The 72,089-nt window shown below is 36.8% G+C and overlaps 1 pseudogene across 1 annotated transcript; it reads right to left on the reverse strand.

The window, feature by feature from the left end:
- Positions 1-18,716: 18,716 nt before the first annotated feature.
- LOC309830515 (heterogeneous nuclear ribonucleoprotein A1-like) lies at positions 18,717-19,455 on the reverse strand (annotated as a pseudogene). The gene has a single exon. The product of its transcript is annotated as a heterogeneous nuclear ribonucleoprotein A1-like (transcript).
- Positions 19,456-72,089: the final 52,634 nt, after the last annotated feature.

The raw sequence follows: 72,089 nt of genomic DNA on the forward strand, positions 1-72,089 counted from the left end.
CCTCAACAAAAGAATGAGGCCCTGTGCTCAGATCTGTCTAGTTGGCAACAAATAGAAAGGTCATTTCCAAGATGCTTGCTTAGAAATTCTAATCTTCAATTTAAGAAAGTAATTCATTCATGGTAAATCTTCACAAGAAGAAAGAAAATATAAAATAATTAACATAAAATATGAGGGAAATATTCCTGAGGAAACTACCTTTCAAAGTAGCACCCTTAGAAGATAAATAGTCTGGAGCAATACATGAGAAGTGAATCAGATTTCACTCTTAGGTATTGTGATGTTTTATCTTGTTCACGTTTCCCAAAGATGCCACCTAACAAGCAAATTAAGATTATCCTAAATGCCAGAGGGTAACTTAGTCACATGTGGTGCTTATTGCTCCTGAGGACATGTTATTCATACAACTAATACAAATAAACAATGAGGATATGGCTAGTCATCAGAATTTCTATCTGCTTTTCCTAAATCTTTCATCACTTTTTTTACCTTGGACAAGCCTGTTTACTTGTTTACCTTTACAAGCCTGTTTTATTACCTTGGACAAGCCTATTTACTTCTGTAGGGTCTCAGGGTCCACATTTGTTAAATAAAGTGGCAGAAATATATAAACTCTAAGGTTTCTTCTAATTATAAAATTCTGAGGCTATGACTCTTGCTATGGTCCACACAAATCATAAACCAAATAAACATCAACCTTTTTAAAAATCTCATTAACCCATTATCCACAAGGAGAGAGAACAAATCTGTTTTATTTACCATTGTATCCTTTGTACCAAGACCCACGCTTGATTTGTGGTAGGTACTTATTAAATATTTGTTGAATCAATTAATAAAATAACATGGTAATTATCATCCTCAATTGATTAAACAACTTGGGAGTAGAACTACATTCTTCTGACTGTATCCTGCATTACTTCATTTTACAGCTTCATGGACTAGAATTGAGCAATTATGATGGACTTGTACTTAACCAAGATTTAACAAACATTAATATTGTCAGAACATAAACCAATGCTGGTAATACATGTATCCCAGAGTGTTGAGATTTTTAATTAATCTGAATGACATGTACTTGCAAGGATCTGTATGCTGTGACAATGTCTAGGGCACTTTTTTTTATATTAAAAGAACCTCAGAGCTATAGGATGTCTTATTTGACCAGAGAGCACATTGAAGCACTAAGAGTTTTTTAGATGCACAAGTCCTTTAATGACAAGTTTGTTTCTCACATGGTAAATTTCCATGATGCTAAATTCGCTGACAGAGGATCACACTTGTATCCAATCAGAATTAATGGGATCAGATTATTACAGACATGACCTTACGGCCCATAAAGATTTTTTTCAACCTCTGTAAATTTAGGGCACTCCATAGACCACCTACCCACTCTCAAATTCTCTCAAATGCTTGGATGTGATCTCCATTTCAATAATAGTAAATTCTGATAATATCATTTATGTATAATAGACAACACAGTGTGTAACATAACACTGGATATATGATAAAATCACCCCAATGACCATTTGAGACATCAGCAGTAATTCATGTTCCAATCCACAACTACCAACAAGTAAGGAAGAAACATGATGCATGTTGAGTTTATAAAGAATGCTTATACATCCCAGATGGAGGCATGGAGGCTGGAGTTAGTTCTTGCTCCCTGCTTAATAGTCTGCTTATTATTTTAAATAATTTCATTTTCAATTTTAACATGGACTGATAATTAGAAAGGCAGATATAGAATGCCACAAGGTAGCTGTCTGACCTGCATAGTACTTATAAAGAACTCTAAGACTGTTTGAATGGAGTTTAGAATGTTTAGTCCTAGGCTAGTCAATAGATATGAGAGATATCAATTAAAGGATATCCTTGCTGTAGATATGTAAACATTTTAATGTAATAGGTCTCAGGTCAGCTAAAAGCAATATACTGAGTGCCTATAAGCAGAGTGAACTAAGCAGTAAGGTAATAGTTATTATTTCTTTTGAGGAAAATCACCATTGAATAACAGCTCATTTTTTGCAAGACAATAGTGAAGATTCTGAGTTGTCTCTTTTCTCAAAGTGAAATTCATAGTGTGGAACAATTTCATCTGATGTATCTAAAAACTAACTTGTCTTTTTAAAGTATAATGTTATTTAACATCTTTACTGAGATATCATTCATGTACCATAAAATTTAGCAATTTAAAGTATATAATTCAAATGCTTCTAGTATATTCACAGAATTGTGTAACATTATCACAGACTAATTAGCAGTCACCCCCATTCTCCCACCCCCAAGCCCTTGGCAACCACTAATCTACTTTCTTCTCTATAGATTTGCCTATTCTGAACATCTCATAAATGTAATCATGTAACATGTGGTCTCTTGTAGCTGACTTCTTTTACTGAGCATAATCTTTTCAATGTCCACCCGTTTTTATTGTTGAGTAGTATTCTGTTGTATGGATGTACCAGTTTTATTTATCCATTCATCTATTGGTGGACATTTAGGTTGTTTCCACCTTTTGGTTATTATGAGATAATGCTGTTATGAACATTAAGGTGCAAGTTTTGTGTAGACATGTCTTTTCATTTGTCTTAGGAATGGGATATCAAAGAGTGTAATGCTGGGTCATAGGTTTAACATGTTGAAGGACTGCCAAACTGCTTTCCAGAATGGCTGCACCAATTTACATTCTCACCAGCAAAGTATGAAGATTCCAAGTTCTCCACATCCATAACAGTTATAACAACTCAACAGTTGTTATTGTCTGTCCTTTTTTATTATAATCATCCTAATGGTGTGAAGTGGTATCTCATTGTGGTTTTAATTTGCATAACTTTAGTGCTTTTTTGCATTTCAAATTCCCTGAATATGATTCTGTCTAAACACAGTGATATGAATAAATTGAATTACAGCTTCCAACTCAGGCAAATCAGTGTTGAACTTTAAACAGAATAAGAATGCTGAAAACTTAGATATAAACAGATATTTATCTTGCTGCAAATAAAATTATTGCATGTAAGCTACTAAAAAAGACTTCCCCATAGCAAATGGTTTGATTTTAACACTAGGCCATGCTTAGAAGATAATAATAGTTCTTTTCTTTAGCCATTCTCTTCATTTTTGCAAATTTCAAATTACTTCATTACGTAGAGATATTAATGTATCACTTATAAAACTGTGGACTCATGTTCTCTTCTGGATCACCTTGTGCTGCTCGTTTCATAGGAAATAACTTCTCAGTGGTATTTTCATCAGAGCATTGCTTCAGATGGCTTTACAGTTTTCAAAAATCATGAACGTTCCAAAGCAGCTTAACTTTGGAGCCTGCTGAATGTGTTTACTGCCCTATAGCCTAAGCACCTGTACCTTGAATGGAGCTGCTGTGCAAGGCACAACCTACTGAGTCATTTCAAAATACAGAGTACAGGGAGCAGGCATTCAGTTGTCAGCAACAGAAAACAACGGTTATGAACTGGGTTAGTTAGCAATGCAGGGTGTATAAACCATATTTCCAGACTTGTGGTTCAATTTGTTTCTCTACCAGAAATCTGTTAATCTTTACCAGAGTGCTGCATCCCTTAGAGATGAACTGCATCTACATAATAGACCTCTCACTCCGTATCTGTTCATATCGACCCAGTTTTGATGCATAAAAGCCATGGCAGACGACTCATTATGTCTTTCTCTTTAAGATAACTAACAGCCCATAAATATTCACTCATAAGAAGATACAATGTACTCACTTCATAAATCATGACCTTTGAATACTGAAACAGCTGGCCAAAGGGATTCGTGGAGGTGATATGTTTGGTACCCTCTTAAGTACTAAAAAAGAAAAGAAAAGACATAATAAGAAAAAACCAAAAAATATTATTACATACTATGGTGTATTATTTTAGCATCATATTTGGCACTCTTCTTAAGGAGGTATAAAATTCACAGAATGTAGGCAAGCTCGTGTAACATGAATGTCTTCATAATAAAATTTATTGATAATTTTTGTACAATAAGCATTTTGTAAATATGTAACATGTATACATTAAAAAAACAACCCTATGAGATAAGTACTATCAAGTACTATTAGGGCCTGTACATTTTACAGACAAAGATATTTAATTAAGGAATTAAGTGATTTGCACAATGTCAAACACCAAAGGGGTAGAGTCAGGATTCAAACCCAGGCAATCAGGTTCTAGAGTCTATTCTCTTAAATACCACGGAATAGTGCCTCTACATAAAACTAAAATATTGATTTTGCATTTCCCATTCAAAAGGAGTGACTGAACATCAACACTTACCCCCTCTCCCTTATAAAATCCCAATGAAAATACAGTGAAAATGAATGAGAAGAAAAAAAACTGTAACAACATTGGGAAAAAAAGGTCTAGAAGAGCAGAGATAATTTTATGAATTTCTGGAAAAGCAAAACAGATGGAAGTATAGAGACAGTCTGTAAAGGAGAGACCACTGTCCAGGAAACACTGCGGAGAAATCCAAAGTAAAGGTGGGAATTATATCTCTCGGGCACCAAGCTCAGTTTGGAGATTCACAGAACAAGCGCAGGGAGGATGCATTCAGACCAATGATTGAAAGGCACTCTGCAAAAGACCTCTCATGCCGACTAGCCTCCTGGCCGCCACACTTACAGAGTGACTGAAGGATAAGGGGTTCCAAAGGTAAATCTGGAATGATACTGACAAAAATAACATGGGATAATCTGCCTGGGGAAAGCTAGGCTTCTAGGTTGGGAACCAAGACTCTAGGATAAAAACATCTTAATTCCGGCACTGAAAGCGGAGTGCAGTGTGTCTAAGATCCAAGTCTGTTCTCCCTAAAGCAAAGGCAGCAAGTAGATGCTTTCATTCCTTGTACACATTGCTGACAGTCAGTGTGCAAGCCAGGAGGAAATAGGTCTAAAAGTGTCCTGAGGAAATCCAAAACAGCTCCTATGATTTTCAGCATAATTCTTCATCCTTAAATATGGTTGGATGAACAGGATTACCAGACAGTTGAGAAAGATAGCACAAAAGAGAAGGACCAACATAAATAAATTAAAGAACTGAATCTGGAAGGAAAGAGATTATATACAGGACACAGAAAAGGACTCTAGGATATAGAATCAAACAAAGAGATGGAGAATATTAAAGATGAGTAAAGACATGGAAGATCAATCTAGGAAATTCAGTATTTATCTAGAAACTGGACCACTACACAAAGAATTCTCAGAAAGTGGAGAGAGGCAATAATGAAAGAAACAGCAGTTTACATTTTCCCAGGGATGAAAAAGATAAGTCTTCGTTATCTGGAGGAATGACAAAAGACACACAATGCAATATCTCCTGGTGAAATGTCAGGGCCTCAAAGATCAAAAGACTATCCAAAAATTTCCCAAGAGGTAACGCAAAACACAACAGATTGCCTATAAAGGAATGAAGGTCAGATGGGTGTCCGACACCTTGTTAGTAATCCTGGAGACTATAAGAAAATGGAATAGTCAAAAAAAAAAAAAAAGAAAATGGAATAGTCTTCAACATTTTGAAAGAAAATGACTGAATCTGAAATACATATCCAGATATATAACCTTGAGCATCTCCTGTCTCCTTCACTTTGCCTCCTCATCAATTTAATGTGGAGCCATCTAATTTCATCAAGTACTACTTCTGTCCAAGTGGACTTCAGTGATGCTCTTAGCAAAACATCATGAAGTGAGGGAAATGGAGAATATTAGAAAACTTAATCATTGCCAAGAAAAATAAAATTTGGAAGAATGAATCTGAGTATCCTGTTACACCGTCTTTTAAAGAAATCGAGATTCACATCTGTTTTCTAATTCATTGAAGGAAATTAGAGCAATCACTGAGAGCCCAGTGTGTGTTTAAAAATATGCTCCGTGGCAATTTCTTTGTTGTATGAATAATATTGAAAGAGATAGTATAGAAAATGTGTCTTACACGAATTACTGAGAAAATTATGCTTTCTTTTCTTATGCTTTTCTTTTCTTTCAAAGACTGGATAGTAAATAATTTTCTTTAATTAAATCCATAAAGTCAAACCATGCATATAGTAAAGCATAAGGATTCAGATTCTCACAAATTTATGAAGCAAATTGTAGAGAATTAATGAGCAGACTTTGAATATTAACCACAATTGTAAGGGTCTTATTTTGTAAGTCTTCAGAGTTATTTTGCTTATCCCACAAGGAATTTGAAGCAGCTTATAACACTTGATATGAGAGTTAGTAACACCTAATTTACCCAGACATTTCTTAACCTAGACAATTACACTTTTTCAGGACAAAGCTGAGAACTTGAAAATCAGCAAAAGTGTCCAGAAATAGCCATAATATACATCTCAAATTTATTAATTTGCTGATGGAATGATCATTCAGGACATATTAAAGGCAGTGTATTATTATATTTTATACACAGATTTCACAGCCTTGCCCCTGATGGAAGCAAACTGGTGGCTTGAAGAAGTATCAACTGAAACCTGAAATAAAAAGAAAACTAAATAATATGAAAGCCAATAACTCAGAATATAAAATGGAGAATACGTAGTAGTCTGGAAAGATAACATAAAGGCAAATAAGCTGATATATATATATATATATATATATATACACACACACACATATATATGCATACCTCAGAGGTAGTGCAGGTTTGGTACAAGTCCACTACAATAAAGTGCATATCACAGTAAAGTGAGTCACACAAATGTTTTTGGTTTTCCTGTCCATATAAAAGGATATAATGCACAGCACTGGGAATATAGCCAATATTTTATAATAACTTTATATGGAGTATAATCTATATAGAGATATTGAATCACTATGTTGTATACCTGAAACTAACATAATGTTGTAAGTCAACTATACTTCAATTTTAAATAAATAAATAAATAAGATTCCAATGTATGAAGATTATATCTCAATAAGCCTTACTTTAAAAAATAATGTTAGCCAATAAAAAATGTTTTTTAAATGTTTTAAAAAATGTTTTTGTAAACGGCAATCAATCCTCTCAAACCCCACCACTAAATTTATGTAGTATTCTAAGTCTTTTGTTGTCATTTCAACAATCTTTACAGCATCTTCACCAGGAGTAGTTTCCATCTCTAGAAACCACTTTCTTTGCTCATCCATAAGAAACAATTCTTCATCCGTTGAAGTTTATTATGAGATTGCAAAAATTCAATCACATCTTTAGGCTACACTTCTAATTCTAGTTCTCTTGCTATTTTGACCAAATCTGCAGTTACTTCCTCTACTGAAGTCTTGAACCCCTCAATGTCACTCATGAGGGTTGGAATCAACTTCTTCTAAACTACTGTTAAAGTTGATTCTTTGACCTTTTCCCGTGAATCACAAATGTTCTTAATGACATCTAGAATGGTAAATACTTTTCAGAAAGTTTTTATTTACTTTGCCCAGATCCATCAGAGGAATTATCAATGCTATCTATGGCAGCTATAGCCTTATGAAATGTATTTCTCAAATAGTAAGACTTGAAAGTTGAAATGACTCCTTGATTCATGGGCTGCAGAATGGATGTTGTGTCATTAGCAGGCATGAAAACAACATTAATCTCATGTGCATCTCCATCAGAGCTCCTGGGTGACGAGGTGCATTGTCAATGAACAGTAATATTTTGAAAGGAATATTTTTTTATGAGCAGTGGGTGTCAACAGTGGGCTTAAAATATGTAGTAATCCATGTTGTAAACAGATGTGCTGTTATCCAGGCTTTGTGGCTCCATTTATAAAGCACAGAGTAGATTTAACATAATTCTTAAGGGTCCTAGGATTTTCAGAATGGTAAATGAGCATTGACTTCAACTTAAAGTCACCAGATGCATTAGTCCCTAACAAAAGTCATCCTGTCCTTTGAGGCTTTGAAGCCAGACATTGACTTCTCTGTAGTTATGAAAATCCTGTATGTATGTATCATCTTTCTATGTAAATTGTTAGTTCTTAAAATAAATGAATATAATTTCTGCTTATTTTGATTTTTTTAAGAATCTAAAATGGAAATTGAGAGAAGAAAAGACATGTTTAAAAGGATTTTTGGTGACTTCTAGATTTAGAATCAATATGTAGAGAGTTTGGAAGTCATCACTCCTGTCTTTGCAAGAGAAAAAGCTGGAGAAGCTGCAAATCAGTGACTTTTCTTGAAGCCAGCAGATTACTGAAGTTGCAAGGCCAACTGCCATCTGGAAATCTGGAGAGATAGGTAAATCCAGAGACAAATCTGAGATTCGCTTACTTGATGCAGAAGTTGCTAGCATCATAAACTGGTAAGAACAATTAAATGGTAATTTTTACAAACTGTTGCAAGTTGAGTGTGGATGAACATGAGAGTAGGAAACTTCTGGAGGATGGCTGCATTATTCGGGGGGATCCCACAATTCATCAGTTTTACCTCCAGAAAGCCCATCATGTTCTCATGGTAAAGTCCAATGAAACCACGAAAATGATAAATAAGCATATGAAAAGATACTCAACATCATTTGTGATTAAAGAATTACACATTAAAACAAGTTTTAAAAAATGAACCCTAGTAAATGCAGTAAGACAATAAAAGAAAATAAAATGTAGGGGAAAAAAGAAGATCAGCAAGGAAGAAATAAACTGCCTTTGTTCACAGATGACATAACTGCTTATGTAGAAAATCTGAAAGAATTAGCAAAAAAAAAGCAAAACTCCTGGAACTAATAGGCAATTATAGCAGGGTTGCAGGATTCAAGGTTAATAGACAGAAGTCAATTGCTTTCCTATATACCAGTGTTGACTAAGTGGAATCTGAAATCTAAAATACAGTACTATTTACTAGCACCCATAAAAATGAAAGATGTAGGCATAAATCTAACAAAATATGTACAGATCTGTATGAAGAAAACTAAAAACCTAATGAATAAAATCAAGTGAAAGCTAAATAGATAGAGATATATTCCATGTTCAAGAATAGAAAGACTCAATTTTATCAAGATGTCAGTTCTTCCCAATCAAAATGCCAGCAAGTTATTTTGGGGATATCAACAAACTGATTCTAAAGTTTATATAGAGAAGTAAAAGACCCAGAATAACCAACACAATATTGAAGGAAAAGAATAAAGTTTTAGAACTGACACCACTCAACTTCAAGACTTACTATAAAGATATAGTAATCAAGTTTGGTGTTGGTGAAAGAATAGGTCATTAGAACTGAATAAAAAGTCCAGAAAGAGGGGCTTCCCTGGTGGCGCAGTGGTTGAGAGCCCGCCTGCCGATGCAGGGAACACGAGTTCGTGCCCCGGTCCGGGAAGATCCCACATGCTGCGGAGCGGCTGGGCCCGTGAGCCATGGCCGCTGAGCCTGCGCGTCCGGAGCCTGTCCTCAGCAACGGGAGAGGCCACAAGAGTGAGAGGCCCGCATACCGCAAAAAAAAAAAAAAAGTCCAGAAAGAGACCTACATAAATATAGTCAACTGATCTTTGACAAAGGAACAAGTATAATACAATGGAGAAAAGATGGTCTTTTCAACAAATAATGCTGGAACTACTGGATATCCACATGCAAAAAATAATAACAATCTAGACAAGACCTTACACCCTTTACAAAAAGTTAACTCAAACTGGATCACAGACCTAAATGTGAAACACAAAACTATAAAACTCCTAGAAGAATCTGGGAGAAAATTGAGATGACCTTGGGTTTGGTGATGACTTTTTAGATACAACACCAAAGGCATGATACATGAAAGAAAAAATTGATTACCTAGATTTCATTAGAATTAAAATTTGCTACTCTGTGAAAGCCATGTCAAGAGAATAAAAAGACAAGCTACAGACTGGGAGAAAATATTTGCCAAAGACATATCTTATGAAGGAGTGTTATCTAAAATATACAAAGAACTCTCAAAACTCAGCAATAAAAAAAAAAAAAAACACACGTTTTTTAAAAGTCCTGAACTGACCTCACCAAAGGAGATATACCGATGGTAAATAAGCATATGAAAAGATGGTCTAAATCATATGTTGTCAGGAAAATGCAAATTAAAACAACAATGAATGAGAAACCACTACACAATAATTAGAACGGCAAAAATCCATAACACTGACAACACCAAATGCTGGTGAAAACGTGAAACAACAGGAACTCTCATTCATTGCTGGTGGGAATGCTAAATGGTACAACCACTTTGGAAGACAGTTCGGCAGTTTTTGCTTTTGTTTTTTTACAGTACTAAACGTACTCTTACCATACAATCTAATAATCATGCTCCTATTATGCCCACATAAAAACCTGCACAACTAAGATGTTCTCTAATAGGTGAACAGATAAATAAACTGTGGTACACCAAGACAATGGAATATTGTTCAGCACTAAAAATAAATGAGCTCTCAAGCCATGAAAAGACATGGAGGACCTGTAAACGCTTATTAGTAAGTGAAAGAAGCCACCCTGAAAAAGCTACATAGTATATGATTCCAACTGTAGACATTCTGGAAAAGGCAAAACTAAGGAGACAATAAAAAGATCAGTTGTTATCAGGGGTTCATTGAGTGGAGACTGAGTACACGAAGCACAAGCGTTTTTTAGGATGGTGAAACTATTCTGTAAAATATCATGGATGATAATGGCACTATGCTTTGGTCAGAACTTTACAGGATGAAGAGAGCTATAACTTTAATGCATACAAATTTAAAAATATCATTTAGCAGGTCTGAGGATTCCAGGAAAGAAAACATAATGTGACAAAAGAATCTAACTGTATTATTCATGTACGAAACAACTTTGCTGAAGATGGTGGGAGAAAAAGGTGCTGACTAAGTATCTTTGGAAATGAACAAAGTCTAAAAAATTAAAGGGAAAAGGAATTGTAGATAAGCACTGTATTCTAGATAATAAAGTTGTTTCCCATGGGTGTTGAGTTAGCAATGTAGAAATCACTGTCATGTATGTTAGAACTGAACAATTTAGTGAATGGATTACGAATGGTGGGAGCTTCATTTCTCAGAGGAGGGGGGCGGGGTTCCAGAAAAGCAAGGAAAGGGGGCTAGAGGGATCCATGTGGTAATGGATTAGAGTTGGAGAATCAGTGTGAAGTCATGTTTAGCTTAATACTGAAACAGATGTCTAAATATAGAAACATTTATAGATAAATGTATGTACATGAGTTAGAATACATAGTCATGTAGTTGCTTCTCTGTCAGCTGACAGGTCCTAGTAGAAATGACACTCTAGTAGTAATGAAAGGAATAAGGGCTCCTTGGAGAAATAGTTGAATCTAGGACTAGGGAAGAGAATATATAAGATGAGCCTAAACCATTTTGTGGTGTTAGAAAGTAATGAATTACTAAAAAATAAACAAAAACAAAATGAAACAAAAAACCAAAACAAAACCCCCCCACAATGATAGGGTATGTCAAAGGGACACAGGTGCCAACTAAAAGAGCTCCCAAGGCCAAATTTTGGTATAATTTGAGTAACATAATAAATAAAGAGGGCTTCCCTGGTGGCGCAGTGGTTAAGAATTCGCCTGCCAATGCAGGCGACACAGGTTCGAGCCCTGGTCTGGGAAGATCCCACATGCCGCGGAGCAACTAAGCCCGTGCGTCACAACTACTGAGGCTGCGCTCTAGAGCCCACATGCCAAAATTACTGAAGCCCGTGCGCCTAGAGCCCGTGCTCCACAACAAGAGAAGTCACTGCAATGAGAAGCCCGTGCACCGCAACGAAGAGTAGCCCCCGCTAGCTGCGACTAGAGAAAAGCCCGCATGCAGCAACAAAGACCCAACACAGCCAAAAATAAATTAAAAATAAATAAATAAATAAATATATTATAATCCAAAGTGTAAAATAAGCATCCACAAGGCCAGACTGTATAAACAAATTATTGAACAAATAAATAACTGGGGAGAAGAAACAAATATCCCAAATAGAAGAATTCTAATTTGTGTAGATAGTTCACCTTCAAGGAGGTAGAGTATAATTTCTCACTTCTTAAGTGTGAGACTTAAGAAAGGGTAAGTGGACTCTGCTCAGTGTTTCAAATTTCTGGACAGTGGCCTCCAGCCTGATAATCTCATTTTAATTCCTCCCAGTACCTTCCCAAAGGTGAAAGAAGGTAGCAGGAGATAAAGCTCTGATACCAGCTTGCCATGTGCCCTTGACAATATCCTCAGACTCCTTAAGTTTCACCTTTCCTACGTGTAAGTAAGGATAATACAGGTGCATATACCACAGGCTCAAGATGAGGATTATGGACTCAATTCCACCTGGAATATATTACATTTGTAATAAACTTTAGTTATCGTTATTAGTAATGTTGTCACTTAAAAACCTAACCTGGTCTTGTTTTTCAGATTTGCCAGACAACACAGGCTCGTGACACCAGCTCCAGGTATGAAGATGCCCCATTCCAGAGCTTCTCTAGTCTTTTGCTTTCTCAACCTCAGTTCTGACCATGAGCTTCACACCACCCCATTTCTCTCTTTCAACTTTGCAGTAGATACTGGTTTGTACTTAAAACCTATTTATTTGTTAGAAAAGTGTCTTAATCCTAATAAAGTAGGCCTTCACATGTATACTCTTATTCATATAGGAAATGACTCAGAAATAGGGTCAAAGTGGGAGTGAGTTAAGAATCTCTTTGAATTTAACATTTCAATATTTGCTTCTTATCCATGATTAAATGTACACTTTTTTATGGTGCCTGGATATGTTGAGGCAATTTCCTTTATCTATATACACACATACGGCATAGCTGGTTTGACAGGGTTCTGTGATTATGGGGTTACTGTCCATGAGGAAGTCTACATATGTTTCACACTGAGTAGCATAAAAGGTGGGCTTGTTTTCAATCTGCATTTTTGTTTTGTTCTTGACATTACACAATTATGTTACAGGCTGAACTACTCTTCTACTCTTGGTAAACACTTAAACATAAAATGTAATTAAATTACACAACTTTGAAATCTAAGGATTTTTTTTCCCCTCCTGATTGTAAACTCTGAGGTTCTGAATTTCCAGCTTAACAATTTATAGACCCTCTCTTGTAACACACTTTAATGAGTACCCTTTCTTTAATCACAATTTTTTTCCCTATCAATGCAAGCTCATTCTCCTTCCCAACAAATAAATGGGCAATAAAGCAATCACAACAAACCCAGAAAGAATTTGAGGTCATACCACTCAACATTTTAACTGTAAAATTATAATTCTTGGGTTTTTCCAAATGTTTATGATGTTTTGAGCTCATTCAGTAAGAGGAAATATATCTATCTCTGTCAACATATTTTAGTGATTTCATCTCCTTTCATAAGACTCTCTAAGGGTTTCCTAATTAAAGGAATTTACAGGAAATGTCAAACAGTCTAAATAACTGATGTGTTGTAATTAAAGTCTTAGCAATTGAGCAAATTAACCTTTATTTTTTAATGACATCAAATTACATGGCAGTTTCCAGAAAGTTTCTAGAGCAAGTAATTGAGGGAATTATCAAAATCTGGGAAAAAGAGGGGGAAAAAATCATTTCTGGGTTGTTACTATAGTATTTTAAGTGTGGAATTAAATTGATAGCAGTGATCTTTCTCTAACATTACAAATAATGAAAGTGCTCCATTGTTAAAATATGACACTAATATATTTCAAATAATGTACAATAAGGTGAAGAAAATATCTATAATTTTAATTGTTAAGGCTTTAGTAACTTTTTTTAAAATAAGGTTTCTTTTTTTTAATAAATTTATTTTATTTACTTATTTATTTTTGGCTGCGCTGGGTCTTCATTGCTGTGTGGGCTTTCTCCAGTTGCAGTAAGCAGGGGCTACTGTGGCCCACGGGCTTCTCATTGTGGTGGCTTCTCCTGTTGTGTAGCACGGGCTCTAGGTGTGTGGGCTTCAGTAGTTGTGGCTTGCGGGCTCTAGAGCACAAGCTCAGTAGCTGTGGTGCATGGGCTTAGTTGCTCCGCGGCATGTTGGATCTTCCCAGACCAGGGCTCACACCCACGTCCCCTGTATTGGCAGGTGGATTCTTAACCACTGCACCACCAGGGAAGCCCTTTAGTAACATTTTAAAATTTCAATTTATGCGATGGTATATTAATAAGACATGTAAATAAAATTATTTTAAATGATAGTAAAGTCAGATAGAGGTTGCAAAGCTGAACAGAGTTGTTAAATTATTGTTAAATTAATTTGTATATTTATATGCTCAGACCACTCCAGAATTGAATATAAAAAGAATATATCATTTTGTTTCAGTTTATTTCATTTGAATCATTTAAAAGTCATAATAACTGAAAATCATGCTCAGTTATAAACTGAAAATATCAGTAGTATAAGTAGCTAAATTCAGCAACTGAAGAAAACATCTAGAAGACAATATTGCATGTATAATGCAATGTATAATAATGCATGTATAAATAGCCAACAAAGAACTTGCTTATTTACATCTGAATTTTCCTGGTTATGTGTCTACTATAACAAGATGACATTAATTTTGTATATTTAGGATAAGTTTAAGAATTTACAGTTGATTTATTGGAAGTAACTCTTAAAATAATTCACTAAGCTCTACCTAGTTCTCAAATTATTCTATTATGCTATCTCTGCTCTCAATAATTTTGCATTTATATGTAAGGCAGGAAAAATTAAGATGAATGTTATACATGCTTTTCCCTTGTATATACGTCTGAGCAGAAATTCAAAGTCCATACTGCTAGTGTGGATTTAAAACAAGACATTGACTAGGTAAAAAAGCTCTCTCAGGTAGTCTCTGTGAAGCTACAGGTATGACACATGAGTATCTTAGTCTAAGAATCAGGTTGAAAAACATTTCCCTCTTATCATTTTTATATAAGACTCTATATAATTTTATGTAAATCCAGACAACTCTACAACCTTTTTTAAAGCTAACTTTGATATTTTTCAAAATATCAAACTCTAAAATTTCAAATATATTAATCCTAGATGGGTAATATTTTCATGTTCAAAAGTTCTGTGTAATGGTAAACTGTAAAAATGAAAGCTATGAGCTTCTTTCAGCAAAATATAATATTATGATAAATCCAATTTGCTTTTATAAAACAATTCCTTGGGAAATGGTCAACTTTTTGTTAGTATTTGGGGAGTTGGGATAAAATGAGAAGATTTCAGAACAGAGCACATATCAATGGATTGTCTTGAGTTTTCTTGAAAGAGAATCATACATTTTGCAACTAGAAATAATTTTACCTCTTCTTTTCCAATGTTTATGCCCGTTTGCTTTCTTTTAGTTGCATTGCCTAATTCTTCCAATATCATGTTTAATATTAGTGGCCATATGGGGTATTTTTAGCTTGTTTCTTATTTTACCGACAACCAAAATTAGTGATTTGTAATTCATTATACTCTGTGTTGTGATTTTTGTGTTCGTGGCACTTGTTTCTGTGTCCTAAATTACTTAGTCATCCCCACCACAGTGTTGAAGGTAGAGAATCAAAGTGTTAGGAAGGTTGAATAGATCCCCCAGAATCATTGAAAATCAATAGGATACCTGCCATAGAATTACTTATTTTTTCTGCCGTGATTTTTTGTTTCTTTATCCTACCTTGGGTTCCTTCTATGACCTCAAAGCTTTCTTGCAATTGCCAAATATAAATTCAGACACTTCAAATAATAATTTCTGCTAAAATTTGAATTGGTTTTAAACTGACATCAATGAGACTTACATATCCTTATGGCATTCATATGCTTTTCTCTCCTATGCCAACTTGTCACTATTTCTCAGGTGATTTGAGTGCAAATCAATGACACCTTTTTATTGGCATCTTCTTTGACACTTATGTCGACAATTTAGACTTCAAGTGACAGCATTAATACTGACGGCAGCAACATAAAGTCAACGGATGTCTTTGCAATAAAATGTGGATTTCAAATTTATTTTAAATAAAGGTGGTAAGAGAATTTTTGATTTGGGTTCCTCAAGAGATTAAAATAGACAGTGGATAAATAATAACACAAATCCCAAAATGAAATTTTAAAAAATGGATAAGAGAATTTAAAAGAAACATTGTACAGGGTTATTCTAAATCAAACATGACCCAATAGGAAATAAAGAATAATAAAAGGAAGACAAAGTAGATGAGAGGAAAAAAGATTTAAAAAGAGTCAGAATAAAGGTAAACCAGTTTGGAAACTATACTGTTATCTTTCCTTTTTCATTTGTTAATTTTAAGATCTAAAGGCAAATCTCAGTCTATTTCATGTGACAATAATGGCATATTTTGTCTTTCTCACCAAACATTAACTGTACCTCTTCACTCTCCCTCTTCCTAAGTCAAAGTATTTCTACGTTGTACTACAGGAGAGGGGCTGTGTAAAAAATGGGATTTGAGAAAGCCTAATAGTTTTATAAAAAACTAAAAATCTAAACTTTACAATATTTTTATTCCTTAGGTGAGTCAAATGGCACTGTTTCTATCGGAAGCATAATTGAAATCATCACCTATAGGAATGTATCTAAAAAAACACAGAGCATACACACACAGAAAAATACAAAGGTCTGTACTCCATGCCACAAGATTGTACAGAGCTGAAAGAGGTCCAGGGAGTGCAAAGAAATCATTATTCAGGGAATGGATGGGGCTCAGATATGTGGATGCCTCGTTAATTGAGCAGATGTTGTTTGGACACTGTGGTAAGCAGCACAAGGTACCCCCTCAACAACCAAAGATGTCTACATCCTAATCCTCAGAACCTGTGAACATGGCAAAGAGACCTGGCAGATAGGATTAAGTTAAGGATTTTGATTTGGGAGATCATCCTGGATTAATGTAACCACCAGGATCCTTGTAAGAGGTAGAGGGAGATTGAAGAGCTACTCTGGTTTTGAAGATGGAGAAACAGCCAGGACTGCAGGAATGGACACAGCCTGTGGAAGCTGGAAAAGGCAAGAAAACAGATTCTCCCCTGGAGGCTTTAGAAGGAACACAGCACTGCTCATTTTTAGCCTAGTCAGACCCATTTCAAACTTCTGACTTCCAGAACTATAAAATAATAAGCCTGTGGGTTTTTGGGGTTTTTTTTTTGCGGTACGTGGGCCTCTCACTGTTGTGGCCTTTCCGCTTGCGCAGCACAGGCTCTGGACGCGCAGGCTCAGTGGCCATGGCTCACGGACCCAGCCGCTCTGCAGCATGTGGGATCTTCCCGGACCGGGGCACGAGCCCGTGTCCCCTGCATCGGCAGGCGGACTCTCAACCACTGCGCCACCCGGGAAGCCCAGTCTGTGTTGTTTTAAGCCATTAAACTTGAGGTAATTTTCTTCTATAGCAACAGGAAACTAATACAGGGACTATAATGAAATAAGCACGGAGGACACAAAGATGAATCAGACCCCATCCATAGATTAAGGAGATCAGTGTGCAGTGGTGGTGATGTGGATTAAACAGTGACAACACACTGTTTGAAAAGCAAGCACAACTGTAACAGTGTGATAGAAATAGACTCTGACCCAGTAAAGGAAGCATCTAATTCTAGCTGGGAGAGATGAAGTGGGTTTCCTTACAAAAGACAATGCTCAAGATAAGTCTCAAAAGATGGGTAGGGTCCTGCCTGGCAGACAAAAGAGGGAAATTCATTCCAGGCTGAGAGACCAAATGCCTGCAAAAATCAAAGCACTCAGACTGGAAAATCCATATTCGAGTGAATAAGAATTTGTTTAGCAAGTCTCAATATTCTAGAAATAAAGGAGCCAAAAGTTTTTATAACTGTTAGAGGTAGTTTAGGGAGAAAATGTTATCTTTATTTAAATAGAAGTTTTATGGAACATTCAAGTTCTCATCACGATATGGCAGGAATGCTAACTTCACATATGTGAATTCATCTAAGCATGTTTGGCATTTTATACCCTGACTATAAGATCTCCAAACTAAAAATACAGATAAATTAAGAGGAGTCAAGAGGAAAATGAGAATAAACAGATTGATACTGGAATGCCAACAGAAATTAGCAATTGAATTTGTCCTTATCATTTAGCCATTTGCTCTCTGTTAAGTCTGCAAGTTTCTTGACGGCAAGCACTGTGGTTTTTTTTTTTAAGAGGGTATTAAATTGTTTATTTATTACACATGATAATTGATGATACACAAGCTTCATTCCCATCTATATCTGGTACCATAATCCAATTTAGATATATTGCATAGGATGTGCCGACAATCATATATTAATAATCAAAAAACTCCATGACTTGGCTTGGGTGACCCTTTTCACGGTGAACTCCAGGTCACAATGCAGTAACTGTCAGTTCAACTACACCAAGGTTTCAGAAGACAGTAGCTTCTCCACCAAAGCAGGCTGTAAATAAATTTTGAATGGAACCTGGCATCACCCTGAAGGAATACTAACTTCACACTGTTGGGGTAGTTTACCAAAATGGCTTCAGAGTAGACTAACTTTACACAGCACATTTTAAAAAAAGACACATTTATTCAGCGTCATGATCAGACTATTACATTTAGCAATCAACAGCATGGGTGCAAAAAAAAAAAAATCTACATTAAAACCCTTTGTTGGAATGCTTTATACTTTCCACAGAAAAGAAACTAAAATAACCTGTTATACAATTAGTCACAAATAGTCCTCGAGTCTTTCTGCCCATACACGTGAGTATTGTCTAAATCATGTCTTCTTTGTAGCAGCCAGGCCCTGCCACCACTGTGCTCGGCTGAGCTCACAAATCTGTTGTAACCTGTAGCTTCCCTGTCACTTCTCTGGCTCTCCTCTCCTGCTAAGCTTTGTTTCCTGGCAGTAATCAAAACCTTCTGCCACTGCCACAGCTACTGCTGCTGCTGGAACCACCACAGCCACCTCGGTTTCGGGGTTTGGCAAAGTATTGGCCTCCACCACCACAGGGGCCAGAACTTCTGCCTCCAAAGTTTCCTCCTTTCATGGGTCCAAAATTTGAAGATTGATTGTTGTAATTGCCAGAATCATTGTAGCTTCCACCACCTCCAAAACTGCTTCTGTCATTACCAAATCCATTATAGCCATCCCCACTGCCACCATATCCACCACCACCGCGGCTGCCACCAAAGCCACCTCGACCACTAAACTTTCCTCCATGACCAAAGCTGCCATTCCCACCAAAACCACCCCCACGACCACCACCAAAGTTTCCAGAACCACTTTGACCTCTTTGGCTGGATGAGGCACTAGCCATCTCTTGCTTAGATAGGGCTTTCCTTACTTCACAGTTGTGGCTATTCACAGTGTGGTATTTCTGAATGACAATCTTGTCTACAGAGTCATGGTCATCAAAGGTTACAAAAGCAAAGCCTCTCTTTTTGCCACTGCCTCGATCAGTCATGATTTCAATCACTTCAATTTTCCCCCCACACTGTTCAAAATAATCTCTTAGATGATGTTCTTCAGTGTCTTCTTTAACCGTAGGTTCACCACCACACAATCTGCCGGTAATTCCAGCTTTTTTAGGTGATTTCATCATTTGAAAGGACTGTGTTTTACATTTATCTCAGTATTCCTCCAGTCATATAATGCAATGCTTATACACTGGATGCACAGTAAACACTTTAAGAATCAAACCTTTAATGTGTGCAGTAGACCGTCATATAGTAATCATGATCAGAGGTGATTTTCTCTGGCACATAAAAACAGGCTAATGGTCTGAATGGAATCTCTCAAACTCTTAAACTTGACACGACTATATATTACAATCCTTTTTCTTAATTTCACTAATTGAAATTGAGTGTACAATGAAGTTGTGAAACACACAAAACATGGGAATTATATAAGGGAGATACTATATATTCAGCAATTTATTTTATATCCAGTTTCTTTGTAAATTTTTCTTTTATAATTTACCATGTTAAGTAAGCACTGGGCTAACACCACCACCACCTCTTCTAAGACTGTGAATTATGTTTCCCAGAATCTCCTTCCCTGCAGTGTTTTGGCTTAGAGTTTATCAATGAGAGGAACTCCCAGGAGATTTGCAAAGTGAAAATAAAGAAGGACAGGAAATCCATAGTAGATTTTCCCACCCACTTTGCCACAGAAGACTGAAACAATTGGTAACATCATATCAGAGAATCTCAAGAATTACAGCAGCTTCCTGGTGAGATGGAGAGAAACATCTAGTTTGGCATTTACAGCTGAGATCTTTGGTATCAACTTTACTAATTTCAGGAGCAGCTTCTCTGACCACTACTTCCCCAGCATTTCCACAAGTCATTAACCCCCATTATATATGTTAAACTCCTACATACATAGTACATACATAGTATGGCTTCTGTTTCCTGATTGAACATTGTCTATTAGAGTATTTATGTATACTTTATCTAATATTTCCAGCAGCCCTATAGGGTAGGTGCTTTTTAAATGAACTAAGTGAAGTTACTGGACTCCTCCACTATTCCAAAGATTTTTTTCTCAACCAGCGAGTTGCAAACTGTCCAATTCAAATAAGTCTGACTTCACTCTTTGCCCTTAACCCCTGTACCATGTAGTCACATGTGGTACTGAGCTTTAAAAAGGTGTGAAACTTTCTCTGTGAGAAAGATTCCAAAGAGCACTTAGAAGCAAGCCTAACTACCCAAATAAAAGTATTTTATATTCAAGAATCAACCTTTTTTGAGGATAGTCTTCTCTAATACTCACTCGTATCCAGACTGTCTGAGAATGGTCTTGTTTTACCAACATATGGCTTAAATATCCTTAGCTTCCTAATAAAAACAGCACACACAGAGACACAGACACACATGCTCACACACATGCTTCCTTGTAAAGAAAAATGAAGCAATCAAAAAAGAAATACACACTCCCACCTCCACATCTGTATCCATATCCTCTTTCTGCACTTTAGTAGGGACATCTATCCAAAGCCAAGTCTTCCACTTGTCCATTAGTGCTCATCCTGTCTCACTTACTTAAGATAATTTGCAAGTATTTTTTCCAATTCTGTGGGTTCTCATTTTACTTTCTTGATAGAATGCTTTGAAGCATAAAAACTTTAAATTTTGATTGACTCCAACTTGTTTTTTCTTCTGTCATTCATGCTTTTTGGTATCACTTGTATGAATCTTTTGCCAAATTCAGATCATGAATATTTACTCCTATGCTTTCTTCCAAGAGGTTTATAGTTTTTGCTCTTACGTTTAGGTCTTTGATCCCTTCTTATTTAATTTTGTTTGTAGTGTTAGATAAGGGTTCATTCTTTTGCCTGTGGCTGTCCAATTGTCCTAGCAAAATTTGAGATTTTGTTATATGTGTACTAATTTGGAATTTTTATATCTTCCTATTGAACTAAAGTACTATTTGTATACAGTTTCCCTCTCTATCCTTAATGATGCTTTTTGTTATCACAGACTATATGGTTTGATGCAAATGGTGACTCACACTTTATTAAAGATTTTATATTTATCTGGCAAATCTTTTTTCATCCTTTTAATTTCAACCTTTCTGTATCCTTATATTTTAGTCATGTCCTTTTTTTTTTTTTTGCGGTACGCGGGCCTCTCACTGTTGTGGCCTCTCCCGTTGTGGAGCACAGGCTCTGGACGCGCAGACTCAGCGGCCATGGCTCACGGGCCCAGCCGCTCCGCGGCATGTGGGATTTTGCCGGACCAGGGCACGAACCTGTGTCCCCTGCATCGGCAGGCGGACTCTCAACCACTGCGCCACCAGTCATGTCCTTTTTAAATGTTATATTGCTGGATTTTCTTTTTATCCAATCTGAAAATCTTTCAACTAGCCAATTTAGTCCATTTACATTTATTGTGATTATTAGTATATTTGGACTCGATTATATAGCCTTCCTTGCTATTTTCTATATGTTCTATTTTTTTCCATTATTCTCATTTCTTTTTCCTTCCCTTTTCAAGAATCAATTCATGTTTTTGTTTGTTTTGTTTTGTTTTCCCACTGGCTTCTCATATAATGGAGATAGAATCAGTGTGTCTCATTTAGTGAAATATCTGCAGAACCTGGAAAAGTGCCTGCCACTTGTTAGTTTCAAATAAATAGTTATTGACAGTTTGATGCCTAGAAAGCACTTTGGTTCCATTTCTATTTAATGAGGAAAGAGGTTGATGCTCTGTTTAGTGGAAGTTTTCAAGGATTGATGTGCAAGACCTCACACTAAAAAAAGGAAAGAAAGAGTAATAAACATGCATTCCCTTAGGTTTAATGAATCAGTTTATCTGTATTTTATAGCAGCCTTTAAAAATACAGCACTATAAAAGAATCATATATTTTAATCCTTCATCCAGCCCTTTTTACATGTGAGGAAACTGAAAAAAAGCAAGGTTATGCATGCCCCTTAAAAGCAAATGCTGGGATTGCTCCTAATTCATGCCTGGGAAATTTAAGTATTACCTTTTCTTTTGGTTAACTAAGTTGTTCCTTTTTTATTTAAAAATAAAATTAAAATAAGCCAGGGGTGCTGATCTGTGACAACTGTAGGTGATCTGTCCTGTGGGATCACTGGCAAATATCACCTTCCAAAAATTCTAGTGCTAATGATTTCTGTGACTTGACTCCAAACACTCACTGTGGTAAAGGGTTTAGTGTTTGTAAAAAAGAAGGGCAAAAAGGAAATAAAACACCGTCCATGTAATTTTCCATTTGTGTACTCTTGACTTCATTAAAATTGCATACTGATCCAATCCCTTGGTTTTGCTAATAGCTCCACAGAGGAATAGTCATTACTAGAGCATGAACACCACAATCCATTTTCTCTGATTATTGTTTTGTGATATTGCTAATTTGACAGCTCCTGCTGAACATGGGCTCATTATTTTGTGTCATTGTTTTGGGAAAAGGAATATCAAATGAGCATCAAAGTAACTTACAAAGAGGCATGCAGCTGATGATAGACTAGCAGAAGGAGTAGTTTTTCTCCAGGAGTGGTAGAGAATAGCCAAATTAAAATGGTAAGGAATGAACTGCTTGACTCCTAGAAGATACCTTCTCTTTCAAGACTCAAATCCTTAGCAACTTTTTTATGTGAATCCATAATGACATAACCCCCATCCCAAAAAAGGTGGACATGCCCACTTTCTTTTCTATGCTCTAGGGTCTGTCTTTATCTATCTATCTAGGTGTCTATCTATCTATCTAGGTGCCTATGTAAGTGTCATCTATCTGTCATCTACCTATCTATCTTCTATCTACCTATATTTAACTATCTACCTAGATATATTTCTAGAATCTCATATATAACACTTATTTTATATACAGGTACATCTATTCTAGACTCTGTTTTTGTCATCTAATTGTTTTTAGGGAAAAACAAACAAACAAAAAGCCTTGCAAAATCAGGCCCCTGCCTGCCTCTCTAACCTTAATTTGCTGCTTTACCCTTTGCACTCTACTCTGAAGCCATACTTTACTTATTTAGCCTTCTCAAAGGTACCATATTCTGTACTGCACCAGAGTTGTACAGTTCTCCCCACTCTTCATGGGAGCTATTCTAGTCAAACAGCTATTTTTGACTTCCCTCCATTTTCTTCTCCTTACTCCCTATCTCACCCCTCATGAATTCCTATTTATCATAGAAATCTGCTTAAGAAAATTTAACAAAAAAGCTTTTGTCATATCTCACCCCCATTTACACAAGATTAAGTCTCCTACAGTATTCTCCTTTATGTCATTTATCACATTGTAATTCCATACTCAATGTCTGGTACCCATGGATTTGGATTTTAGGGGGATATGTTTGTTTCCTTCAGCCCTATCTCCCCAGTAACTCTTTAGCGCCTGACACATAGTGGTTCCCATTAAATATCTGTTGAATCAGTGAATAACTATGGCATGTTTTTTCTCAGCTGGGTACCTCTATTTTGTTTGGTTCCTCTGCTTTGAATGACCTTCTCCGACATTTTGTTTACTTGTTCTTTATGATCCAGCTTTGGCTTCTATAAGACTTCTATAAGGATCTATAAGACCCTTTAGCATATGAAGGGCTCCTAGAAGCGTTAATAGTTTTGAAGCCCAGTGTTTACCAAACTTATTTGAACACCACATTTTTGGTAACTATTTAGTGACATTTGGGGACTCAAGAGCCTAGACAGTGAATTAACCAGAGAATGCCTAGCCTGATGGTTTCAGGAATTTTAAATGGTTGGAATATAAAGTTTTGTCCTTGAATTACCTTGTACTATCTCATCTGTGCTGTGCATGAGCCTGTCTTACTGTTCATGGCAACTCCATAGAATTCTACAGTTAGCAACTGACTTCATGCTAGCCTTGCTTCTTCTGAATTTCACTTTCTTGTCTTCCCTGCTAGAATCTGGTGACTGCTGGAGAGCTGGCCACTGCTACATTCTGATTGAACAAGGATGGTGGGCAGATCTCCCTCTCTGCTCGAGGCCACCCTTGTGCCATTAAAGAGGGGGGCTTTGCTCTGTCTGCAAGCAGTCCCAGGAGCTGGCTTAGCTGCGTGGGAACCAGCCAGTCTTCCTTCTCTCTTCTAGGAGAACAGCTGCAGGTGCCCAAGCACTGGGCTGCTGACAGGCACATTACCATTTCTATTAGGAAAACATTTGTCCCTTGCTTGTTACATAAACAAATTAAAACCTAAAGATCCCCATAGGGGATCCATGGTGAAAACCATGTTTATTCACCCATCCATGGTGAAAACCATGTTTATAACTTATTGTCTTTATCTGTCTCCTACTGAGTTAATACTTCTTACTGTATGGCTCTAATTTTTTTTTTAAATCGTTTACAGTGCTTTATAAAATACAGAAATTAAATCAACCATCATTCCAACACCTAGTGACAATTACTACTAACAAATTTAGTGCCATTCCTTACTAAAATGCTTGTGTTTTTAAACATTTGCCTCACTGTATAATTTCACATTTTGCAAATTTCATTTAATCTCATTAGTACGTTCCCAATCATTCAGTAGTTTTTGAAATTGTTGATTTTAACAGCTACATAATATTCTACCCTAACATAATTTCTTTAATTTTTCCCCTGTTGTTAGTCATTTAAGTGATTTTTATATTTTGATTATTATTAAAAACCTGAAGTGAACACACTTATAGATAAATGTTTGATGATATTGTTGGGATAGATTCAAACAAGAAAAAATTGTTGTGTCAAAGGTTATGAATGGTTTTCGATATATAGACTTACAGATTTCCAAAATGTTTTAAAGACCAAACACAAACAATACTGTATGACTGCTCTGTGCCCTACAATTGCATTTCCTCACCAAATACTTACTAAGCACCTAATGTACATCTATGTGCTGGGCTGTGTTAACCCCCTGGGGTGGTCTGTGTTCCCCAAATAGCCTTCTACCTGCTGAGAAGCATCTGCATGGTAGCCACACCTCCCTGCCCCTGGCACTAGGGGTCAACTCACTGCAGCCTCTCACTCAGCCACCATCACTCCTGTTGCCTGGAACCTCTGCCCTTCACTGGACCCCTCACTACCCTGCTTGCTACCTAGCCTTTCTTGGGCAGGGCTGCAAATCAGTCCTCAGGCTGAACTCCCATTCATGTCACAGGACTGAGGGAACTGAGTCTGGGGCAGGCAGTTTGACTCCAGATTCCACTACACTGAGAAAGATGCATTGAACAAAACAATCAAGGTCTCTGTTCTAACAACGCCTAGAGCCTAATTGGGAAGGTATGTATAAAACAAAGGGACATATGAAGCAAATAATAAAGTATAATGAAGATATAATTAGGAAATTAATAAGTTGCTGATGTTGTTTTTGCCAAATTCCTAGACCAAAAATATCAGCTCATTATTATTTTTTTTAACAACTCCATTGGAGTATAACTGCTTTACAATGGTGTGTCACTTTCTGCTTCATAACAAAGTAAATCAGCTATACATGTACATATATCCCCATATCTCCTCCCTCTTGCGTCTCCCTCTCACCCTCCCTATCCCACCCCTCTACGTGGTCACAAAGCACCGAACTGATCTCCTTGTGCTATGCAGCTGCTTCCCGCTAGCTATCTATTTTACATTTGTTAATATATATAAGTCCATGCCACTCTCTTACTTCATCCCAGCTTACCCTGCCCCCTCCCTGTGTCCTCAAGTCAATTCTCTACATCTGCGTCTTTATTCCTGTCCTGCCCCTAGGTTCTTTAGACCTTTTTGTTTTTTGGTTTTTTTTAGATTACATATATATGTGTTAGCATATGGTATTTGTTTTTCTCTTTCTGACTTACTTCACTCTGTATGACAGTCTCTAGGTCCATCCACCTCAATGCAAATAACTCAATTTCGTTTCTTTGTATGGCTGAGTAATATTCCATTGTATATATGTGCCACATCTTCTTTATCCATTCATCTGTCGATGGACACTTAGGTTGCTTCCATGTCCTGGCTATTGTAAATAGAGCTGCAATGAACATTGTGGTACATGAGTCTTCTTGAATTATGGTTTTCTCAGGGTATATGCCCAGTAGTGGAATTGCTGGGTCGTATGTAGTTCTATTTTTAGTTTTTTAAGGAATCTCCATACTGTTCTCCATACTGTCAGCTCATTATTTTTTTAATTGGATTATTTTTATAGCTAATAATTGGTTTCACATATTTTTTAAATCTCCCCTATAATTTGTTCAGATCCTTTATAGATAGAATCCTATATATAGAATATATAGATTTTTGATTGACTAAATTTGTTCCTTATAAATTAATGACATTACCCTTTGTCACATGATTGCAGCAATTATATTTTAGTTTGCCAATTTATCTTTTGAGGATAATATTTGCAATTATTATGTGTGGCTTTGATTTTTATACATTCAAATATCTAAATTAAACATTTCAATCTTTCCTCCATTATTATCCCATGCTTAGAACATCCTTATTCATTTCATAATAACTTAAAAGATGATGTTCTGCACCTACAGTTTCCCAGACATTTCTTCCTAGTCAGAAGAGCTTGCTGTAAAGTATGGTAGTCATATTATCAGTATAGAAACAGCTAGTATTGAGAACTCACTCTGTGCTTTATCTCATTTAATTCTCTCAACAACCTCATGAAGGGAGTATTATTATCTGCAGGTTACAGGTAATAAAAATGAACACAGAGAGATTAAGAATTTGGCTCAGGGCCAGACACTGAGGCTGGTTTGAAAGCTTGCATTTTCTTTTTTTCAGGTTTACATACAGTATGTTGCTATTGGTCATTCTTACTCCCATTTGTTTAACTGTGTACCATCTTTTCTTTCTGGGAGATTTTTTCTAATCTTTTTTTCTTTATTGTAAAATCTCAAGATGATGTGGCTTGATGGATGTCTTTCATACTGATCTGGGCAAACAAAATTTAAATTTGAAAACTTCCCTCCTTCAATTATGGAACCTCTTGATTACATCATTTAAAATAGCATTATCTCCATTTCTTCCTGTTAACTTAGGCTTTGACCTTGATTTTGGAGGTTTTTTGAAATATCCTGAGACCCCAGCCTTTAAATTCCCATTTGAGTGAGGCACTAACAGTCACGCAGGAGATTCAGGTGCCTGACATGACTTTTTAGCAAGTGGAGAGACAGCATTGCAACGTGATCTAGCAGAGGTACCTCTTTCCTGAGGTGACCCCAAATGTCAGCCATCTCAAAAGTGAGAAACGTCTTTTTCTAGAGCAGTCACTCCAGAAAAATAATACTTCATTATCTTGCTTTGGTGACTGGAAGGGCACATATTTGATGGCCTCTGTTCTTGGAGCAGGGATGACGAGTGAGCCCAACAGTCTCATGATTCTTGTGCACATTTTCACTTACTCCCTGCATCTTCAATAAGCCTCACCACCACATTCCAAGCCTTGAGCTTAATTTCTTCAGAGAACAGACATCTTCTACCTGCTAGGGTTGGGGAAAGGAGAGTCACTTGGTGCTTTGCTTGATGAGGAAGAGATCCAAGGTTTCACCTTCACTGTAGACAATCAATCCCCACTTGGGTCTTAGATCCAAGACTCAGCCCACCTCACACACCTCTGATGCGTCCAAATTTCAAGCTGTTCTGGGACCCTCTGGAGTAAATCATGGCTTTATCTTTATTCCTCCCTCCAGGCACTTAGGTTTTAGCTTTATCTGTTCTACTAGTTGGGGAATAAAAAGTTATTAAAATAAGAACTACTATATAAATTATTTCTTTTTTTCAAATAGTTGGAGAAAGAGGTCACAGGTGTGTTTTTAAAAATAATTTATATTCTGAACCATAGAAAACCTTTGCCCCCAAAATGCATAGAGATTTCTACTTATTGTTGTATGTGGTAGTTGCTAAGGGAACCCTACCCACTCTATCACCATCCTTTGACCAGATAACATTTTTTAAAAGGAAAATTTTTATTTTATGTTATGGTAAAAATTAACATTTAAATACTTGGATGGTTGAATAAGAAGAGCAAAACTGAAAAATGAAAATTGATACAGGAAAGACATAAATGATAGGAAGCTCTATTTTTCATGGCTCTGCAGAGCATCTTTTCAGAGCTGGGTGCATAGTTGGCCCTTAATCACACTGTGAATTGGCCAAACATTACTCAACAACCAAATTCATTTTTTCTTGCTGTTTTCCAAGTCTGTTCTAAAGCAGGCATTAGAGGCTATCAAGTCCAGAGCTCACCCTGACCAGCACTTGAACAAACTTCTTAGAGGTGATCAACATATCTTTCAGAACACTGAGACCTCTCATAAGTGGGGTAGAGAATTTATCTATTACCATCGAAAGCATTGTTACGTGTCTGTGTTGCAATGCTTTGCTGGCTAAAACATGGTAAATAATAACATTTCTCTGACAGTATATTGAATTAGCTTCATATACTCTATAAAGAACATAGGTTTTGGAGTCATAAAATTGTATAAGGAGCCAAATTCCACTGCCACTTAGAAGCCCTGTGACTGGATAAATGAGCCTTTCTGAGTTTCAGTTTAGCTGAACACTGTAGATAGGGGTAATAACAATTTGCACTGTGTCCTCTGAATTCCTACTGCATGACCAGCACACTCCCCTATATTCTCAGTATTTTTTCTGAAAGGTCCCTCCACCTCCTTGCTCTAACTGAATACTGGCCATCTCCCAGGAATACTTGTTATCAGGTACGGGTATCTATTTTCACATATTCTTTAAGCTCACACCCGGATAGTGGGTGATCAGCTTCCTCCTGTCCAGACACTACCATACCATTGCCTCCTCCCCTTGCTCTTCTAAGAGCCCTTCTTACTAGGAGGTCTATCCATGCCATTAGCATTTAGCACTTTGCTCTCAACATCACTGGCTTCTACTGACCTCCTTGTCAATTCCCTTCCTTTATTGATTCTTCAAGACCTGGGTCACAATCTCCTCATACCTTTCCTGACAGTATTTTAAGTAACTTTAATATTTATAAGAACAGCTCTAATACCCTGACTTCTCAGCTCCTTGAGCCCTTGATCTTCTTCCAACACCATTTTGATTAATCTCTCAGGATGCTTTTAATTGCTCCTGTGGCTCAGCCAGAAGAGAGGCTAGTGCCTGGGGAAACAGGGATGAGAGCCAATGATAGTGACTGCTTTGTGCCAAAATTGCATGTGTTAAATGCAGAAGAATATTTCAAAAGTAAAAGTAATTTCAAAACAAGACTACTTGGCTCAACTACAACTATTCTATTTTTGACAGGTCTTACAATCTGGGTACAAGATCAAGAACTGGGGACACAGGAAAACACTGACCTGTGGAACAAAAGTGGAGCCTTTCCATGGGTAGAAAACATTTTGTGAGGTTTTAAATAAGTCATATTTATCTCTTGAATTTCTCATGGAACAAAACTACAGACTGTTATGAATTTTAACCAAAAACGTGTATTCTCTTTTGTGAATTTCTCAAAACAGAATTCAACTCTGGGCTGCTAATAAATCAAAGAGAGATAAGTAATAGAAAATAAATACAGTACTCTCTTGGTATCTATAAATTGAATACCTCCTATAGAATCTACAAGATCCACGAGGTACAGTAATTTGCAAGGGGGTTAATGAAACCTACCTCATAAATCTCTTGTAATGACTAAGTGCAATCGTGTGAAGAGAATTGCCAAATTTGAATTTTGACCATGCCAGGCTTTTGTGCAAATGTGGTCTCTTGGGGTTGAACGAGCTGAGCAAATCACAAAGAGCCACCTCTCAAAGATTTTTGCTCTAGAACCTGAGAATTTGACATTCCACCTTCAAAATATACCCTGAATTCAACCCCTTTTGCTCACCTCCACCACCGCACCCTTCATATAGGAAGAACCTTTCTCTCTTGCCTGGATCAGGGCAGAGCTTTTTAGCCGGTCTCTTCTCTTGCCCACAGAAGGTCTATTCCCCAGATGGTAGCCCTAGAGATCCCTTTACAAATGTAAATTTGATTATGTTCTCTCCACTCCCGCCCCAAACACGCACACCTCAAAATCCTCCAGTGCTATCCCATCACACTACAGAGAAAATTCCAACACTTTATCATGACTGATGAGGACTTCTCCCTGGCCAGGCCTCTGGCCACCTGTTCTTCCTCCACCCTTGCCATTCACCACACCTGACACTTCACGATATGTCTCGATTTGTCATCTCTCTTACCCACTAGCTTGTAAAACATTTTGGCACAGGGAGTTTTTGTCTGTTTTGGTCACTGCTGTAAATTTGTGGCTTAAAACAGTGCATGGCACATAGGAAGCACTGAAAACATATTTGTTGAATGAATTAATAAGTTTCCTAAATTCAGTTTCACGGCACATCAGCCATATTCTCTGGTGGTTACATTCTAGATCTAGCTCTCACCAGAAACCATCTTACCTCAAAATACAAAGTCCTATTGCTACCGCTGGTTTTGTCAAGTAGTCTTATAGAAACAAGACTTTCACCTCTTTTAGACCCTCAATCCACTGGCTCTACCACTTACTCTAGACTTTACATCCTCTTGATCCAGCTTTAATTTAAAGATCCATCAATGTAATCACTCCTTTGCATCAACCAGCGAACGCTTTATGCTCCCATTACACTCACCCAGAAAATCCACAGGCTGAGATCCAAAGGTTTATCTTTTTTTGTGTCTACATTCATGCAATTAAGTTTTGCAAGAACAAAACCTTATAATTGGCCAGTTTGGTATCACTACAAATTCTTGATCTTCAAAGGGGTTGTCAGTACTTCCTAGAAACCCTGTGCTGTTTTTTCTTTGTTTTTTTTTTAAGTAAGAGTACTTTCCTACTCTCAGCAAGAAAGATTTCACGTCTCTTCTGTCCTTTCTAATCTCCTGCCTTCATTAATCTCCTTTCCACTTTTAGTTACTATTCCACTAATATCATATTCCACTGAAATATTAGTCCTCACAAACTAATGTGCTACATATTTTCATGGTCACATCTATAAACCTAACCTGAATCTGTCCCCATCTTCTCCTTCTTCCTCTTTCAAAGGAGAAATACCCTGCAAAGGGTAATGCCTTCCTCTGTTCCCCTTATCATCCTTATCTCACCTTTCCAGGGCTCTACTTCCTTGGTTATCTCTTCTCCTGCATTACTACTGTTTCAACTGGATCACTGCAATGAGAGTAGAAATCCACTGCATAATTTTTCACATTTAAATATAGCTTACTTGCCTCCATATCTTTTTCTAGCTACTCCACCATTAATCTACTTCCCTTCCTGAAGTTTTGGAAGCAGTTTTTTTAAAAAAACTCTTTTTCTACTGCCTCACCTCCCAATCACTCTCCTACACACTCCGATTGGAATTTAATCCCCAACAATCAAAGATGTTCTGGTCAACATCACATCCACTACCCTATTGTTAATTCAGACAGAGGCTTTCTAGTACTCATCTTGTTAAACACTCTTGTCCGCTCTCCCATACTTCCCTCTTATCTCTCGCATTCTGTGAAACTTTCTCATTTTTCACCTGGCCACTTTTCACTTTTTTTTTGCGGTACTCGGGCCTCTCACTGTTGTGGCCTCTCCCGTTGCGGAGCACAGGCTCCAGACGCGCAGGATCAGCAGCCATGGCTCACGGGCCCAGCCGCTCCGCGGCACGTGGGATCCTCCCGGACCGTGGCACGAACCCGTGTCCCCTGCCTCGGCAGGCGGACTCTCATCCACTGCACCACCAGGGAAGCCCCACTTTTCACTTTTTACCTTTCTTTTACTTGCTCCACTCCTCCTACCAGAACTCTAAGCATTGGAATCTCTCAGGAGTTATCCAGTGCCTCATTTGTTTTCAATGTCTCCTTCAATTTATCTTTTAAATTTTAATTTCACTTCTTGCTGTGGCTCTAAATGCTATCTATGTGCTGATAGTTAAAACTCTGTTAAGTCTAGCGCAGACCTCCCCATGAAGTGATGGTCTTAATTATTTATTGCTGACCTGATATCTGCAGCTGACAGGCTTCTCAAAATTCACATGTTCAAAAAAAGACATAAATCTGCCTCTTTGTTAATCCTCCCTATTTCTGTAAATGGCCACACTCTCCACCCAGACTGTTATTTAAGCCAAACCTCCAGGAGTCATCTTTCAAACTATTATTGTCCTTACTCATCACAACCAAGTACTGTCAACTTCATCTCTCATATTTATCTAGACTCTCCCCATCTTTGTCCATATCTACTGCTATCACTCTAGTCCAGATGTCATCATCTTTTTCCTGCACAACTTCCCTTCTTGTCTTCCTGCTTCTATTTCTGGTCCTCATGGTCCATTCTTCATACAGTAGCCAAAGTCATCCTTTCAAAATGCAGGTAGAATCATATCTCTCCTTCTCTAACAAAACCCTTTGTTGGTTCCACTGTGCTTACAGTCTTGTCCACTTAGTCTCACCATTCTCATCTTACATCCCCCTCATCTGTGCTCACTAGGCTCTGGCCACACCTGGACTCCTTTCTGTTTCTTAAAAATATGTTCATTTTAGCCTTAGGATGTTTCCCTTGCTGTCCCTCTGCCAGGAATATTCTATCCCAAATTCTGACAGGGCTGCTTTATTCTTGTTGTTCAGACCTCAGCTCACATATATCAACCCCCTGGAGAGTATTTCCTGACCACCTAAAGTTCTTCAGTCTGAAATCCTGAGTGTCTGTAAGAGTCCAATATCAGGGTCATCATTTGCTTTTCCATACATAATTCGAAGTTCAATTACAGCTTATGGTATAAACTTTTGTCCACAACATAACAGGAACAGAAATTTGCTCAAGTGGTTGCAAACTCCAGCTCTAAAATAATTTGGGTTATAATTGCGATTTCTTGTTTTACCATTGAAACATAATTGAATCTTGACAACATGACTGTAATCAAAGAAGACCCACAAGTGCACATAATCAATGCGGCCAAGCATCCAGATGACCACATTCAAGACGACCACATAGAAAAGGACACCAGGATCCTCTGCAGTTCCATCAACATTAAGCAAGTGCAAATTAGATGTCTTCTGTGTCATTCTCTTGAGCAGCTTGGTTCCAATTGTGTTAAAAGTGATCATTGATCCCCTGAAGAACCATGGTAGATAAATTAGTTTCAGCTTGGTGTTATTTTGTATATAAACAGACTAATTCGCAAAAACCTTAGGCATCATAGATTGTGCATAATGTAGTAGACTAGCTTAATTACTTTTAAATGATCAGTGAGAAACCCAAACCAATATGAAAATAATGTGAAAATAAGAACTACAATGACAGCAATTATGAAGTAACAGTGAACTCAGTTATCCCAATCCTGTTTAACAAATAAGGCTGGTTTAAGGGAGGATGGTGAGCAAAATAGCCATATATAAAGAAGGTGGTCAGACATAAATACCCAATAAATGCTTCACTGACCAAGACGTTGACTGCAGAAGAACCTTATATAAGCTATAATATGTGGAGTCAGGCCAGACAGGAAAGAAGTGAAATATACTCAGAGACTTGTCCTCTGAGAGAACACTGGAAGCCTCCGACACCCCAGCCCACTCCAGGACAGATAGCTCTCGGACTGATCCTGTTGTCAATCCTACAATTTAACTGAATTCCAGTACTTCTGATAAGGACTTTATACCAAGGCTTGTGGGATCCTAGGATTGGGGCTGCTGTGGACTGAATGGCCCCCTTTTAGCTATACCCTATGCTGGGGTCATATTCTGGGCCCTAAGTTGGCTCCAGAGTCAAGTAGGTAAGACCAGTTAAGGTGCTGCCTCTTCATCTCTGCACTTTCACCACCAACACTCGAGAACCAAAGTCAGGACAGTTTGCTAATGAAACAGGGAAAGAAGAGTCCACTGAATAATTCTCTCAAATCACACACACACACACACACACACACACACACACAGTTGCTTTTGTGTTAATTAGCTGTTCAACAGGGAGTTGAAATTCTCAATAAACATGTCCTGGAGCAACTACCACCTCTCCTTGTAAAATAAGTAAATAGTCTCATCAGAAAGAGAAGTTGGTGGCATCTGGTTGCCAGGAATAAGCAAAATCTCCCATCTGGTGAAAGGCTTTTGAAATCCCACTTCCTGTTCAGATTGTCACTGTAACTGCAGCTGGATGATAATACCCTGAGTATTACAAGCAACCTGCTCAGATCCTTTCAGTGAAGCAGCATCATTCAGTTTTACCAATAAAAAATGGATATTTTCTTGCTATGCTGAGATCTAACAATCTTTACTTCATAAGGTTATGACTTACCACAAACCAGATGAATAAATTAAAATATTCCACTTATGGAGAAGGCATAATCAACTGCCCTTTTCTAAAATGTATTCTATCTTATCTATTCACTATTTTTCCATGAAACAACAGCAGGAATTTGAGTGGTAACAAAAACTTTTCCTAAATGTTGAATACAGTGTAAGAGCACTCTAAATACAATTAAGTGTTTAGGGGAAAAGTGACATTTTTTCAAGTGTCATTAATTTCATTAATTAATCCATTATCTACTTTTACTCTGATAAGCTGAGTTCTCTCTGATATACCTTGTCTAAGCACCTGCTTAGAAGGTTCTAAGTCCTAACAGAGTTACTGGGAAATAGCAACACCCCCCAAATAAATGGAAACTTGCCAGTGTGTCCTTTGATTGAATCAAAGGTTAATTAACTGAGGAACAGTTGCACTAATTGGTGACACACTGTATTTTACTATTTTTCTAGAACTGATTATTTGAGAAGTAAACAGACGTAAATGACTGAGCAATGGCTAGATACATCAACTACTAAAAGATTTCCATATATATTTAATTAAATTGACCTTAAGCCTTCCTGTCATGTTTATTTCAACAAATAGCTCACTGTGTGATCACTTCTGGAATATTTGTATGACTTGAAGCATCTTTTAGGTATAATCGGCATTCAAAATATCATTAAACTTTACTGTTTGTGTATCATTAGTGTCTGTAAAATACATTACATTGGGCAAATGATAGCAAAGAGATACATTTCATTTACGTGGTTCCCATCTCACATCGCCAATTACCAATAGACTGCATTAATTATTTATCATCTCAAGTTGGCTTTATATCAAATATTTTACCATTTATGTATATCAAAAATTGAAAGGGTAATTCTTTTATTTTCTCCCTCTCTTAGGAGAAAAATATTTAGAGAATGCGGACAAACTTCTTAATTAAATGCAAAGGAAAACTGAGATAGAAAGAAATCTTCCCCAAAAGGAGATTATTTGATAAGAACTATTTCGCAAAACGAAGGAGGTCATTTCAATCCAAATGTTGAAGATTCTATGGTCCTATTTGCAATTAACTGAATAAAATTTAAGGTTTGTATGCCTGTCAGAAGTGTTTGTTTCATTTTAGTAAACAATTTTAACAAATCAATATAAACAGATGGGGATAAATCAGCTGGAACTAACCTTGACTTCAGGATTTTTTAATGGACAAGGGACTAAGTCTATAACAGGAAGTGGAAATGACACTCTGTCCCATTCCTTTAATCTGTCTTTCATATCAACCTTACTGTCAGTTTTGCTGTCTCCTGTGGATATGTACATCTCATCCACTGATTCTCTTTAAACATTCTCCTTTTCTGCAGTCATCTCTTTAGCGTGAATTAAGAAGTGACTTGTTCTTATGTATTTTAATGAATATCAGTTGTTCATACAAAATAAAAGATTTTCAAATGAAAAGGAAGAAAAGAGCATTTGACTTTCCATCATTTATACACCGATAATCCAGCCTGAATTTTCCTTGCCCTTTTTCTTCCTTTCTTCTCTCTAAAACATCTCAATTAATGGCTGCTGGCCTCTCCACTGATTCTTTTTTTTTTAAGATTTATTTTAAAAATTTTTATTATTTATTTTATTTATTTTTGCCTGCATCGGGTCTTAGTTGCGGCATGTGGGCTCTTCGTTGTGGTGCGCAGGCTTCTCCCTAGTTGTGGTGTGCGAGTTTTCTCTTCTCTAGTTGTGGTGCAAAGGGTCCAGGGTGCATGGGCTCTGTAGTTTGCAGCGCACGAGCTCTAGTTGAGGCACGCGAGTTCAGTAGTTGTGGTGCGTGGGCTTAGTTGCCCCGGGACATGTGGGATCTTAGTTCCCGGACCAGGGATCGAACTCACGTCCCATGCATTGTCAAGCGGATTCTTAACCACTGGACCCCCAGGGAAGTCCCTCCATTGGTTATTTATAGTGTTACTGAAATCAAATTTTAGTGTTACATGGGACGCCTTTTTTAAAAAATGTGTATTCCTTGGCTCCGCCTCCAGACATTCTGAATCAGTAAGTTTTGAGTGGAGCCCAGGAATCTGAATTTTTTTAATAAACATTCCCAAGTAATGTTAATGAAATAGAAAGCAGACCATACACTGAGAAACCCTGAAATAAAAAACATAAATAAATGCAACTTTTTTTTTTTTTTTTTGGTACGTGGGCCTCTCACTGTTGTGGCCTCTCCCGTTACGGAGCACAGGCTCCGGATGCACAGGCTCAGCGGCCATGGCTCACGGGCCCAGCCGCTCCGCGGCATGTGGGATCTTCCCGGACTGGGGCACGAACCCGTGTCCCCTGCATCGGCAGGCGGACTCTCAACCACTGCGCCACCAGGGAAGCCCAATAAATGCAACTTTTAATTAATCCCAACTAAGTCCTAGCAAGCTTGCACTAACTCTTGAAAAATAAAGAGCATACAACTTCTAATTGAAACAATCAGTTTTGATTGACCTTAGAAATCAGGAGATCAAACATGTTCAGTTATGGCTTTTCCAATTTTATTCAAATTTTGGTTAAAATATATTACTAGGATCCAGAGTGCTACTGTTAACTAAAATGAGGCATAAGGAAATTGAGACCCAAATAAGCCATCAAAATCCAATTTTGAAAAGAAAAGAAACTGATATTTTACTTTATCCTATGTTTTTTATTTGCAAGAGGTGAATGGAACACCATGTTCTATGGAACAATATAGAGACACTAATTAGCATTCTTCTATCATCTGTTTGCTTTAAGAAACACACTCTCATCAAACAATTTACTTTCCAGAATATAGTCTCAATGTAAAACATTTTAATTTCCATTTTTAAAAAACCTTGGAACTATTGTAGAAATGGGCTAGTGAAGGTTACTCACATTGGATATCTCCAGGAACAAAGAAAAGACTTCCAAGGTTGCCTTTATCAGTCTAAGGTAACAAATAAATAAAAACCCTGACAAGTGGAATAGACCTTGTTTCCAGTTAAAAAAAAAAAAAAACCCTAGAGAAAATACCAAGTAAGAATTATTAGAAGATGGAGAAATGTGTGGCTCTAGGCTTCAAGAAGAGTTTTGTAAGTTATCCCAGCATCAGGGAGAAGTATGGCTAGAAAAGGCAATTTCCAAGATGCATTTGGTTAACTTTTCAATTGTGCTGGAACAAACCCCACAGGTAATCGTCCAATCTGGAATTCTCTCCCTTAAATCCTGCTTTTCTCCTCTCAAACCATCTCACACCCTGACTTAGTCTCCTCTATCTCTTTTGCCTAATTATCTACAGAGAGAAACTGCTTTAACAATCTACATAGAAATAAAAAAGAAAGTGATAATAGTCCCTTAGGAAACACTGAGAATCTTAAGAACCGTAAGACAAAGTCTGGGAACCTCTGTTTCAAAGGAATTCAGTCCACCAGCCAGTGAGGTGATGGAACTGACATTCAAACCCAGGCCAGGCTGATGGCAACATTCTTGAACTTCCCACCTCCTCATCCCACCATCACTGACTGCCTCTCTGAGTGTTAGCAAACAGAATGGTTTTACCCCATTTTGTGGTGAGATATAGGCTTCATCTCTCATGACTAGCTTGTAGTACCCAAAGTCTAAGCAACTTGCTGGAAAAAAGGGAGTCAACCTAGTCACTTGGTATCAACTGGATCATAGATTAGGTCATTTTTCCTGAATTTGATTTTCTCTTTTCTGAAATCAATCAAGACATATGATCAACATTAATACACTGGTTAATGAATTGCTTGACAACATATGAGCTGTTTAAGCATAATCATTATTCTACCTTGCTACTGATAAAAAATTTACCATGTAAACCTTGAAATGCTCAGAAATAAAACAGTAGAAATAGTAAAACAAAAAATAATAGATAGTATTAATGTGTACTTTTTATATGGCAGTCATTGCCTTAGGCATGAATTAATTACAAACTTCATTATGTCATGAAGTGTACACTATTTTTATTTCCACTTTGCAAGTGAGTAAACAGAAGCTCAGAGCAAGTAAGTGACTTGTCTAATGTTATATTAGGAAGTGGTAAAAGCAGGTTTGAAAGCATCCATTTTTTACTCCATTGCGCACACTCTCAATTAATAGGTCCAACCAGTGGGGCAGTTTCCCCTGAGTAAGCTCATCACTGAGTCTTTCTTGTAATGAAATCTCCTACAAATGAGTTAAGAAGACAAGGGGTTGATATTCTACTGTTGGCTGTGTCAGGAAACAATGCAGAACCAATCCTGTTATTCACCAAAGCATTAAAAATAGAAGCAAAAAATGTGTAATAATCTTCAAGAACTGTCAATAGGCCTCTTCAGGAGGCTTCCGGTGCTGACGTCTGACCGGCCCTGCCAACAGTGTCATGGCAGTCTGCACAAATGATTACACAGAAGGCTTAGAAAGGAATCGAAATGAATAATTTCATAGTTCCTCCAAAGCAATGTCATGTGCTTACATCAGATACAATCACAGCGATACCTTATATGAATATCTAGCATGGGCAGGGAAGGAGATGATCCAAATACATAAGTTTAGGTTGTGGGAGGACAAGGACACTGGGTATTGACCCCTCTAATAACAAAATTTTACAATTTATTCTTAAGAAATCTTTTAAGATACTAATCAGGCTCTGATATATGTGTGCATATATATGTATCTATTATACACATATATATACAAATATATACATATGTCAGTGTTTTCCCCCAGAGAATGATGAATATGAGTTAATATTATCTAAATAATTTAAGAGTCTTGCTCAGCATTAATTATTGAATGGTTCTGTAATATGGTGATTTTCTCTATAAGTACCAAGGTATAAATTCTTTCATCACATATAGCATATATTTATTAACGGCCTACCCTGTACCAGACACTGGGACTACAAATATAAAAAGACATAAGCTTTACTTTCAAAGAGCTCAGAGATTTGTTGAGAGGAGCTAAAAATTGGCTACATGCTGTAAGAGCTGTGCTCATTCATACAACACACATTTATTGAATGATTATTATCTACCAGGCAATATTAAAGATGTTAGGAATACAAAGGTCATTTAGGCAAAATCCCTGTTTTCAAGTTGCACACAAGCAGGTAGAGAGTCCATGGTGTCCTGGAAATAGAGCAGCTAACTCTTAAGTTGTCACTGGAAGGATCTTCAGAGAACATGTGACCTGAGCAGAGTAGCAAAGATAACTAGAAACTTGCCAGGGGGATAAAGGAGGAGCTGATTGGGCAGAGGATTTGCAAGTATAATGTGCCAGTTAGAATAACACAGTCTCCCTGTGGCTCAATGGCAGGAGATGCTACTGAAGTCCAAGCCTTAAGCATGAATGGTCCTTGGTGAAGTTTGCAATGAACCTACTGAGCAACTGGGACTGGTGGCCATTTCTTTTCTATATTAAAACTTCTCAAAGCACATCCTCCAGCACCATCAGGAAGCTGGTAAGAAATGTAAAATGCAGAATCTCTGGCCCTGCTCCAGACCTGCTGAGTCAGAATCTGCATTTTAACAAGATCCCCAGGTGTTTCTTGCACATTCAAGTTTGAGAGGTGCCCCTCTGGGCCAGTGATCCCGAACTTTGGCTGTACCCTGGAATCACCTGTAAAAATACACTCATGCTCTGTTCCCACCCCAGGAACCTTCATTTGTTTACTTTTTCCCTGGGGCCAGAACATACTCATAAATTTCACTAATGTGCAACCACAGTTCAGAAGCACTGACCCAGGACAATAGATCCTAAATTTGCCAACATGTGAGAACCACCTGAGTGGTGCCCTTTCCCAGACATAATGCGCCACAGTTCCTAAAGATGGATGGGGTTTGACAATCTGTGTGTGTGTATGTGTGTGCATGCACACAGCTGTGTGTTTGTGTAAGACTCATTTGCATGGCCAAGTTTTTGAACAAATGATCAAAGAAGAAAGGCATAAACAGGAATTCACAGTCTACAGAATCTCGGCACACGAGGAAGACCAAAAGTTTTAAATGTGTGGTAAGAACCTGCTCCGTTTCATTTACTGGGTTGTTTTGAGGATTATTGGGTTACATATGTGCAAAAACTGTGTAAATTATAAAAATATCATAGAACTGACAATCTGGACCTAATATATACACGGAAAGTTAAAATGTTCAAGTGAATGGCATGATCTTGTGTCTACTGTATCTGCTTGATGGAAAATGGCAATGGTTCCTCAAGCTTTCCTCATTCTACCTCTCTGAGAACTACAATATCCACTCCCATAGTCTGGGTAGGGCCGCCACTCACAAATATAACTATTAGGAAGCGCATATTATCATCAGACACAGCACACGTGCAATGAGTGGCATGGAGTATCATCATCAGTGCGTATGGAAGAGGTGGGAAGGAGTACGTTTGAATTTAGCAGACACAGTGTGTGCGAATTTTCCAGAAGCAGCTAGACACTGGTTGTAACTGAGGGTACCTACTGCTGTAGAAACCCTCAAGGGAAAAGGATCAAGGCCATTGACAGCCATTCCCAATGGCTGTTTAACACTGAGTGTAGATGTCCACATATAAAGTTTATGAGAGTTTTTAACCAGCATTCAGTGATAACACTTGAGAAGGTTATTTGAACTATTTTTGCTTCTGAAGCCTGTGCATCATCGTCAATGTTTTCTTTTTCCTTTTTCACAGAAAGACAATGCCTGTACACACTATAAAAGGGAGGTGTGTTTTTGTATTTCATATCGTCTCCTTCAAAGCGAAACCCTGTGAAACTACATCTTTTAATGGCTGTGCCTACTCGGAAGAAACTCGTGATGTCACTTAAAATTGGAGATTTTCATGAAAATAGATTTGCCTGGGGAAGTTTTGAATTTCTCATCCTTGTAAATAGATACATGTTTCTTGTAAATGCTTTAAACTTTAAATTGATGAAAGGAATTAAGGTCACTGAAGGAGAGACATAAGAAGGAACTAAAATATCCCAGAATTACACAGCCAGAAGAGAGCTCCAGGCACCTAGCCTCTTACTTATTGAAAGGATTGCAGCTAAGGAGTTACTTTAACCTTAAAAAACATCTCCCGAGAAATAGCCCTCCTAGCCCTGTTTGGTAAAGGACACCTGGAAGGTTATTCTAAGCTAAAACCCTTCCTGCTGAAACCCTCTTTCTTTCCATTTGTCTGTGGAAATGTGTGCGGGTCCTGCTTACAAATGACAGCCCTTCAGAGACTGGAAATCTACTACTTGGTTCTCCAACCCTGAGGTCGACTTGGCTCCATGTAAAGTAACCCAGGTTTCTGTAGCTTTTCCCTTATTTTCAATCTTTCAATCATTCACCTATACTCCTTGCACATAATAGGTCATTGGTAAATATTTATTGCATTAAATGGACTCAGTTGATTTCCTCTAGACTACTGGTTAGGCCACATCTTGTTTCAGTTATGAGGTCCTAATGTGGAGGCAGATACACTCAAAAGAGGATTTAAATAACCCTGAGTAGAATGCTTCATTGTTTTAAATATATCTATATACATGTATATATACCCTTTCATTGCCATCCAGCTTTTCAGCCAGGCTTGTTTTCTGCAGCTTGCTTTCAAGCTGAATTAGGTTACTCTTCGGGGCTGCTAATACTTTAGGAGGATCATCCTCTTATTCAGTGACCTGAGACTCTCTAGGGGCACTGATGTATCTGCCCAGTAAACCATTACCAGGTATGTGCTAAGTGATGGATAATTGATTGTGGACATATATTCCTGGTCTAAGAATCTGGATGAACTGTCTTCACAAATTTTTTTCTTTTAATTCTTTTTATTTATGTATCCAAGTTCTGATCGATTACAGTTTTTGAGTATATATTATGTATCAAACACTGTCCTGGGAATAAAATATTAAAGCGTGAAGTCCTTATTTTAAAGGCACTAAAAATCTATTTGGGAGGAAACATGCACAGTGTAATCATAATTCAAATTTGCAAATACAAAGACAGAGGTTTCACAGGGCATCGTGAGAATGCAGAGAAGTGTGCTTAGTGGTGGGCTTGTCTGGGAGAACAAATGGCAGATCAGCCGTCTGTTTGGAGAAGGCACACCACAGAAAAGAAGTCAGACCTCGTGAAGGAATCTTTTACTTGAGGTAGCAGCCTGTGGATTTTCTCCTGGTCACTTCAGGGATATTTCTGGCACATAAAACAACCAAGAAGAGAAACGGGGTAAAAAAAAGGAAAGAAAACAAAAGGCAGGAGAGACAAGGAGAGGAGAAGGCAAGAAAGAAGAGAAAATGAAAGGAAAGGAAAGGGAAACAAAACCCAGAACCTGCTTTCTTGGGAAACTCCTGGAATAACTGGACCACTGCTCAATCTCTACCATGTAGCTCTACAATCTCCTTCCCTTCATACTGCCTCATGGTAATGTTATCTTCACAATATGTGCAGCAATTTTTATATGATTGGACACTGGGTCTTCCTTGAAGCACTTTCTAAACAAGCTGAGTGGCAGTGACTGAGGCTCCTTCCCTTTGATTCCAACAGTGCTTTGCCAGTACTGCCCATTGTGCTTGGAATTCACCTGCCCCTGCTGTTACTCCAAACTCAGTGGGGACAGATTTCCATTTATCCCTACAGAGTCTATTGCACGGTGAGGAATCTTTCAATCGGTTGCCTCCTGAGATTACTTCTAGAGAGAATGACCTATTCTAGTTTTAAGTCTAGACTGTAATTGTGTCAGCCTCACAGACAGATTCCTATTCTGGCCCTTATTTGACTTCACATTCTTCTAATTGCTCATGTTCTGCCTGGGTCTCTTTTCCTTAGACTATATAAAGAATAGTATCCATACATATACGCCCCTTCTCTATTATATTCAAACCTGTTTATAACTTCCCAATTTTCCACCAAATCTCATAGTCACAACAAAAGGCTTTTAACCCCGCAGAAAGCCTTCCTCAAAATGCGTCCCATAAAATACCAATTCTTCGAGATGAAGGAGGTTATGGACAAATAAGTTTAGAAAAATTATGTGAAGTATCTGAACAAACATATGGTTTTAAAAAAAAGTTTAACATCTCTCAAAATTAGCATTCTAAAGATCAGAGTAACCTGGATACATTTAAAAAATAGAGATCCATGAGGCCCATCTTAGACTTTCAAAATCTTTTATAGTAAGCCTGAGAAATCTATGTTTCATGTAACTTCCCTAGTATCCATGATGTCACCATCCTGGTCTGGACTCCAAAACCAGTATTTGAGGGTTGCCATTCTACAAAAGTCTTCAACACCCTTCTATTGATCAGATGATCAAGCATCCCTTTATCACCCTGTTAATCAACTAAAAACAGTTCACAATTCTTCATGATAGCATTCTCTGCATTCTTAAGAAAAGTCTGAAAGTATTTGATATATTTGTAAAGATGATGGAAACAGGGGAGTGAATGAAGACGGTCAGTCCAGAAGTCATTTCAGATTTTAACTCTTGGATATTCTAATTCTTCCTATATGCTTTTCTCTCCCCAATCAGTCTTTCCCCAACTTAATGTCAGTGTATATCCATGATTTTTCACAACTTTAACATTCTTTGTGAACTAATGGGAAACAGGTAAAGCACTGTGGACTTCAATGTTAGTAAGCTTTGCATGTAGCAACAAATTATTACTTTCTTAACACATTCATAAAAATAAACTACTTAAGCTAATTTACAAAAAAATGTGGAAAAAATTTTAATTATCTTAGAACTGTTTGGAGTTTTCATCTTTATTTTCATTTACAAAAAAATTAGTTTGAAGCTGGTAAAACCTCAAGTAAGTCTCAAATGTGTAACAAGTAATCAAAATGTGAGTTATAAATTGTAGTTTAGTGTACAATTAACAGCACAAAATAATAACTGGGGACTGGCTGGCTACAGAATGGCAAGTTAATGAGAAAGAATTAGTATGTAACAGAGACTAATTCTTAACTGAAAACAACATTTGCATTGAATCTCAAGAGAGCAATTTCTTAGAAACTATCAGGAATACAGAGCAATGGAAAGATTTTTTGAACTATTTTTTTTAAAGTTATTTATTCCTTTATAAATTTACTCTCAAGATTAATTAGAAATGATTTGATAATCTTATGTTTTCTGACATCTCAACTTCCATCTTTTTAGCTAAAGACACAGTACATTTTCACTTATAAAATCAAAGTCTGCTCAATCAGCAGAAAATGAGCAAAAAGGAGATTTATACCATAACAAAAGTCATCCTATATTGTTTTAACTGCTTACAAAGTAGAGAAATACTTTTTATTACCACATGAGCCCAAAATAGTGTTTGGAATTTATCTTGTCAATGATGGTGCGTAAGATGCAACACTGATCAAGGTGCTTAATACCGCTTTTGGCCATGCCCAAATCCCATTCTGGCCTTTGTCTTATTTCATAGAGGACATTGAACACTCATATCTATTTCCCAAATCTGGCAAGCTTGCAATAAAGAGTAAGACTCTTTTATAATCATTTAAAAAATGGTATTTATTTTCTGGCAGCTCTCCTCTGCTAAAGAATAGAGGACTTTGAACAATCATATTCCTCAGTTTAGGAATCAAGGATTCTTTCTGAATAAGGGAGACTTTCAGGCTAGATTTCTGCCTTGATACATAGTTTCCTCATGATTGAACCCCTCCCAGATTCTAGTAAAAGATGATTCAGGATACAGTGGCTACTACTCATGACAGGGGCAATAGGTCCAAGAAAGACAGCCATGCAACAGAACTGAACAGCACAGTGGGGAGTGTAACATTCGGACAAAAGATTATTGCAGTTGTTGCCAATGCAGCACCTCTGTGTGTGTGTGTGTGTGTGTGTGTGTGTGTGTGTGTGTATGCACCGATGCATGTGTCTGTGTTCACCTGTTGCCAAACAGGAGAAAAGAGTATATAATTGTTTTATTTATATACCCTTGAAATTTAGAATTTTCTCATATATGTATCAGCTACTTGTATTTCTTCTTTAATAGAAATCATATAATGTATACACTTTTTATCTTTTTCTTGTTTGGTTGTTCATCTTTTTTAATGGACTTTCATATGTTCTTCATGCAGTATTACTATTAAAAATTTCTGTCCTTTACATGTTGTAAATATTTCTTCTTTACCTTATATAAAGAACCAATGGAAATTATTTTCTACTTAATTCACTCCAGCTCTTGAAATGCCTTCTGAGTTTACAGTATTTATTTTTTGTAGTGGAGAGGAGCCTGTCTTCCCACATAGAGAAGAAATCTATAAATCAGTGTTAACTATCCTAAGTACTTATGTTCTTCCCATAGGCGAGCACAATACATGAGCAACTTCAGCTGAAGCTGAAGGCTTATTTTTTTCTCCCCAAGTAAATCATGCTAGTAGCAATCTTCTTCCAACACAATTCCTCCTGTTTTTGACATCTATCAGATCAGCTTCTCTATCAGTGTGTAAGGTGTCATTGGGATAGGTTACTCCTAGCTCTCTGAAGGTAATTTTGAACTAAAAATATAGTAATCTTTCCATGAAAGAGCTATAATAATTCTCTTGATTGATCTTTCAAGTCAGAAACTAAATCCTGCTCATCATGAGGCATAAAAAATAAGCAATGTTACGTGAAGAAAATATTTAAATATTTGCTTAGAATAAAAATGTAGCATCTAGAGTCATTTACAATTTTCTCCTTTTATTTGAGCCCTCAAAATAAACTATGGACTTGAATATTCTATTTTTAACAGCTTTATTGGAATATAATTTATATACAATAAACTGCATGTATTTAAAGTGTATAACTTTATATATATATATATATATGTATACGCCCTTGAAATCATGACTATAATTGGTAATAAACATATTCATCACTCCCAAAAGTTTCTTCCTGCGTCTGCGTAATTTCTATTCCATTCTCTGGCAACCACTGATGCTTTACTAAAGTGTCTATTCAAATATTTTGCCCAGTTTTTTTTTTTTTTTTTTAGTTTGCATGATTTCTTCTTATTAAGTTTTGAGTGTCCTTTGCAGATTCTAAATACAAGTCCCTTATCACATATATGTTTCGCAAATGTTTTCTATCACGCTGTGGCTTATGTTTTCATTCACTTAATGGCATCTTTTGAAGAACAGACACTCTTAATTTTCATGAAACCTAATTTATCATTTTTTCTCTTATGTATGTGTTTTTCTTGTCATATCTAAGAATTCTTTGCTAACCCAAAGTCACAAGAGTTTTTCTACTTTTTCTGCTAGAAGTTTTATGCTTTTAAATTTTATACTTAGGCCAATAATTTGTTTTTAGTTAAATTATTACATATGGTGTAGGTTATGGATCATATTTGTTTTGTTTTGTTTCCTTTTATTTGCATACGTTTATACAACTTTTTGAACACCTTTTGATGAAAGCTGTTCTTTCTCCACTGAATTGACTTTGCACTTTTCAAAAATCAGTTTTCCATATATATGTGTGTCTATTTCCAGACTTTCTGTTCTGTTCGTTTTTATCTATTTATCTACCTCTGCCAATATTAAAACTGTCTCGATTGCTGTAGCTTTACAATAACTCTTGACATTAGGTAGTATTAGTTCTCCAACTTTGTTCTTCCTCTTACTAATTTATTTTGGCCATCTAGGTCCTTTGCATTTCCACATTAATTTTCAATCAGTTTGTCAAGTTTCACAAAAATGCCTGCTACGATGTGAATAGAATTGTGTTAAATCTTTACCTCAATCTGCGGAGAATTTACAACTCAACAATACTGTCTTCCTATCTATAGATGGTACATCTCTCCATTTACTTAGGTCTTTACTTCCTCTCAGTAGAGCTTTACAATTCTTCAGTGTGTAAGTCTTTAACATCTTTTTTTCAGACTTAACCATATGTATTTCATATGTTTGATACTATACTAAATAGTACTCTAAAATTTTTCATATATGATTATTTGTATCTAGAAATACAGTTGACTTCTGTATACTGAGCTTGTATGCTATCCTCTTGCTAATTATTTTAACAGTATTACTAGATTTTTAAATAGATTTCGTTGGACATTTCTACACACTCATATCACCTGTGAATAAAGTGTTAACTACTTTCTTTCCAATCTGGATGCATATATTGTCTCTCTTGCTCTGACTGCAATTTATTCCCCATTATTCTTGTATTCTGACAGAAAAAAAATGTCGTATGAGGTGCTTTAAAGTAGAGTAAAAGACATGATTCTAAATACTGACCCTACAGTTTGCTGTTGGTGTACCTAGTCAAGTTATCTAAATGTATTGTACTAAAACCTCCGTTTCTTTGCTTATGAAAAATGGACTTTACAAGAATTCCTATCTCAAAAAGTTGTTGGAAAAACCAAATGAAATTTTAAGTGGTATATCAAAGTTAGCTACTATTATCTGCAGCAAATACGACCATGAATTAGTCAGCAGTCAAATACTGGAGATGAATAAAGAGATATAATTAAGTTGATACAATTTAGGACCAAAAGTTAGTTCAGTCTTTATGTAAAGAAAATTCAAACTCTTGAACAGTCAAGGGCCATAGGGACATATCTGGGAGAGAAAGTTGCATTTATTACCTTTGTTTTCCTTTAATTTGCCTGAGTGAGCCCAAGTTGGATGATGTTATTAGGACAGTTGTGCTATGTCACAGATGGGCATACTTGCTGCATAAAACTCATAAACTACTCTAGTTGGTATAGAAGTTGGTGTAGAAGTCAAGATTCCCAGAATTCCAATAAAGAGCATAAAGAAAAATAAAGAAGCAAGTAAACAAAAACAAAACAGAGTAAGCATGCATCCACCACTTTAAAACCAGCCTACTTGACTGATACATAATTGTACAGTAAGAATCTGGAGGCAGCTTCAAGATGGTGGAAGAGTAAGACGCAGAGATCACCTTCCTCCCCACAAATACATCAGAAATACATCTACATGTGGAACAACTCCTACAGAACACCTATTGAAGGCTGGCAGAAGGCCTCAGACCTCCCAAAAGGCAAGAAACTCCCCAAATACCTGGGTAGGGCAAAAGAAAAACAGAGACAAAAGAATAGGGACGGGACCTGCAGTAGTGGGAGGGAGCTGTGAAGGAGGAAAGGTTTCCACAAACTAGGAAAGCCCTTCGAGGGCAGAGACTGCGGGTGTAGGACAGGGGGAAGCTTTGGAGCCACAGAGGAGAGTGCAGACACAGGGGTGCAGAGGGCAAAGCGGAGAGATTCCTGCACAGAGGATCGGTGCCGTCCAGCACTCGCCAGCCCGAGAGGCTTGTCTGCCCGGCCGCCGGGACGAGCTGAGGCTCGGGCTACGGTCGGAGCGCCGGGAGAGGACTGGGGTTGGCGGCGTGAACACAGCCTGAAGGGGTTAGTGCACCACGGCTAGCCGGGCGGGAGTCCAGGAAAAGGTCTGGAGCTGCCAAAGAGACAAGAGACTTTTTCGTGCCTCTTTGTTTCCTGTGCGCGAGGAGAGGGGATTAAGAGCACCGCTTAAAGGAGCTCCAGAGACGGACGTGAGCCACGGCTATCAGCGTGGACCCCAGAGACGGGCATGAGACCCTAAGGCTGCTCCTGCCGCCACCAAGAAGCCTGTGTGTGAGCACAGGTCACTCTCCACACCTCCCCTCCCGGGAGCCTGTGCAGCCCGCCACTGCCAGGGTCCCGTGATGCAGGAACAACTTCCCCGGGAGAACGCACGATGCACCTCAGGCTGGAGCAATGTCATGCCGGCCTCTGCCACCTCAGGCTCGCCCCGCATCTGTACCCCTCCCTCCTCCCCGGCCTGAGTGAGCCAGAGCCCCGGAATCAGCTGCTCCTTTAACCCCATCCTGTCTGAGCGAAGAACTGATGCCCTCAGGCGACCTACACGCAGAGGCGGGTCCAAATTCAAAGCGGAACCCAGGAGCTGAGCGAACTAAGGAGAGAAAGGGAAAGCTCTCCCAGCAGCCTCAGAAGCAGCGGATTAAATCTCCACAGTCAACTTGATGTAGCCTGCATCTGTGGAATACCTGAATTGACAACGAATCATCCCAAATTGAGAAGGTAGACTTTGGGAGCACCGATATATATACTTTTTTCCCTTTCTTTCTTTTTGTGAGGGTGTATCTGTATGCTTCTCTGTGTGATTTTGCCTGTATAGCTTTGCTTACACCATTTGTCCTAGGGTTCTGTGTGTCCAGTTTTTTTTGTTGTTGTTGTTTTTCTTTTTTATTACTCAAAAATTGTTTTTTTTAATAATTATTTTTATTTTATTTTATTTTATCTTATTTTTCTTTATTTTTTTCTCCTTTTTATTCTGAGCCATGTGGAGGACAGGCTTTTGGTGCTCCAGCCAGGCATCAGGGCTGTGCCACTGAGGTGGGAGACACAAGTTCAGGACACTGGTCCACAAGAGACCTCCCAGTTCCACGTAATATCAAATGGCAAAAACCTCCCAGAGATCTCCATCTCAACAGAAAGACCCAGCTCTACTCAACGACAAGCAAGCTACACTGCTGGACACCCTATGCAAAACAACTAGCAAGACAGGAACACAACCCCATCCATTATCACAGACATTGCCTAAAATCATGATAAGGCCACAGACATCCCAAAACACACCACCAGACATGAATCTGCCCACCAGAAAGACAAGATCCAGCCTCATCCACCAGAACACAGGCACTAGTTCCCTCCACCAGGAAGCCTACACAACCCACTGAACCAACCATAGCCACCGGGGGACAGACAGCAAAAACAATGGAAACTACGAACCTGCAAAATGCGAAAAGGAGACCCCAAACACAGTAAGTTAAGCAAAATGAGAAGACAGAGAAACACACAGCAGATGAAGGAGAAAGGCAAAAACCCACCAGACCTGACAAATGAAGAGGAAATAGGCAGTCTACCTGAAAAAGAATTCAGAATAATGATAGTAAAGATGATCCAAAATCTTGGAAATAGAATGGACAAAATGCAAGAAACATTTAACAAGGACCTAGAAGAACTAAAGAGCAAACAAACAGTGATGAACAACACAATAAACGAAATTAAAAATTCTCTAGAAGGGATCAATAGCAGAATAACAGAGGCAAAAGAACGGATAAGTGACCTGGAAGATAAAATAGTGGAAATAACAACTGCAGAGCAGAATAAAGGAAAAAAAATAAAAAGAAATGAGGACAGGGGGTCCCAGAAGAAGAAGAGAAAAAGAAAGGGACTGAGAAAATATTTGAAAAGATTATAGTTGAAAACTTCCCTAATACGGGAAAGGAAATAGTTAACCAAGTCCAGGAAACACAGAGAGTCCCATACAGGATAAATCCAAGGAGAAACACACCAAGACACATATTAATCAACCTATCAAAAATTAAACACAAAGAACAAATATTAAAAGCAGCATGGGAAAAACAACAAATAACACATAAGGGAATACCCATAAAGTTAACAGCTGATCTTTCAGCAGAAACTCGGCAAGCCAGAAGGGAGTGGCAGGACATATTGAAAGTGATGAAGGAGAAAAACCTACAACCAAGATTACTCTACCCAGCAAGGATCTCATTCAGATTTGATGGAGAAATTAAGACCTTTACACACAAGCAAAAGCAAAGAGAATTCAGCACCACCAAACCAGCTTTACCGCAAATGCTAAAGGAACTTCTCTAGGCAAGAAACACAAGAGAAGGAAAATAACTACAATACCAAACCCCAAACAATTAAGAAAATGGTAATAGGAACATACATATCAATAATTACCTTTAGGGCTTCCCTGGTGGCGCACTGGTTGAGGGTCCACTTGCCAATGCAGGGGACACGGGTTCATGCCCCAGTCCGGGAAGATCCCACATGCCGCAGAGCAGCTAGGCCCGTGAATCATGGCCGCTGAGCCTGCGTGTCCGGAGCCTGTGCTCCACAACGGGAGAGGCTGCAACAGTGAGAGGCCCGCGTACTGCAAAAAAAAAAAAATTACCTTTAATGTAAATGGATTAAATGCTCCAACCAAAAGTCATAGATTGGCTGAATGGATACAAAAACAAGACCCGTATATATGCTGTCTACAAGAGACCCACTTCAGACCTAGGGACACAGACAAACTGAAAATGAGAGGATGGAAAAAGATATTCCATGCAAATGGAAATCAAAAGAAAGCTGGAGTAGCAATTCTCATATCAGAAAAAATAGACTTTAAAATAAAGACTATTACAAGACACAAAGAAGGACACTACATAATGATCAAGGGATCAATCCAAGAAGAAGATATAACAATTGTAAATATCTGTGCACCCCACATAGGAGCACCTCAATACATAAGGGAAATAATAACAGCCATAGAAGGTGAAATCGACAGTAACACAATCATAGTAGGGGACTTTAACACTCCACTTTCACCAATGGACATATCATCCAAAATGAAAGTAAATAAGGAAACACAAGCTTCAAATGCTACATTAAACAAGATGAACTTAATTGATATTCACAGGACATTCCATCCCAAAACAACAGAATACACATTCTTCTCAACTGCTCATGGAACATTCTCCAGGATACATCATATCTTGGTTCACAAATCAAGCCTTGGTAAATTTAAGAAAATTGAAATTGTATCAAGTATCTTTTCCGACCACAACAGTATGAGACGAGATATCAATTATAGGAAAAAATCTGTAAGAAATACAAACACAGGGAGGCTAAACAACACACTACTTAAAACCGAGAGATCACTGAAGAAATCAAAGAGGAAATCAAAAAATGCCTACAAACAAATGACAATGAAAACATGATGACCCAAAACCTATGGGATGCAGCAAAGGCAGTTCTAAGAGGGAAGTTTATAACAATACAATCCTACCTTAAGAAACAAGAAACATCTCAAATAAACAACCTAACCTTTAAATGTAAACCAATTAGAGAAAGAAGAACAAAAACCCCTCAAAATTAGCCGAAGGAAAGAAATGATAAAGATCAGATCAGAAATAAATGAAAAAGAAATGAAGAAAATGATAGCAAAGATCAATAAAACTAAAAGCTTTTTCTTTGAGAAGATAAAAAAAATTGATAAACCATTAGCCAGACTTATCAAGAAAAAAGGGAGAAGACTCAAATCAATAGAATTAGAGATGAAAAAGGAGAAGTATCAACTGACACTGCAGAAATACAAAGGATCATGAGAGATTAACACAAGCAACTATATGCCAATAAAATGGACAACCCCAAAGAAATGGACACATTATTAGAAATGCACAACCTTCCAAGATTGAACCAGGAAGAAACAGAAAATATGAAGAGACCAATCACAAGCACTGAAATTGAAACTGTGATTAAAAATCTTCCAGCAAACAAAAGCCCAGGATCACATGGCTTCACGAGCGAATTTTATCAAACATTTAGAGAACAGCTAACACCTATCTTTCTCAAACTCTTCCAAAATATAGCAGAGGGAGGAACACTCCCAAACTCATTCTACGAGACCACCATCACTCTGATACCAAAACCAGACAAAGATGTCACAAAGAAAGAAAACTACAGGCCAATAGCACTGATGAACATAGATGCAAAAATCCTCAACAAAATACTAGCAAACAGAATCCAACAGTACATTAAAAGGAACATACACTATGATCAAGTGGGGTTTATGTGAGGAATGCAAGGATTCTTCAATATACGCAAATCAATCAACATGATACACCATATTAACAAATTGAAGGAGAAAAACTATATGATCATCTCAACAGATGCAGAGAAAGCTTTCAACAAAATTCAACACTCATTTATGATAAAAACCCTCCAGAAAGCAGGCATAGAGGGAACTTTCCTCAACATAATAAAGGTCATATATGACAAACCCACAGCCAACATCGTCCTCAATGGTGAAAAACAGAAACCATTTCCACTAAGATTAGGAACAAGACAAGGTTGCCCACTCTCACCACTATTATTCAACATAGTTTTGGAAATTTTAGCCAAAGCAATCAGAGAAGAAAAAGAAATAAAAAGAATCCAAATTGGAAAAGAAGAAGTAAAGCTGTCACTGTTTGCAGATGACATGATATTACACATACAGAATCCTAAAGATGCTACCAGAAAACTACTAGAGCTAATCAATGAATTTGGTAAAATAGCAAGATACAAAATTAATGCACAGAAATCTCTCGCATTCCTATACACTAATGAAGAAAAATGTGAAAGTGAAATTAAGAAAACTCTCCCATTTACCATTGAAACCAAAAGAATAAAATATCTAGGAATAAACCTACCTAAGGAGACAAAAGACCTGTATGCAGAAAATTATAAGACACTGATGAAAGAAATTAAAGACGATATAAATAGATGGAGAGATATACCATGTTCTTGGATTGGAAGAATCAACATTGTGAAAATGACTGTACTACCCAAAGCAATCTACAGATTCAATGCAATCCCTATCAAACTGCCACTGGCATTTTTCACAGAACTAGAACAAAAAGTTTCACAATTTGTATGGAAACACAAAAGATCCTGAATAGCCAAAGCAATCTTTTTTTTTTTTTTTTTGCGGTATGCAGGCCTCTCACTGTTGTGGCCTCTCCCGTTGTGGAGCACACACTCCAGACGCGCAGGCTCAGTGGCCATGGCTCACAGGCCTAGCCGCTCTGCGGCATGTGGGATCTTCCCGGACCGGGGCATGAACCCGTGTCCCCTGCATCGGCAGGCGGACTCTCAACCACTGCACCACCAGGGAAGCCCCAAAGCAATCTTGAGAAAGAAAAATGGAGCTGGAGGAATGAGACTCCGTGACTTCAGACTATACTACAAACCTACAGTAATCAAGACAGTAAGACACTGGCACAGAAACAGAAATATATATCAATGGAACAGCATAGAAAACCCAGAGATATAAACCCACGTACATATGGTCACCTTATCTTTGATAAAGGGGGCAATGTACAGTGGAGAAAAAACAGCCTCTTGAATAAGTGGTGCTGGGATAACTGGACAGCTCCATGTAAAAGATTGAAATTAGAACACTCCCTAACACTATACACAAAAATAAACTCAAAATGGATTAAAGACCTAAATGTAAGGCCAGACACCATCAAACCCCACGAGGAAAACATAGGCAGAACTATGACATAAATCACAGCAAGATCCTTTTTGACCCACCTCCTAGAGAAATGGAAATAAAACCAAAAATAAACAAATGGGACCTAATGAAACTTAAAAGCTTTTGTACAGCAAAGGAAACAATAACAAGTCGAAAAGACAACCCTCAGAATGGGAGAAAATATTTGCAAATGAAGCAACTGACAGAGGATTAATCTCCAAAATTTACAAGCAGCTCATGCAGCTCAATATCAAAAAACCAAACAACCCAGTCCAAAAATGGACAGAAGACCTAAATAGACATTAGGTCTCCAATAGACATTAGGCCTCCAATAGACATTAGGTCTCCATTAGACATCTCCAAAGAAGATATACAGATTGCCAACAAACACATGAAAGAATGCTCAACATCATTAATAATTACAGAAATGCAAATCAAAACTACAATGAGGTATCACCTCACACCGGTCAGAATGGCCATCATCAAAAAATCTACAAACAATAAATGCTGGAGAGAGTGTGGAGAACAGGGAACTCTCTTGTACTGTTGGTGGGAATGTAAATTGATACAGCCACTAAGAAGAACAGTATGGAGGTGTCTTAAAAAACTAAAAATAGTACTACCATATGACCCAGCAATCCCAGTACTAGGCATATACCCTGAGAAAACCATAATTCAAAAAGAGTCATGTACCAAATATGTTCATTGCAGCTCTATTCATTGCAGCCAGGACATGGAAGAAACCTAAGTTTCCATCAGCAGATGAATGGATAAAGAAGATGTGGCATATATATACAATGGAATATTACTCAGCCATAAAAAGAATGAAACTGAGTTATTTGTAGTGAGGTGGATGGACCTAGAGACTGTCATTCAGAGTGAAGTAAGTCAGCAAGAGAAAAACAAATACCATATGCTAACACATATATATGGAATCTAAAAAAAAAAAAAATGTTCATGAAGACCCTAGGGGCAAGATGGGAATAAAGATGTCGACCTACCAGAGAAAGGACTTGAAGATATGGGGAGGGGGAATGGTAAGCTGGGACAAAGTGATAGAGTGGCATGGACATATATACACTACTAACTGTAAAATAGATAGCTAGTGGGAAGCAGCTGCATAGCACAGGGAGATCAGCTTGGTTCTATGTGACCACCTAGAGGAGTGGGATAGGGAGGGTGGGAGGGAGGGAGATGCAAGAGAGAAGAGATATGGGGACATATGTATATGTATAAGCGATTCTCTTTGTTATAAAGCTGAAACTAACACACCATTGTAAAGCAATTATACTCCAATAAAGATGTTAAAAAAAAAGAAAAAAAGAAGAAGAATCTGGAGGCAAAACTCCAGGAGAGGTAGTGGGATAACATTGAGCCTGAGTTGAATGGAGTTAAGAGCTGAAAGTAATGCCCACCCCCCAATTATATCGACTGTAACAGATTGTGGCTACCCTTACAAGAGAAAATTCTTAAAAGAACAGATTTGTTCTGAGAAGTATGATCAGGTGATATTTGAAATGGAGAACAGGGTGTGAAGCGTAGTGGAGGCCATTAGACTTTATGGCCATCTTCACTGAAAGGGTGGTTTAGAAAACACCCGCATGTGAAAGCAACAAATACTCACATCTGCCTTAGCCTGGACTGTAAGTAGAAAAGGTTTCCATTGAGAATTTCTAAATTTAAGATACCTCACCTGATTTTGGACTTCACATTCAAATTAACCATTTGGACTAGGTGTGTGCCAAGAAAAGAATATAGAAAGTTCTCCTACAAGAATATGTTCCCTGGAGCACCTGCCAAATTGCGTTCTGCTAGAGAATTTTTTTACAGGAACACGCCTGTAAAAAACGTCTATTAATGCCTCCTACCAGGAGAAGGGTAGTGAAGTGATACCCCCAAAATCTGTTCTTTCTTAAAAGCAAAGAGAAATTGTCAAAATCAATCTTTTCAGAATTCTAGAAACGAAGCAAAGGCTTGCAACAAGCTATGAGTCAAGAAAAATCACTGAATCTCAGTAAGAACAGCAAGATTTATGGCATTTCAACATATTTTGTTTCCTTCCTCCTTTCCTCAGTTCCTCAGTAGCTGTACAACCAACAGGCTTGTGAGCATGGTAGCTGTAAAATCAGCAATCTAGAAAGCACTAAAGGGGCCAGAACAGGTGTGGAGCTCCACCAAAAGGCTCATCCCAGAGCACTGTCACTATTTAACCTGTCTGACAATTGTCTGTAAATATCTTCCATGCAAAGGGCTTATTTTTATTTGGACTGACTCAGACTTTTATCATTGGGAAAATCCCCATTCCTAGGTTATTTAGCAAAAATATCAACCACAATTATATAAAATTATAGCTTCCTGCATTGGTGATACCAGTTGGGGAAAACATGAAGCTGGTCAAAAAAGCCTTAAAAGTTAAATCTGGGAATGATATGCCCATAGAGGACTTTGAAAAGCTCTGACATTCCTGAGAGTTGAGAATTCCACACGGAAGTGCAGGGTTGTTTGCATGCCCTGGAAAAGCTTGAGAAGGCCCTCATGTCTCATCTCTGACATTGAGGTGTTTTGCAAGAATGAGGTGAAAGTTCAGAAAGAGAAAGGGTGGGAGACATTGGATCAAAGCATTTAAGGACAGGGAGATCATCTGGGTGATTTGTGACCACCTAGAGGGGTTGGATAGGGAGGGTGGGAGGGAGATGCAGGAGGGAGGACATATGGGGATATATGTATATGTATAGATTCACTATGTTATAAAGCAGAAATTAACACACCATTGTAAAGCTATTATTCTTCAATAAAGTTCTTAAAAAACAAATAAACTAAGGATAAAAAAAAGCATTTAAGGAAAGGTCTGCTGACCACTAAGTTAATCAAGTAAAGACCTCAGCAACTGCAGATTTCAAAGAATATACTTTACAGAATTAATTCAGGAAAGTCACTAAACAAACCACAGTGATGGAAACTACAACAAACAACAACATCAGAACCTGCCATATTATATTACTTAAAATGTCCAGTTTTTAACAGGGCTTTATGAGGCATGAAAGAAACATGAAAATATGTTCTACACACAGAGGAAAAAAGCAGTCATTAGAAACGGTACCTGAAAAATCTCATAAGTTTGACTCATTGGAAAAAAAATTTAAAGCAGTCATTATAAATGTGTTCAACTAAATGAAGAAAAATATATCTAAAACATTAAAGAAAAGCATAAGAACAGTGCTCAACCAAATAAGAATATCAATAGAGGGAAGTTATTAAAAAGAACCAAATAGAAAATCTCAACTTGAAAAGTAAAATATTTGTGGTAAAAAATTCACCAGAGGGACTTAATAGTGAATTTGAGCTGGTAAAACAAAAAATCAGAAAATTTGAAGATAAGTCAATAGAAACCATCAAGTCTGAGGAACAAAAAGAAGAAAAATGAATAGAGCCTTAGAGACCTGTGCAATACGTGCATAAAGGGAGTCCCAGAGGAAAAGAAAGAGAAAGGGACAGAAAATCTATTTGAAGAAATAATGGTCAAAACTTCCTAAATGTAATAAAAAAGAAGCTCCATAAATTCCAAGTAGAATAAACTCAGAGATACACAATTAGACAAGTTAAAGTCTAACTATCAAAAACCAAGACGAAGAAACTTGAAAGCAGAAAAAGGAAAAAAAGACTGGTATAAGGGATACCCAGAAAAACTATCTTTCAAAAATTAGGAAGATGTTATAACATTACCGCCCCCCTTGCTCTCACCTCTCCTCCAAAAAAGCACAGAATTTTTTACTAGCATGCCTTCCCTACGAGAAATTCAAATGGGAGTTCATTAGTCTCATACGAAAGAACACTAGAGAGTAGCTCAAATTCGCGTAAAGAAATAAAGATCACTGGTAATAGAACCTACATAGGTAGGGACTTCCCTGGGGGTCCAGCGGTTAAGACTCCGCACTCCCAATGCAGGGGCCCTGGGTTCAATCCCTGGTCAGGGAACTAGATCCCACATGCCGCAACAAAGATCCCGCACGCAGCAACGAAGGTGCCATGTGCCGCAACTAAGACCCAGCACAGCCAAATAAATAAATAAATATTTTTTAAAAAAAGAACCTACAAGGCTTCCCTGGTGGTGCAGTGGTTGAGAGTCCGTCTGCCGAGACAGGGGACACAGGTTCGTGCCCCGGTCCGGGAAGATCCCACATGTCGCGGAGCGGCTGGGCCCGTGAGCCATGGCCGCTGAGCCTGCGCGTCCGGAGCCTGTGCTCCGCAATGGGAGAGGCCACAATAGTAAGTGGTCCGCATACCGCAAAAAAAAAAAAGAAAAAAGAACCTACATAGGAAGATGTAAAAAGCAACACAAAAATTTTTGTAACACTTTCTTCTCCTTTAAAAACAAAATGGCATGAAGCAATTAATATAAAACTGTGTTGATGGGCTTGTAATGGACAAATTTGTAATTTCTATGACAGTAATATTACAAAGGAGGAGAAGGAAATGGAGCTATATTAGAAGAAAGATTTTGCGTACCATTGAAATGAAAGTTATTAATCCAATCTGGACTTCTTAAAATTAAGATCTTAATTTTGATCTGCAGAGCAGCCATTAAAAACTACCTAAAAATATCTAATAAGAGAAACCAAAAAGGGGATATAGGAGCAGAAACCACATAAGACATAAAAAAATTGAAATGTCAGAGGCAAGTGCTACATTATCAGTAAGTACTTTAAACATAAATAGAAGAAACATTCCAATCAAAAGGCAGAAATTGTCAGACTGGATTATATAACAAGACCCAACTATATGCTTTCTATGAAGATTAAAAGGTACAATAGATTTAATGTAATGGGATACAAAAAGATATATAATGCAAACAGCAAACACAAGAAATCTGGGGTGACTATACCAATATCAAGCAAAATAGACTTTTAAAAAGTTATGAGAGATTAAGAGGGACATTGAATCATGTATGATGATAAAGGGTCAGTCCATCAGGAAGATATAACAACAACAAAAGTACCTTGACCCTGTTCTTGCACCATATTCAAAAAATTAACAGATGTATCACAGACTTAGATATAATTCCTAAAGCTGGAAATTATCTAGAAGAAAACATTCTAACAATGGTAAGGCAGCTTGTTAAGTAGTATACAAAAAACTCAGCCACACAAAATATGATACACTGGACATTATCAAAATTAAGACAATTCTGCTTCTCAAAAGACACTTTAAAAATAAAGACAAGCCGGGCTTCCCTGGTGGTGCAGTGGTTGAGAGTCCGCCTGCTGATGCAGGGGACACGGGTTCGTGCCCCGGTCCGGGAGGATCCCGTGTGCCGCGGAGCGGCTGGGTCCATGGGCCATGGCTGCTGGGCCTGCGCGTCTGGAGCCTGTGCTCCACGGCGGAAGAGGCCCGCGTACCGCAAATAAATAAATAAATAAATAAATAAATAAATAAAGACAAGCCACAAAGAGAAAATATTTGCAAAACACATATCTGTGAAAGGACTTGAATTCATAATATAAACATAGTTAATAAGTTTGATAACAATCAATAGTTTTTAGTCTGATTTCTTCATTTTACTATTTTTCACCTAAACTGTCTTCATTTGCATATTTAAACTGCCTCAGATGTAAGATAAATAAGGAAATTATTCAGATATTATAAAAGTCAAGATACTAACCCAATTTTCTCTCACATGCAGAACAAAAATAACCCACCTGACTAGTGATTGGTACTTTGTCAAAACAATGCTTTCCAAAAAATCAAAATATTTCCTTAAAAATTTTAGAACTAAGTTTGTAGAAAGGATTTACGGCCTATATGTATCAGTATATAATAAATACCTATTTTTTTCATTTTATATAAAGGAAGTTAAGAAAAGTGTTTGAAAATTATTATAACTGGAACATTGTACTTATATTGCAAAACATTATAAAACAATTATATTAATTTTTTAAAAATTATATGAGTGAGACAGTGAGGTCAGAGAAAATATAATGCACTTAGAAGTAACGAAACACTAGATTCTTGTAGGCATTATATGGATTCTCTGATATTCAAAAGAGAATAGGAAGATCAACAATTTAAAATGTTGACTGCACTCTATAGGCAATAATCCCATGAAAAGGGATTTAGATCCTTGTCAAAATAGAGCAAAATAATTGTTCTTTATATAAATTCCTGGATCATCCAAGAAGGGTGATTAAAATAAACATCTATTTAAAAGCACTCCTGAAGAGGTAATGTATCTGTGGCTATTCTTGTCAATAATTAAAGAAAGAAAATATCTTGCTTTGATATTATATAACAACACATTTTCTTAAGTATAATTTAACTGATAACTAAAATGTTATTGAAGTCCATGGCAGCTAGTGATTCTATAACTCCAATTCAAGCAGAATTTAGAAATTTCTCTAGAATTTATTAACATAATCGAAGTAAATCAATATTTAGCCATGGACTCACTGTTTACTAATTTTTTGTTACTCTGATAGAGTAGCACATATGACCTTGAATTAGAGAATCACAGAATTATATATCTAACATGTCCTTAGAAAGCAGGTGATCCAAATCCTTTCCTTTACAGACAAGAACATTGAAGTCTGCAGAGTCCCTTTGGTCCAAATAAATAAGTAGACGGACTGGAAAGAAAGGGTGTGTTTATTGTTTCCTAGGCTATAGTGAACATTTTTGTTGTTCCACCAGGTTCTTCCAGAACTATCGTGGATAGAAATGTATCACCCTAAAAGATATATTCCAATCCTAAACTCAGATACCCATGTATATGGCTTTATTTGGAAATAGGGTCTTTGCAGATGTAACAAAGTTAAGATGAGGTCATACTGGATTAGGGTAGACCCTAATTCACTAACGTGTGTCCTTAGAAGAAGAGAGAAATTGGGCACACAGAAAGAAAATGTTAAGAAACACATGGAGAATGCCACACAAAGACGGAAGCAGAGATTGGAGGGATACATCTACAAACCAAGGAATGAGAATGATTGCTGGCAACAACCAGAAGCCAGGACAGAAGCAAGGTACAGATTCTCCCTCAAAGCTTCCACAAGACACCAACCCTGTTAGACTTCAAGCCAGCAGAACGGTGAGAGAATACATTTTTCCTGTTTAAGTCATCCCATTGTGGGAATTTGTTACCACAGCCCTAGGAAACAAATACACCCTCCAATTTCTCTATCTTTTCTGTGCATTCCTTCCTGGCTTGGTGATACTTTTGCTTCCAAAAGCCTGCATATGGAACTTTTGTCAGGTAGATTGCCTTTAGGCTACCGGCGCCACTTTTCCTGCAGATACAGTGAGCTTGACATAGACATTTATGAGTTTCTTTAAATGCATAGGGTATTGTAGCAAACATCCCGAAACTAGAGAATGAACAAACAAGCTTTGGTGCATTCATAAGATGGAATAAAATAAAAAGGACCAAATTATGGTACATGCAGCATCGTGGTTGAATCTCAAATGAAATATGCCAAGTGAAAGAAGCCAGACTTAAAGGTTACACACTTTATGATTCCATTTATATATTTACATAGGAAAAGTAAACAGATCAGTGACTGCCAGGGCTTAAAAGTAGTGGGAGATTTTAACTACAAAGTGGTAGCATGTCAGGAAATTTTGGGGGGTGGGTGATATATTTTTCTATATTGACGGTAGTGTTTGCTGCAATACTCTATGCACCATGGTTAATTTAGTTTCCCACCTTGATGTCAACAGTATTACACTTGAAACGAAAGCCATGACACATGCTAATTACACATAGTTCTTGCAAATCTAATTCATATTTTAAATTATTACTTTATTGACTTTTTTGTAATTTAAAGAATACTAAATATTTTTTTATTAAACATGTTTAAACACAAAGTTAAGAGTTCTCTTGGTTGCTTAACTACTGACATAATTTTATAGTCAGGCATGCCCCTATGAAAATATATCCTTTTTCTCAATTTCATTGTAAAAATAGAACTCATACATTCATTCATGCAATGTCATGTTCCTATCTCAAGTAGATTTATTTTGTAATAATTTTTTAAAATTGCAGTTTGACCTAAGATTTACATAGCAACACAATGTCCAAATGGTTCTTATTATCTTATGATCATATGATACATATATTATTGCAATCTCTGACCCATTCACATTATAAAAAACATCATGTCGCTTTAAGCAATGGAAGTATAACACGAAACATAAAATGAAAGTAACAGAAGGAAAGTGGGAAAGAAGAAAAAGTTACATGTTTTATTATGCTTAGTAACATCAAAATATGAAAAATGTATATATGTATAATCTTATAATCTTAGCAAAAGATTTATGGTGATCTGCCTACAAATTTGCATGGTTAGTTATTATTCTAGCCAAATAAGGCTGTCAAGACAAGCATAGTAATTTAATTAAGCAGATGTTCATCAATATCACTTTCCAAAATGGATAATAAATTTTAAAAGTGGTTAAAAGTGTTATTGTCCTAGCTTGTACGAGATGGTCTCGTCACTCACCCCTTTGATTTTAAACAACTTACTCCTTCATTTTTTATACACTAACATCCCTAGATCATCTTTCATCTTCTAAATTCAAACTTGCCTTTATCTAAGAACTGATATTTCTAATAACTGCCTACAAACCAATAATGCAGTTTTAGAAGCATCAGCACAATTGTAATGCAATGTTGGTTTTGAAATTATATAGATACCTTATTGAACCTTCATTAATTTTATAATGGGTGGAGTTTCCACTTAAGAAGGATGTTACTAGTGATAGGAAACATAAATCATGAAAACTTAATTGAGAAAATATGGAGAAAAGTATGTTAAATGAACCTAAATTGATGTTTCCAGGACTTATACTTTTTTATTGTTATCTGGAATTGTAAATTAAAGAACAAAATTAAAGATGTTTTATGAAATCTTGAAAAGGAGCATTTTGAATTTTGTTTCTGAAAGTGAGAATAATTAAAGATTTTATGGTATTATTTAGCTCTCTGGAAAAAAGAAACATGTTTTGCAAAATACTTCCCTCTTCTGTTTTACGCAATGACATCTGCACAATTTTTAAAACTATATTACATTTAAAATTAACGGACTGCCAGCAAATTTTCATTGTCCAGATCAGATTTGTCTTGTTCATAGCATCTGTGAAACCAGGTGTCTCTCAGGTTAGTCTATTTCAGTTGAAATCCTTCTCTGGCTGTGAAATTGAGAAGTCAGTTCTACTTTCTTACCTATATCCTGAGGCTAACTCCAGGTCCAACTGGAGTCTTCCTCTAATTTTCTTTTTTTGTCTGATAAACAGCAGGTAACAAGGTCTTCCTTACTGCTTTCAATATATATTCATTTTCTTATGTACAATCCAAATACCATCCCCTTTGAGAACCTTCACTAAATGCCATTTGAGAATAAGGATGCACTTATCAGTATTTTCCCTAACACTTAGGTAATTCACATAGAGCTATTCCCAGGCCTGTCTCTTTCTCTAAACTAGCTCTGTCCAATGAAAATAAAATGTGAACCACACATATAATTTTAAATTATGCAGTATTTATATTGAAAAATGAAAAATAATTTTAATAACACATTTCATTTAACTCAACATATCAAAACATTATATTTTATCATTTCAATATAAATTATTACTGAGATATTTTACACCCTTTTTTGTAACAAGCAGCTTTAAAATCCAGAGTACATTTTACGCTTATCTCATTTTGGATCAGCCACATTTCAGGTGCTCAGAAGCCACATGTGGCTAGTAGCTACCATATTGGACAGGGTAGCCCTACATTGCAAACTGCTTGATTTCATGCATCAAGTCTTATTTATCCATTTATCTTCTTTCCTTCTTTCCTTCTCTCTACCTCTACCTCAAAGAAGATATAAATAATTTTGACCTACCAATTCTCAACCCAAGCTTTACACTTATACTTTATATTCTTTATTTAGTGGCCAAACACCATTTTTCTCTTGACTACTTGCTGGAATACATGTGCAGGGAGCTCCACTATCAGCAGCATTATTGTTGAATCAATTACTAAAAATGTTCTATGTGTAAAACATGATGTTACTTGCTTTTAATGCAATATTTAACAGTCATTGCTCACAAAATACTATGAAATATATATTATGATCTCACTTTTAAAATGAGGGGTCTGAGACTTAAAGAGATTGGATAACTTTGACACAGTTATTAAGTAGTCAAGCTGGGATTCAACTTCAACTCATGTTTTTTTTTCCACTATCCACTGGCATATCCAGGAGCAACATATAGAATTGACTGGACTCTCTGTTATGATAGAGATCCTCCAGAGAGTGACTATAAAAGATTATTTAATGACGTTGTTTGACAAGTGGTGACAGAGAAATGAAAAAACGTCAAGAGATGGAGGCATCCAGAGTAACACTGAAAAGTATCCTTCCAGATGGGGTGAAGCCTGTATCAGTTTTCAGTAAGTTTTTTCCTTCTTTTTCAAAGTTTCCTTCATAATATTAAATAATGAACTTAAAGCCTCTGCCATAACTCTGAGTTTTTTCCTAGTGTTGAATTATTTGATGCCAAAGTAACCCATAGTCCTGTAAATAAATACAAACTATACTGGTGAAATGAATATGATTTTTGTGTGCAATCTGTGTAAATTAATGAATGTGCACTTGCATGATCTTCAATTGTATTTGAACTAGAAATAAGATCAAAAGCAAACGTTTGGCAATATGTAGCTTGTTGTTGTAGTTGTTGCAGTCTGTTAGTTCATTAATTTTTGCTGGATTTTTATATTAAAAGATAACTGATTTTAATTACACTGTAGGGAAAACTAGGGGAGAAAATCTATATATCTAGTAAAAATAGATAAATGACTGCTTAATAATGTTAGTTTCACAGAACTTACCATTATAGTCATGGTTAGATCATTTATTTTTGTTTAGGTTGCTTCCTGATGAGACTCCAGTTTGGTGATGAAAACATATTTATGAATTTAACCTCACAGGCACAGAACAAAGATCACAAGATCATGGATTTTCATGGAGCACGATGTGCAAACGTTCTGTAGTAGTTTATACATTCTGTTATTAAAAAGAACCCTTTGATGTATTACTAATTGGTTTTAACACATTGAAGAAGTGCTGAAATCAGTAGGTAAGAAATTTCTAGCAGTAGGTGGAAAAAGGATAATTTTGAGAATCACCATATGCTTTGAGAAATTCAGGCATTACAACACACATTCAAAAAAGAAGTCAGAACTCATTTTTTCTATTGTTATTTTTAAAACACAGACTCATTACAAATGCTATAAACTACTGAAAATATGCTTGTTAATTCTAAAAGACTTAAGTTGTTACTTCACAGTTTTTGTTTTTATTTTTGTAGACTCGACTCCTAGCCTTGATTAGTTGTATGCAATGCATTCTGACACCTAATGTGCACTGAAAGATGTAGCAACAAAGACCATTTTTCTGTGGTAATCTGTGCACACTTGAGTCAATATCTGTATTAGAAACTAACATATTCATGAAATAGGGAATCAGGTCAGAAAATTGTTCTAGGGGATAAAAAGTCTTGAGTTGGGTTGTTTGACTATTTACTATATCAGTATACGCCCTTTCTACAATCATGCATTTCTCTAAATTGATCAACATAATAACCTCTGCCAACTCATGGGGAAAATGCAGAATTTTATTTTACTACTTAGAAACTAGTTGTTTCTTTCTTCATATACTATAATTGATCATTTTTGACTAAAAAAGGTTATTCTCTTCCTGACATTCTGAGAACTGACTTGTAGTAAATAGAACATATACTTAATGTTTCCCTAATAATAGTGACACTTTTACATTCAGACAGACACATCTATCCCTGGCTTCATTTGGTGACTAATGGATGTGTTCACTGGTAACATGAGGAGTGCAGCCTGTTATGCTGAACTGACCTACCACCTTCTCCTCATTCACACTATGTTCTAAATAACTCTGTTAATGGACCCATCCATGGCGTCCTGCAATCAGAAATGTCTGTTTTAAGCACAAAAGTCTTTTATAACAAATTCTGTGTGAGCATATTTATTATTAGTGTATTTAGTCACCAGATTACAGTATTGGCAACGTTCTAAATTTTCTCTTCCCTTATACATCCAAAGTTATATTATCCATTACTTAGCCATCAAATCTAAACTCATAATATCACCATGATCTCTTGTGTGCATACCCATCCAGATATTTATTATTACCCTTTGTAATGTTTCACTTCTTCCTTTCCATTAGCATTGTTAGCACTTCAGTAAGGCTTGTCACTTTGTATCTATGTTATTTTATTTTATTTTTTTAATTTTTTATTTATTTTATTTATTTTATTTTTATTTTTTTTTGTGGTACGCGGGCCTCTCACTGTCGTGGCCTCTTCCATCGCGGAGCACAGGCTCTGGACGCGCAGGCTCAGTGGCCATGGCTCACGGGCCCAGCCGCTTCACGGCATGTGGGATATTCCTGGACCGGGGCACGAACCCGTGTCCCCTGCATCAGTAGGCAGACTCTCAACCACTGCGCCACCAGGGAAGCCCTGTATCTATGTTATTTTAATCCTCTCTTACCTAATCTACACATCTTCTCTCTTTTCCAAACCATCCTTCCTGACTCTAGTTAGTGAAGTAATGTTCCAAAACCCAGAATGCTAATACATTTTTTCTCAAAGCCAAATCCAGGCATTCCTAGGAAGCTGTCTTACGCTCTATGTTGAGAGTAATTGCAAGAATCTGCAGATAAAGGAGAAGAAAAATAAAATAGAATGACAGACAAGGAAGGGAAGGAAAACAGATGAAAACACTTTGAACAATATCAATAAAAGATATGAGGACATAAACTATTTTACCTAGAATGGCAGTCATATTATTTTTAAACAATTTCCAAACCATCCCTCATAGCATGTAAGGGCTGATGTAAAATGTTTAAAAACATATTTTCACTGTTTCAATTGCATTATTTGAGAGACTCCAGACATAGCTCCAATTTGTTCGTTTAACTAATAAATATTTTTCATCACTGACAGTATTGAAGGAGCTTAAAGATGGATCAGAAAAACTAAATTTCCTTATTTTTAACTGAAATTCTTCATTTGCTCTTTTTATACAGACTTTTATTTATTGAAGATGATCTTTAAAATTTAAGATATGACCCCATCCTCTTTCCCAAACTTAATTCTCTAACTCCAAATGCAAAGGAGCATCATGTGTTCTATTTATGCTGTCAATCATTGTCTATTCTTCCTTGGACTTTGGGAAAAGATTTTTTTTTCTATTTTTAAAACTAGACAACTCTGTTGATGGACCCATCCATGGCATCCTGCAATCAAAAATGTGTTTTAAGCATAAAAGTCCCATCCCCTTCTTTTCCTTCATAAGTAAGAGAATCCAGGTCCTTCATTCAGGTTTAACAGGAAGGTTTTCTGTTTATATCAAATTCTATGTGTGAGCATATTTATTATTAGTGTATTTTGTCACCAGATTATAGTGTTGGCAACATTCTAAATTTTCTTTTCCTTTATGGGTCCAAAGTTTTATTATCCATTTCTTAGCCATCAAATCTAAACTCGTAATAACACCATGATCTCTTGTATGCATGTCCATTCATACATATATTAATATATAATTCAAATACCATAAAATTTACCCATTTAATATTTTTAGTATATTCACAGGATTGTGTGACCATCAACACACTCTAATATGAGAACCTTTTCACAACACCAAAAAGAAACTCCATATACATTATCAGTCACTCCCTATTGCCTTTCACTTACAACCTCCCAACCCTAGGCAACCACTAAGATACTTTCTGTAAAGATTTGTGATATGTATGTTATTTCCCTTGTTTTCAGGAGTTTTCAGAATAGTGGGGAAAAGAAATACACTTAAATAACTGTGTCAATAACTGTGTGAATTTTTTCCCTAGATTTTCTGACTATAACAGAAAACCCAAAGCAACAGGGACTGAAAGATTTATTTGCTCACATAAAAGGAGTCAAAAGGTAAGATATCCATGAATGCCTTGTCAATTTCATGAAATTATTAGAGACTCCACCTCCTTCTGGTTTTCTTCTCTAATTTTCTGACACATGCTTTCCTTTCTCATGGTTATCTTATGTTCCAACATGTAAGCACCAGAGTTTCAGGCTGCTGTTTCCTCTATTTTGTCCAGTTTTCTAGTTTATTTTATTATGGCAAAAAGGTAGCTCAACCAACTGATTCATTTAGGACTGAACATAGACCTTGGAAAATTTACCAAAGTGAACCCAAGAAGAAAGAAAAACCGTGAATATCCTTTCATCAATTAGGGAAATTCAATTCATAATTTAAAATCTTCCCAGAAAGAAAACTTCAGGCCAAGATAGTTTCACTGGTAAATTGTTTCAAACATGAAAGAAAAGAAAAATAATGTCAGTCTCACAAAACCCTCTTTAAAAATTGAGGAATAAAGAACACTTTGAACCCTTTGATTTGGACCAACAAATTCTTGTAACAAAACCTGATAAAGATATTACAAGAAAAGAATATTATTCATTAATTCTCTCATGAACATGGAAAAAATTCTTAAATATTGGAGAAATATACTTAATATATAAATTAAGTATATTGATTATATTATACATTTTATATAGATATAAAATACATAATATATATCTTCCATTATATCTATGTAGATATATATATATATGTAAGACATGAGCAAGTGTGATTCATGTCAGTAATATGTGGTTAGTTTAGTATTCAAAAATAAATCAACAATGAAGATCCACTTGCAAAATTATGAAGTTTGATGTTATCTCACACCATACACAGTTATTCAAAATATACCATAAACCTAAGTGTAAGAATAAAAATGATAAAACTCAGAAGAAAACATAGGAATGAATCTTCATGACCTTGAGTTAGGCAAACATAAATCACCAACAGCACAAGTGATAATAGGAAAAAATGGCAATTGCACTTTATCAAAATTAAATACTTTTGCCTTCCAAAGATACTAGTACAAACTATAAAAGACAGAACACATACTGGTAGAAAATATTTACAGATCATAGAGCTGATAAGGCACTACAAAACAAAGCAGAGAGAAATGTGGACCTAGATAAATGTTAATGGATAGATATTGTTAAGATATAAATACTTCCCATATTAATTCATGGATTCAACATACCAACCCTACATGCCACAAACTTTTTTTATGGAAAATGACAAGTTTGTTTAAAAATGTATATAAACATGGGCAAGGAAATCTAGATAAAGTATAATACTAGAGGACCTTCACTGTAAGTCTTACTATTTGAGAATATCAGGATGATTCTTTGATATAATTAATTTTTCATAAACAATCTTACACAGTAAACCTCATAATAATGGTGTAGTGTGCTTTGAGATTCTAGCTAATGACCTTTTGAGTAGGTTGATCATACATCCCAGTTTGTCTAAAACATTATTATGCCTGTTGTCCCATCTACTTTAATATTTGTTGCATCTGTGTTTCTTAGACTATTTTTTTAAGTTTTAAATGTACAGAAAAATTGAGAATATAGCACAGAGAGTTTTCATATACCTTATATGAAATATACATATACTTAGTTTCCCTTATTATAAACAAATTACAGTAGAATGGTACATTTTTTAATAAATGAAACAATGTTGAAACATTATTATAAATTGAAGTCACAATTTATTGAGTTTTCTTTAAGTTTTAAACCTAGTGTCCTTTTTCTGTTCCAGAATTTCATCCATGATACCACATTACATCTAGTAACCATGTTTCCTTAGGCACCTCTTAGCTGTGAAAGTTTCTTAGACTTTCCTTGTTTTTGATGGCCTTAACAGTTTTAAGTACGGCTCGGGTATTTTGTAGAAGACACTTGTAATGCAATATGTCTGAAGTTTTCCTCATAATTAGTATAGGGAAATGAGTTCCTAGGAGGAAGATGACAGAGGTAAATTGCCACTATCATCACATTATGTCAAGTGTAAATACTATCAACACGATTTATGACTGTTGATGTTGACCTTGGTCACCTGGCTGCACTAGCATTTGTCAGCCTTCTCTACTGCAGAATTATTATTTTTTCCCTCTCCATACCGTTTCTTAGGGAGTCACAATGTCAGTCCTTAAGCAGTGGGGGGTTATGCTTCCCTCTTTGAGAACAGAGTATCTCTACAAATTATTTAGAATTATTTGGTACAGGAGATTTTTCTCCTCTCTGTATTTACTAATTTGTTTAATCATTTATTCATATCAGTATGGATATTTATTTATACCTGGGTTATAATCCAGGACTGCCTTTTTTTTTTTTTTTCTCAAATTATTCCAGTTTTGGACACTGGGTGATCTTTACATTGGTTCCTGTGTTCTTTGATATACCTTCATCATTTCATCAAATTTTTTTATAGCACTTCCTTGCTTTCTGGCACTAAAATATGTTCCTGGCTCTCACTGTATATTACCTGCTCTAGTCTTAGAATCAGCCATTTCTCCAAGGAGCCCTAGTTCCTCTTATTAAATAACAGTATTGAAAAACAAGACCTGTGCACTGGATTTGCTCACTGCTACTGAGCTGTTGTTGCTTTTAGTCTTTGTCAGCCGGCACAGAAATTAGATATATATGTATATCAATTCATATATGTTCACATATCTAAAAATATCTCCAGATTAAACCAATTGTATGTATAGTTAGCTAAACCTGAGCTTATATTGATTTTTTTACTCTAATAAATTACCACATAAATCATTATAACTTCCTTCCCCTGCTTATCTGTAAAGTCTCACTCCAACAGTGAGAAACCATGCTCCCACCATCCCCCATCCATTTACTTAAGCGCTCAGTTCCACTACACATGCATAGCAGTATCAGAATTGTTAACCCACACCCCTGTAGAAAACCAGTTGGTCGACTACAGTACAGTTTTTTGTGCAATTCCTTTGCCATTGGTTTTACAGATTCCTCTCATTTCCAGGGTTAATTAGGTCAGCATCTTTTCCTGCCATCCTTTTCAGTGAGGTTTCTTCTTAAATTTGTAATAACAATTGGATTCTCATGTGTCTTACTCTGCATTCTTTCCTGGGATCCCTCAGCCTCCTAAATAATTTTTTGAATTTGTATACATTAAAAATAAACTGAGTGTGCTATAACATTCTGGGGTTTGACAAATTAATTATGCTATGTATCCACCATTAAAGTACCATAGAAAACAATTTCACTGCCCTAAAATTCTCTTGTGCTTTATTCTATTCAACCCTCTCTCCATCTCTCCAAACCCCTGACCTTTTAAGCATCTCCATAATTGCTATTTCTAAAATGTCATATAATTGGATCATATGACATGCCGTCTTTCAGACTGCCTTTTTTCAGTTAGCAATATACATTATGCTTTTCATAGCTTGATAGCTTCTTTCTTTTTGTAACTGAATAGTATCCTATTTTCTGGATGTACCACCCTTTTGTTTATCTAGTCAC

Source organism: Grampus griseus, assembly GCF_964374135.1.
Source record: "Grampus griseus genome assembly, chromosome: 12".
NCBI classification, from domain to species: domain Eukaryota; kingdom Metazoa; phylum Chordata; class Mammalia; order Artiodactyla; family Delphinidae; genus Grampus; species Grampus griseus.